This window comes from Centropristis striata, chromosome 21, assembly GCF_030273125.1.
Source record: "Centropristis striata isolate RG_2023a ecotype Rhode Island chromosome 21, C.striata_1.0, whole genome shotgun sequence".
Lineage (NCBI taxonomy): Eukaryota > Metazoa > Chordata > Actinopteri > Perciformes > Serranidae > Centropristis > Centropristis striata.
The window spans coordinates 32,464,648-32,536,736 of record NC_081537.1 but is presented as its reverse complement, the minus strand read 5'-3'; the positions used below and the strand labels follow the sequence as shown (position 1 = coordinate 32,536,736).

The 72,089-nt window shown below is 39.4% G+C and overlaps 5 protein-coding genes and 1 pseudogene across 5 annotated transcripts; 3 read left to right on the top strand and 3 right to left on the bottom strand.

Annotated features, from left to right (window-relative positions):
- The window catches only part of LOC131959142 (GTPase IMAP family member 8-like), a 24,869-nt pseudogene extending 1,112 nt beyond the window's left edge, over positions 1-23,757 (top strand).
- Positions 23,758-34,036: 10,279 nt separating this feature from the next.
- LOC131959140 (uncharacterized) lies at positions 34,037-36,808 on the bottom strand. The gene is made up of 5 exons (XM_059324245.1): positions 36,736-36,808; positions 35,066-35,425; positions 34,822-34,863; positions 34,356-34,715; positions 34,037-34,203 (listed from the first exon to the last, which is right to left on the bottom strand). The coding sequence occupies exons 1-5, from the start codon at positions 36,806-36,808 to the stop codon at positions 34,088-34,090; spliced, it is 951 nt and encodes a 316-aa protein (XP_059180228.1). The 3' UTR covers positions 34,037-34,087.
- A 3,858-nt stretch (positions 36,809-40,666) lies between these two features.
- Positions 40,667-44,282, bottom strand: LOC131959927 (H-2 class II histocompatibility antigen, E-S beta chain-like). Its single transcript, XM_059325146.1, has 6 exons — positions 44,214-44,282; positions 43,520-43,792; positions 42,369-42,579; positions 42,127-42,194; positions 41,852-41,965; positions 40,667-41,199 (listed from the first exon to the last, which is right to left on the bottom strand). The coding sequence occupies exons 1-6, from the start codon at positions 44,260-44,262 to the stop codon at positions 41,063-41,065; spliced, it is 852 nt and encodes a 283-aa protein (XP_059181129.1). The 5' UTR covers positions 44,263-44,282; the 3' UTR covers positions 40,667-41,062.
- Positions 44,283-46,167: 1,885 nt separating this feature from the next.
- Positions 46,168-49,155, bottom strand: LOC131959929 (mamu class II histocompatibility antigen, DR alpha chain-like). The gene is made up of 4 exons (XM_059325147.1): positions 48,853-49,155; positions 48,535-48,780; positions 47,844-48,128; positions 46,168-46,562 (listed from the first exon to the last, which is right to left on the bottom strand). The coding sequence occupies exons 1-4, from the start codon at positions 48,908-48,910 to the stop codon at positions 46,450-46,452; spliced, it is 702 nt and encodes a 233-aa protein (XP_059181130.1). The 5' UTR covers positions 48,911-49,155; the 3' UTR covers positions 46,168-46,449.
- A 15,094-nt stretch (positions 49,156-64,249) lies between these two features.
- LOC131959763 (olfactory receptor 6K3-like) lies at positions 64,250-65,176 on the top strand. Its single transcript, XM_059324979.1, has one exon. It carries the CDS (start codon positions 64,250-64,252, stop codon positions 65,174-65,176), a length of 927 nt encoding a protein of 308 aa, XP_059180962.1.
- A 2,764-nt stretch (positions 65,177-67,940) lies between these two features.
- LOC131959773 (olfactory receptor 6K3-like) lies at positions 67,941-68,928 on the top strand. The gene has a single exon (XM_059324991.1). It carries the CDS (start codon positions 67,941-67,943, stop codon positions 68,865-68,867), a length of 927 nt encoding a protein of 308 aa, XP_059180974.1. The 3' UTR covers positions 68,868-68,928.
- The last annotated feature ends 3,161 nt before the right edge of the window (positions 68,929-72,089 follow it).

The window sequence follows — 72,089 nt, the reverse complement described above, 5'->3', positions numbered from 1 at the left end:
TTCAGTTCTAATGTCCTCTAATGAGAATGATTACAGCAGGGGTCACCAACCTTTTTTGAAACTGAGCGCTACTTCAAGGGTACTGAGAAATACGAAGGGCTACTTGTTTGATACAAACTTCTCATCTTTGAACACAGTGTAATTATCATCATTGCTTCTTTCACGACCACCCAGTTGAAAAAGGCTTTCTTGCTCTTTATCAAAAAGTTTGTAGCTGTAATCATTTACAGCTTCAGTTGCTTTTTGTGACTTTTTCGTCGACCTTGTGAAAAAAGACTGCTGTTTGTCCAAAGCTGCCTTTAACTCATATGCTTTATCTGCCCGTAGTGCGCTGCCAGGTGGGTAGTTAGCATGGATGCTTTTATGGCACGTACTTAAAGACTGATTTCCACCGGGCGCGTTACAGCCGCGGAACGGCAGCGCTGCGGTCGCCATTTCAAATAGGTAACACTCTAATTAATGAGAGCATTTACACCGGGCGCGCTGCGAAACGTTACAGCAGCGTCTCAGCCGCGGCTCTCCGCGAACATTAAGCCTGATTTCCACCGGGCGCGTTACTGCAGCGTAACGTCAGCGTTGCGTATGACGTTGCAAATAGGTAACACTCTAATCAATGAGAGCATTTCCACCGGGCGTGCTGCGTAACGTTACAGCAGCGTCACGTCAGCGTCTCTCCGCGAGCATTAGGTAGGACTTGTATTTCTCCGCGAGATGCTGCCAAACCGCGTGAATCTCAACAGAGCAGATCACCAGACAGGAAGTCCGACTCAGAATCAGCGTAGAACACTTCCGCCCCTTTCAAAATAAAACACAATACGCAGTTCATGCAGCCTAAAACTACTTCACATCAACATTATGTTATGACCGAGGCACCAGATCAGCAACCAATCAATCAATCAATCAATCAATCAAAGGGTCTCAGAGGATCGGCGACACGGACGACAAGAGACTGATTGTTGAAGTGGAACATCATACAATCATTTATGACATAACATATTGTTTTTATAAGGATAGATGGTCAGATCAACAGATCTTTCACCTCAGAGAAGCAAAGTAAGCTGTTTTTTGTTGTTGTTGTTTACTTTATACACACAGTTTATCCATAGACTGTATAAATAGAGTTTAGAGTTTATCACGGGATCTTGCGGTCTCCCGTATGGTCAGGATTATCGCGTGATCTCGTTATCTCGCGTGTATACGACCGGCTCGCTAAGCTGACGTGCTGCTGCTGTAACACGCCCGGTGGAAATCCCAAGTTAGGTAGGACTTCTATTTTCTCCGCGAGCCGCTGCTAAACCGCGTAAAGCTCAACAGAGCAGATCGCACCAGACAGGAAGTCTGAATCAGAATCAACGTAAAACAATTCCGCCCCACTGGCATAGCCAGAAAAAAGACATTGGGTGTGCACCAGCAATACTGGGTGTGCCAAATTTATTTTCAACAGAGTATTACACCTCCACAAACATTCAAAAGAATGTGTCTCTGGAATACAACATTATTAACACAACAACAACATATCCACACATTCACTTCAGTAATAGTCAACAGTTAGTTCACAGCAGGTCTAAACATTCACTTGTGACTTGCTCTCAAATAAATCGATAATGCTACCTATACACCAGAAGACTTTGAAAAGATTTGGAAAAGACTCCTGCAAGACTATCAGCTCACACCTGCTCACATCTAAAGACAAGTGTTGAGAGTTTTTAGTCCCAGCCTAGTCTCACACTGAGATTCTACAAAGACTGTCAATCTTTCAGGGTCACTATTTACAAGACTACAGCTAGATTCTTTTAGCATTTTTTTTTACCTACCATGCATTTTTTCCCTCATCATGCTCTTAGTAAAAACTGACTAAATGGAGGAGAAGCAGCTTTTGGCTCCAGCTGCTCTAGTGTGTGCAGTGGTTTGTGTTGAAAAAAACAAAAACAATAAAAAGTAGAATAGACGCCACAAAATGCCCCTCACAAAGCTGAAAAGGGGTTTCTGTTTTTCTGACATGAAAAGTTGACTATTTTACAGTAAACAAAATAGATATAAGGAAGAATAAAGGAAAGGAACATTTAGAAATGAATTCATGACATACATTTATGCCCTATTTAATTATGTGTTTAATTTAATAATTATATTTATCAGCTCTTTCAACTCTCATTTAGTTAATCATACATTAATTATCGATTATTTATTACTTATTTACGTATAGGCCTACATTTATTCATACCTTTTCACTGGGTCTCCTTACTGTTCTCTTGACTAAGAAACAGCGCCCCCAAAATCCCGCTTGTGGCCGTAAATATATTACATCTCTATATTTGTATTTAGGACTGAGCTTACTATCATTATTGTGATGTTCCTTTTTCCTGTGGAAGTGGTTTTACTGGTTTAACTGGCCGCTCTGGAACCGGGGACCTTTCGCCCACTCATCTATTGGTTGGTGATTGTGTTACGTCACTGAGACTTGAGATAATATCAAACACGTTTGATATGATCCAAACCAAGACTATGAAAAGACTGACATGAAACAGAGCAGATTACTACCTTAAACTGAACCATGGAGATGACGGGAGCACTGTGACTCCAGTAAAACTCCTAGATTTACTAAAGACTTTCAGTTTTTAGTCTGGGACTGTGAAAATCGTTTGGTGTAAACCCAGCATAACAAAATAATAGAAAGAGCACACTTTGTGTTCTCAAAATTACAACACACACACAGACATTGCGTGCCCAATGAGATGAACATAGTGAAATATAACATTCATGCACGTACTCATGCACGGAGCCATAACGTATCCACATTACGTGTGATCAAAAACACTATTTAACCATCTGAACACATTGGGCTTAGCAGCAGAGTAAAGGACACAACGATACTGCGCTCACCTGTGCGCACTGCGCAGCTCTCAGTTTACAGGGCAAGACGGCGTGGCTTGGCCTTGAACACATTTATTATTTCATCGGAGTCCAGTTTCTCCGCGAGCTCCTTTTCAAACATGAGCAAGGAAATGCTGTTAAGTCTCTCTGTGAGCATTGTAGCTCTGCTGGTGGATTTAATCTGTTCACAACCGAAAACAGGCGCTCCACAGAGCAACTTGTGACAGGCAGTGACATCAGAATACGCAGTAAACAGTTCATGTTGGGAAAAAACATCTTTGTCACATGAATCCAAGACTTCAATAAGGGACGGGAACTGATGTCCCCCGTCAACTTTACGCCTGATGATTTGCCCAAACACAGTGAGTTCAGAGGCCTCCAAACGAATTCCATAATGCCTGCACGGCGCGCGCCATGCGTCCAGCTGGCAAATTGCGTCAGACGCAGGCAGCAGGGAGGCAGCAGCCTTCATTATTCCATAAGAGTCACTCTGGAAACGGTTGTTCAGTTCGACCAGCTGTCAAGGATCATAATCCACAAGGAGCGCAAATCAGAATCACTCCTGATGGGTGCACACCTGTCCAGGTGTCGCATCGCATCATCTGACGGCAATTTTTTTTGGGCACACCCTGGCACACCCGTGGCTATGCCATTGTTCCGCCCCCTTTCAAAATAAAACACAATACGCAGTTCATGCAGCCTAAAACTACTTCACATCAACATTATGTTATGACCGGGACACCAGATCAGCAATCAATCAATCAATCAATCAATCAAAGGGTCTCAGAAGGTCGGAGACATGGACGACAAGAGACTGATTGTTGAAGTGGAACATCATACAATCATTTATGACATACCATATTGTTTTTATAAGGATAGATGGTCAGATCAACAGATCTTTCACGTCAGAGAAGCAAAGTAAGCTGTTGGTTGTTGTTGTTGTTGTTGTTTACTTTATACACACAGTTTATCCATAGACTGTATAAATAGAGTTTAGAGTTCATCACAGGATTTCGCGGTCTCCCGTATGGTCAGGATTATTGCGTGTTCTCGTTATCTCGCGTGTTCTCGTTATCTCGCGTGTATACGACCGGCTCGCTATGCTGCCGTGACGCGGCTGTAACGCGCCCGGTGGAAATCCCCAGTAAGAGTCTCTCCACAGTGTGTCACCTTGTCATTGCCACAGTTGCCCTGCAAATGTCGTAAAAAAGAACTCCCAATCATTGGGGAATGGTATGTTTTCTAGCTCCCCATGGTAGCTGCTCCCACTAGCTTGTCTCAGCAGAAAAAGATGGAGGCTTGCTTGCGCATAATATTATACCTTGACCCCAGACATTCAGAGTTCATGTATACATAAAGCATTTTTGTTTTGAAAATTTTATATTCCATATTGTCATTTTCAAATTTCAATTTTTAGGTAGACCTTCATTGTGATAAGTGCTATTTTTAGAATGTGCCCTATGGGCAATGTGTTGGTTGCCCCTACATTACAGTAACATTTTGTTTTTTAACCATAACAAATGCAAAGAAAGTGGAAGTACTTTTTAAACAGTACACAGTAGTGCATAAGAAACAAAAGATCACATAAAGCTTTCACTGCTACCCCTTAAGGTCAATACTGTGAATCCATATTAATATATTTAGGGGACTCAAATAAGCAGATCAGCTTTCTTATAATCTTTTCTCATCTGGACTTTGGCAGCTGGACAGTCAGAGGGCACGGATTAGATTTTATCAAATGAAAGTGTAAAAGTCATAGGGCATACCTAAAAATTTGAAAAAAGCAGGTCATACATCCCCTCATCCACAGGGGAAATATTACCCCTGATCCACTCTCGAATGAAGATACACAGGATGCATAATCGCTTGTGATTTTTTTGTTTTTGTTTTTACTTTTTACCTTTAATTTGGCAGGGTAGATTTAAAGTTGCTGTACAAATAAGTTCCTAACTCGTTTATTTTTATTTAGTGGTAACTTACTGTTTTAGACAACTTTTTTTTCAGTGTCTGAGCTAAGAGTTGTTCTGCTGGGGAACAGCTGGTCTGAGAGGAGTTCAGTGGGGAACTTCATCCTGAGAGAGACTCTGTTCAGCACTGAGGAAGAACCAGACCACTGTGTGAGAGTCAGAGGACAGTTAAAGGAGAAAGAAATAGTTCTCATCAACAGTCGAGATCTGCTGCATCCCGACATCTCCGAACACAAACTAACAGAACATGTAGAAAACTGTGTGAGACTCTCTGATCCTGGACCTCATGTGTTCCTGCTGGTTCTACAGCCTGAAGACTTCACTGAGCAACACAAACAGAGACTCTGCAGAGTCCTTGAAAAGTTCAGTGAACAATCATTTGATCATTCTCTGGTTCTGATATCACCACCCAGAGAGGAGAGTTCAGCTTTCATGGACAAAGATGAACCAGAGCAGCCATTTAAAGACCTGATCAGAATGTGTAAAGACAGACATCTGAAGAAGAAGAACCTTGATCTTCCACAGTTGTTAACATGTTTAGATGAAATTGTAAAAGAGAACAATGGAGATCATTTGAGCTGTGATGTATACAAGGATGCATTATCAGGTTCTGATCAGGAAATCCTGAAACAAGCAGAAGGAGCCTGTTCTAACTTGGATCAACCAAAGGCTGCCGGTAAGTTCAGGACAGTTATTAGTTAATAAGAACTTTTTAATGACCATAAATGACTGCAGAATAATACTGTTGTACTTGACATTACTGTGTCTCTCACAGAGGTGAAAGCTCCCAGTAATGACACAGCGTCCCAGCACTGTAAGTAAATCATGTTTTTATTATCCAGATACATAGAGTGGTAATACACACTCACCGGCCATTTTATTAGTTATCAGGGTGTAGCTTATAAAGTTTCGGTGTGGTCGTCTGCTTCTGCTGTTGGACGTGTTGTGGTTCAGAGACCGTCACCAGCAGACATTGGTTGTAACAATGGTTATTTGCATTCGTGTTGAACCAGTCTCCATTCTCCTCTGACCTCTGTCACTGAAGGTTTTCTCTGTAAACCCTAGAGATGGTGGTGAGTGAAAGATCAGTAGATCAGCAGTTTCTGAAGTACTCAGACCAGCCCATCTGGCACCAACAACAATGTCAACTTTAGAGTCACTTAAATTACCTTTCTTCCCCGTTCTGATGATCACTTTGAACTTCAGCAGCTCGTCTTTACTGTGTCTACAGGCCTAAATGCATTTGTTATAACGTTCGACTGAAAAAGACCCATAATGTACAAAATGTAATGACCTTACAGACATGTCAATTAAAGCAGGGAGAAGATATGTTTCTACCTATTGGAGGACATATGGAGTTTGACACAATAAGAAGCACACACTCATTAATGTGTGTCCCTCTCAGTGTTTTATCAATGTCAGATTGTGAATATGATAAAAATGATGATAGACAATAAGTCATTGGAATCCTACATAATTAATGTTATAACTTTGTTTTTTCAGCACCTGGTCTCAGGATCGTGATGTTTGGAAAAAGTGGAGACAAAAAGAAAACACTATGCAACTTCATCACTGGGGGAAAACAGTCAAAACTTTCTAAATCGAAGCCAATAGCAAAATATGAGGTCGCCAGTCGAGAGTGGAGAGGAAAACCATTAGCAGTAGTGAAAACTCCAGACATGTTCACTCTGTCTAAGCAGACTGTGAGAAGAGAGGTGCAGGACTGTATGAGTCTTTGTCCTCCTGGACCAAATGTTCTGCTGCTGTTAGTGAATCCCTCTGAATTCACCATGGAGAACAGACAAAGACTGAACTTCATCCTGAGTTTGTTTGATAAAGAAGCCTTTAAACACTCAATGGTCATCCTGACACATGAGAGGAATGAAAGAAGTCTCTCTGTGAATCAGCTCCTTACAGACTGTGGAGGAAGACATTACAACATTGCTGAAGATAACCACAGCCTTCTGATGGAGAAGATTGAGAACATTGTGCAAGAAAACAGAGGAACCTTCCTCACCTTCACTGAGGAGATCGTTGGACTAAAGTGTGAACACATGGAACCAGCTCTAAACGTGGTTGTGTGTGGGAGGAGAGGAGCAGGGAAGACCTCAGCAGCCAAGGCCATTTTAGGTGAGACAGAGCTTCATTCAGTCTCCAGCTCAGAGTGTGTTAAACATCAGGGAGAGGTGTGTGGACGTTGGGTTTCCCTGGTGGAGCTGCCTGCATTGAATGGAAAACCTCAGGAGGAAGTGATGGAGGAATCATTGAGGTGTATCTCCCTCTGTGATCCTGAGGGCGTCCATGCCTTCATCCTGGTCCTTCCTGTGGGTCCCCTCACTGATGAAGACAAGGGAGAGTTGGAGACCATCCAGAACACTTTCAGCTCTCGAGTCAATGACTTCACCATGATTCTGTTCACTGTGGAGTCAGATCCTCCAGCTACAGATGTTGATAACTTTCTAAAGAAAAACAAGGACATCCAGGAGCTCCGTCAGAGCTGTGGAGGAAGACAGTTTGTCCTCAACATCAGGGACCAGCAGCAGATCCCACAGCTGTTGGACTGTTTAGAAAAAACAAGATTGAGACCCAGAAAAGACAAACCAAGCTGCTACACAACAGAAACATTTGCATGTGCCCAAATAAAAAAGATCACCACACTACAGGCTGAAGTGAAGGAGCTGAGAACAAAAAGCACAATCAGCTGTAAGTACAATACATTCACATTTAACCCTCTTTAAAATAGGCTTTATCATCAAAATTTGAACTTTCCAACGATCCTAAAATGGATCATTGGTTTACGAAAGTTTCTGTTTTAAAATGTGACCAAAATGAAGATTAAAATGTTGATATTTCTGTCAGAATCACTTTATTCTACGTGTGTCCTTTAAAATGTGTCCAAAAATAAAGCTCTGCACTAACCAGATCCTGTTAAAATCATTAAATTCCGCGCTGCAAGTTTTTAAAAAAAATGTTTTTTATTCTAACTGTGTTATTCTGCACAAAGACATGTTTGAGTTGTTCCCATTTCTAGCCATGATTGTGCTGATTCCATAGAGCTGCAGGACTTATAGATTTATATAGATTCATATATTGCAGTGGATACAAGGCCACAGTGAGTAAAATGATCTGAAACAGCTTTTTTGGGGTTCAGAGGGTTAGATATATAAAAAATGTATCATAATATATTTTTCTGTGTTCTAAACCAACCATTGGACATTATACATTGGATGTTATGCTCTTTAAACTGTGAATTTTAAAGGTAACTCCTGCTGTTCTTGTCTCACAGGTGATGAAGAGCATCAGAGCCCAGAGTGTCTCAGGATTGTGCTGATAGGGAAGACCGGCTGTGGGAAGAGTTCTTCAGGAAACACCATTCTAGGAAGAAAGGAGTTTAAAGCTGAATCAAGTCAAAAATCAGTTACTAAAGAGTGTCAGAAAGCTCAGAGTGAAGTGGACGGCCGTCCTGTTGTTGTAGTCGACACTCCTGGTCTGTTTGACACAAATCTGTCTCATGAGGAAGTTAATGAAGAGATGGTGAGATGCATCAGTCTTCTGGCTCCAGGACCACATGTCTTCCTGTTGGTGATAAAAATGGACAGATTCAAATCAGAGGACAAGGAGGCATTGAAACTGATCAAGGAAGGATTTGGGAAGGATGCTGAAAAGTTCACCATCATTCTTTTAACTGGAGGAGATTCACTGGAACAAGAGAAGGAGATGTCTATTGATGAATACATTGAAAAAGAGTGTGATGAATCCTATAAGGAACTGATTTCTGACTGTGGAGGAAGATACCATGTGTTCAATAACTATGATGAACAAAACCACAAACAAGTCAGTGAGCTGGTGACAAAGATCAACACCATGGTGAAGAAGAATGGAGGCAGCTGCTACACCAATGAGATGCTGCAAAAGGCCGAGGCAGCGATACGGAAAGAAATGGAGAAGATCCTGAAGGAGAAGGAAGAAGAGATGCAGAGAGCAGAAATTGAGAAGGAGAGACAACTGAAAGGAAAACAACTTGAAGAAATGGAGGAAAAAATCAACAAGGAATGTGAGGAGAGAAGGAAAGAACAGGAAAAGAGAAAAGAAGAAGACAAGAAGAGAAAACAACAGGAAGAAAAACAAAAACACGAGTGGGAACAGAAAGTTGAAGCTTTGGAGGAAAAAATTAGATCAGAGTCAGAATTAAAGGAAAGAAAACTGGAGGAGAGCAGAGAAGAGATGAGAAAAGAACGAGAGAACTGGGAGGAAAAACAGAAAGAAGAGAGAAAGAAACGAGAACAAGAAGATGAACAGAGACGACAGGAGGAACAAATAAAACTGAAAAAGCTTCGAGAAGAATACGAACAGGAAAAAGAAAATTATGAAAAAAGAATCAAAGAGGAGAGAATCAGAAGAGAAGAGGAGGAAAAAGAGAGAAGAGACAACGAGGAAAAACAGAGAGCAGAAATTGAAAAGGAGAGAAAACTGAGAGAAAAACAACTTGAAGAAAAGGAGGAAAAAATCAACAAGGAACGTGAGAAGATAAAGAAAGAACAGGAAGAGAGAGAAGAAGAAGACAGGAAGAGAAAACAACAGGAAGAAAAACAAAGACAGGAATGGGAAAAGAAAGTTGAAGCTTTGGTGCAAAAAATAAGATCAGAGTCAGAATCAAAGGAAACTATCGACAGAAAACTGGAGGAGAGCTGAGAAGAGATGAGAAAAGAACGAGAGAACTGGGAAAATGAAAGAAAAGAGTGGTGGAAGAAACGAGAACAAGAAGATGAACAGAGACGACAGGAGAAACAAACAAAACTGAAAAAGCTTCAAGAAGAATACGAACAGGAGAGAGAAAATTACGAAAAAAGAATCAAAGAGGAGAGAATCAGAAGAGAAAAGGAGGAAAAAGATAGAAGAGACTTTGAGGAAAAACAGAGAGCAAAAATTGAAAAGGAGAGAAAACTGAGAGAAAAACAACTTGAAGAAAAGGATGAAAAGATCAACAAGGAACGTGAGAAGAGAAAGAAAGAGCAGGAGGAGAGAGAAGAAGAAGACAGGAAGAGAAAACGACAGGAACAAAAAAAACGACAGGAGTGGGAACAGAAAGTTGAAGCTTTGGAGGAAAAAATAAGATCAGAGTCAGAATCAAAGGACAGAAAACTGGAGGAGAGCAGAAAAGAGATGAGAAAAGAACGAGAGAACTGTGAGAAAACACAAAAAGAAGAGAGGAAGAAACGAGAACAAGAAGATGAACAGAGACGACAGGAGGAACAAACAAGACTGAAAAAGCTTCGAGAAGAATACGAACAGGAAAAAGAAAAATATGAAAAGAGAAGGGAAGAAGAGGAGAGAATCAGAAGAGTAAAGGAAGAAAAAGAGAGAAAAGACATGGAGGAGATCTATGAGAAAAAACTGGAGAATCTGAAGAAGACACATGAAGAGGAAGCCAGAAAGAAAGCTGAAGAGTTCAATGAATTCAAAGAGAAACACATCAAAGAAATTGCAGAGCTCCAGAAACAAATGCAGCACAAAAATATACAATATAACATCTTAAAAGCACTTTCAGCCCGCATCGAACAAGACATGAAGAAAAAACATCAAGATGAAATGTATGACTTCCTGAAACGTTTGGCCAAAAACATACCAAGTCTGTCAAAAATCAGAGATTTACTGAAGAGGCAAGAACAAGAGATGGAGCAGGAGAAAGATGAAGAGAGAAAAAAGAATATGCAGGAAAAACATGAAAAGGATCTAATTGACTTGACACAGAAACTTTTGGATGAAGACAGCGCAACATTTTGGGGACATTTGAGTAATTGGTTCTGATACAGTTGCTTAAAGCTTATTTGGTATGTAAAGCTCTGTCAACAGAGTTTGACTGGTTTTGATCTCAGATCTAAAATTTTGGTCAGATAAAGGCAAAATGTGCCAAAGTGTTTTTTTCTTAGATGCAAACAATGTCGCACATAAATGGCCATGAGATAAGAACTTCAAGGGACTCCCAGTTGTTGTAATATGGAGAAAAAGAAGGCTACTAAGCAGTAATCTGTGCCTCATGCGTATTTTTACATGTGGGGGTTAGAACCTGTTAAAACTCCCCTCCAGTGTATTTTGGCATTTTTTCAGAAAAAGGACAAAAACCACCTCAAACCAGTGTAAAAACTTGTATGCACGTTTTTGAAAGTTTGGTAAAACTTTCTATGAAGACTACATCTATAGTGCATTATGAGCGCATTCATAGTGAATTATAATGCTCATTATAATCAATCATAATGCATTATGACTGCACTCATAAACACATATAAAGCTTCATGATGCACTATATCAACAGTTATAAATATAGCTTATAATGACTTATAAATCCAAGTGTCTTATGAGTGCTCTTGACTGGTTATAAACTACAGGCTGACTGATGAGGCTTATAATACATTACAACTACTCATACCCCTCTATACACACACCTCAACAACCAATTGTTATAAGGACTCATAGGATGCCATAAGTATAAATAAATGATCAATGTATGCTTTAAGTAAAGTGAGGTTCATATAGACGCATCTATAATGCAGTATAGCTAATCATGATGTTTCATTGTTGGCGTTAAGTAAAGTGTAACACATTTTCATGCATTTAAAAGAAGCTATGCTGCATCATAAGTCACTTCGTCAGATACCAAATATAGAGAATTACACTAAGATTAGGAATGTAATGGTAAAGCTAATTTTCAACCTGTAGGGGGCAATCCACGTGCATATTTTGTCCACAAAATGTATATTTTTAAGATTCACAGATTTGGAGCTCAATCAATCACCAACACTACTTAATACGTAGATATAAGGGTTTACATATGAAAACTTTGGTTTTGGGATTTAATTACAGTTTAAGGAATAAAACAAAAAAAACTTAAAAAGCTATATTTATAACTGTTGATATAGTGCATCATGAAGCTTTATATGTGTTTATGAATGCAGTCATAATGCATTATGATTGATTATAATGAACATTATAATTCACTATGAATGCGCTCATAATGCACTATAGATGTAGTCTTCATAGAAAGTGTTACCGAAAGTTTTATTGAATCTTGGTGTTTCCATGAGGCCTTCCTCAAGAGAATCTTCATAATACTCAGAGAAATGTGTTGATGGAAATAACTGCTGTTACTGAGCTACATTGTTTGCCAATTATGATGAACTTTTTAAATATATTTCTATAAAAGTATTTAGAATCAGCCATTTTCAGCTTTTGTTTGCAGTGACCCATGTACAGAAAAATATCACAGAAAACTTCTGATTCTCAGGTAAGTTCTGGAGTTATAAGAAGTGTCTTGTTGTAATCTGATTTCTAAACTGACATTTGTGGTTGTTTGTTTGGAATTACACCTGAGATAAAGAGTAAGAAGTTGAAATGTCTTTATCATTCCTGTTGCCTTTGTTGCAGATCATAGTCAGCATCTTAATCTCTCCTTTGCTTTTTATTATTTTTGTTGACTTCTGTAAATCATGGTTATAAAGACAGTGTCTTGATAAATGTAAGGGTTTGTGTTGCTGCTGCATCAGTCAGAGACACTTAGAGAGAATGTAATGTGATGAGGAAAAGCATCAAATATGACATTATGAATATTAATACAAATAAACCTGATAAGTGTTCCTGTTATTGTGCCACCTTCTGTCTGATCACAGTCACATATTTCAGCTGATGATCCACTACAGGATGATCCACTGCAGCTTCACTGTGTTCAGTTTTATCCAGCAGGTGGAGCTCTAACATTAACTGCTGAGCTCAATCTGTCTGCATTGTATTCTTCATATTTCTTTCAATGCATTTAATATATTTGACACTGAAATGCTAAAATGTAGTTCATGTTAAATGTCATATTTCATATTAATGTCTATATCTCTATCAAACTGTATATTTCACAATGAAAAGTTCGGAATGTGTCTGCATTATTTTGAAATAAAATCTGATGAATATTTTAACTGATGTTGAGCCTGATGTTAGAAATATCACATATTTATTTAAGTTATGCAACACATGGACTAATACACATTTAATATGCACCTAGATGTAGATATTTGTATACATAAATGATTATGACATTAAATGCGTATAAACATTTTGTCTGGTGGGAGAATTTCCTTCCTTAATTTACCCCGCCTCCGCAACACACCAACCGTTTCTTACTTTACTCTCCCCGCTGATTGTGTCACAGCAGAAATAGCAAGAGGTGATTGAACTTTATCAATACTAGATCAAACGGTCTACAGAAACAGTTCAGAGGAATTATTAGTTCCAAATTGATAGTTTAGTAACTGATTTAAATGAATTGGTTGTCTTATTCAATTTTGAGGTGACTTGAGTAAATCAAGTCATATTTTTTTATCATAATTAATAATTATTATTATTATGCCCCATGTGAGGCATATCCCCTACATTTATGGTACCCTGTGTGAGGCATTATCCAATATTTATGGTGCCCCATGTGAGGCATGCCCCCTTTATTTATGGTCCCCCATCTGAGACATCTATACATTTATTTCCATCCATCCATCCATTTCCCTCCGCTTATCCGGGGCCGGGTCGCGGGGGCAGCAGGCTAAGCAAGGCATTCCACACGTCCCTCTCCCCAGCAACAACGTCCAGCTCCTCCTGGACCCCGAGGCGTTCCCAGGCCAGGAGAGAGATATAATCCCTCCACCGTGTTCTGGGTCTTCCCCGGGGCCTCCTACCAGTTGGACCTGGAACTCCTCTAACGGGAGGCGCCCGGGAGGACCCTTACCAGATGCCCAAACCTCCTCAGCTGACTCCTTTAGAGGAGAAGGAGCAGTAGCTCTACTCCGAGCTCCCTCCGGATGTCTGAGCTCCTCCCTCTATCTCTAAGGCTGAGCCCAGCCACCCTACACTGTAAACCCGAATGTTCAAAATAATTTATTTGAAATAATTAATGTAAACTTAAAATGTTCTAAAAAGTTGTACTTACTTAAAAACATTGAGTGCCAGTAACTATTTCCTTCTTTCTGAGATCATCAAACTTGTAATTTTTGATTAATATTACCTTCTTTGCATTTCATGTAACTGAGACTTAAAGTAATTAACCCAAGGTTACTTAAAACTATGTGGATTAAACATTAATTTATATCTTATTTTGAAAGAACAAATAAATAAAATTAAGAATAAGTCAATAGATTTGTATTGTTATTATACAGCTAATATACTGTGAGTGTGTATGTATGAATGATCACCCCCCCCCCCCCACACACACACACACACACATGTACAGGTTTATTTAAAAAATATATTTTTTTTATGTTACAAGGTTGGCTAGTTAATATAAATTACAGCTACAAAAAAATGTATTTATTTATTTTGTAGTATTTGCGTGCACTTCCTGTTCAGCCAGCAGACCGGATCCGAGGAGAAGAGCGGGAGACTAATGACCGGAGTACGTTAACAGGGTATGAGCGCAACCTTTTGCCTCAGTCCTCAAGTGTTGAGCAGGTTCGTCTCTTACCCGACTCATTTCTTGAGTTACTGCACAATCTTGACACAGCTCAGCCTCAGGGTCCACCTCTACCTTCACAGCCTGAGAGACAGCAGGCAGACGATCAGGAGCCTCAGCCCAAACTCTGCCTCCTGCCAGGTCATTCCCATGAATTATGTCAACCCCTTCCACAGGTAATGTAGGGCATACCTCCACTGCCACAACACCAGTCACCCACCCACAGTATAATGCCATTTTATGCACTTGCACTGGGATAACGTTCATACCCATGCCACGCATCAACGTGAGAATGGTAGAAGTGACTGACGGACAAAAGTGTGTAGTGCACCAGTATCCCTCAATATTTTAACTGTGACTTCCTTCTGACCTGGCAGCGACACACAACCATTTGAAATAAAGGCAGAGTAGTGACCTTCATTTTCAGACAAAGGCCTGCACACAAAGGGATCCAATGTCTCAGATTGATCATTTCTAAACTTTTGTGCTGATGAAAACACTGTTGCAGTCAACGCTACAGGTTTCACATGTGAATTTGGCCCACCACAAAACTTTGCTTTATCTCTCAGTGCAGGACATTCACTTTTCCAGTGCCCTTTTTGACGGCAGTAATTACACACATCATAGTGACCATGTGACTGAGCACGGATGCCCTGAACTGATTTACCCAAGTGAAAACCAGCACTTTCCTTGCACCATCTACTTCATGGTCCAGGTTGACTTGGCCTGTACCCAGCAGGCACACCAAAGTCACAGTTAGCCCAATGTGTCAAGACATAATCATCTGCAAGAGCAGCTCTCTGCTCTGCAGCAGTCTTCACTTTGTGCTCATTCACATAAGTTGCAATGTGGCTAGGGACAGAATTCTTAAATTGCTCCAGGACAATCAAATCACACAATCTATCTATCTATCTATACAATAAATTAGTTAATTTAATCTGCTGATCTTGTGCAAAAAATAAAAATATTTCTACAACAAGAATGGAATAATTTTTTCTATATTTGCATTATATTGAATACATTTCTAAACTTTTTGAGTAATGGCTGTGTTAATTCAATCATTTTGCCTAATATGTTGGATAGAATTGCTCCAAAAATTTTCAACCATACTTTGCAAAAATGCTAGACCTACAAAAAAGAAGAAAAGAAAAAAACAGCCATTGTCATTCCGAATTAAAAACCTGCTTTATTCAGCCCATGCGTTTTCCTGTAATTTCATTATCAAATCATGTTGTTTATTTGAATGTCTCACATTTGTGGCACCAGAAGTAAATTTTACTTTTGAAACTGATTTTTGTAAGTCATTTTGATAGTTAAAGGGACATTCTGTAACTGTTATCTATTCACGAAAATGTATTATTTCATTCAAAAGTATGTTTTTCATTCATCAGTAATTACCTCCATACATTATTAGTGGACAAACTGATTAATGAAGGTGTGCCTGACCATTGTGACTACACAGACACACCTGGATTAATCAGTTTGTCCAATAATGTGAGACAGGAATTAAAGGAGCAAAAGTTCAGGAAGTAGCAGAGCTGTGCATATAGCCCATAGCTCCTCCTATGCAAGAATATTGTAGGCTATGCAACATATACTGTCATATTACCTTGTTCTGATAAATACCCAAATAAATCAAGTTTTATTTTGTTCAAATTTACTAAGAATCTTATGTCTGGTTTCACTGTTGTATGCTTTCCATACATGTTTCAGTCAAAGGAGATACACATTTTATAAGATTTATCTACATCTTTTCCATATGGGACATGCTCTTAGTTTTGTCCCTTCCACAAAACAACAACAAAACAATCAAAGAAATGTGTTTCTGAAATACATTTTTTGAAGTAAACCTTTTTGTTCGAGACACTCTTTTCAAGCTAAGTTGATAAGGTCATATTGAATATGCTTCCACTAGAAAATGAACAAAAGTATTATGTTTTAAAACTCTACACAACATGCATGCAACAGACATGATATTATAAAGTCTAGTGATCTATAATGTTTTCAGATAATGTGATTTCCTTCTCACAACATCACTGAATTCACCATTAACTATTCACCTGGACAGTTTATGATTTTGTATATGGTATCCCTGTAAACCTTGACCATCAAAACATGGGGATAGACATCACCTTTTCTGTGTTATCATGTTTGGTTCAGGAGATATGATGCAAAATACATAATTTGTTTATGGAGGAAAGTCAAATGCACTGGAAACCCTAATAAGTTCATAGAACTCAAAAATTATTTCGTAACAGATTACACAAAAATATTTTAGTGATGTTTTAAGATGTTTTAAGTTTACATACAATATAATATTTGCAGTTGCCTTAAATTATCTCAATGTTATCTTATAAATATTGATATTCCTCAACCTATAATTAGGGAGTGATTCACTCAAAATTTTCAGTATTCTTTAACTCATAATATGGGGGACATGCACTCAAAATTAATTCTAAACTGAAATACTGATGTCAGCCCACTACACATATAATCAGCTCATAATGTTAGAAAACATGAAAGTGACACCACAGTGACAATTGAACAACTTTTTTTATTCAACACAATGTGCTTTTTAAAAGGCACGAATCAAAGGAGGTCAGTCAAAACAAAGTGCTTGTCATAAATTAAAACAAAAGGAAATGACTCTTTGTTAAGTCCAGTTTAATACCATCAATGAAAACACCAGAGTGTAAGTGTACTCAACAGGCTCTTTACTTATTACTTCCAGTGCACATACACAACAGGTCCGGTAACCCCGAAGCCCAAACAATAGTTCCCTTTTATAGCACAGACTCCAGCTAAACAAAATGTGTTTTAAAGTACACTAAATGTTAATGGGTCCATATTCTGATAGTGGTCATTGCTACAGAGGGTAGATTCAGTATTTTGGGCCTCCATCTCACATTATTCAATAAACATTATGATAAAAACTCACAAAGGATTCATGATAAAATTCCACAAGATTCTAAGTATAATCCATCCTCAACACCATTAGAATGTGGAGCCATTTAATACTGTTTAAAAACGTTTTGGCACTTACTGTACCTTGAAGGCTGCAACTCACTTTTTAAAAATAAAACATTCAAATAAAGTACTGGTTTCTACTGTGCCATACTTCAACTGGCAACATCAGGTGGGCATTAGGCAACAGAACATTACACATGTATAGTGCATGAATTGAACAGTCGTTTCCCACAAGTTACTCAGTGCATACACTTGGGCTATGCTGTGATATTTATCTATGAACAATCAATGTATTCAATCTGAGGCAGAAGACTCGATAAGTAGGGCTGGCCATCTGTCCACGACGACTCTCACCCGTGGAGCTACAAGAGCTCCAACGATTTCTTGGCGACGAAGGGCATAAGTTGTGTTCATGAGCTTGCCTATGACTAATTGGTTTCTCTCAGTCTTTTCGACTTCATGTATGATTTCTTCTCTCATTGTTTCCAGAGTGGCTGGGGTTTGATCCTTCGGTAGATTGATGATGTAGTTGACCTCAGCTTTTCGAGCTTTCTTTATATTTTGATGGGGGTGATCATTGTCCGGGTTGTTTCAGCTCCGCCTCCCTGTGTTGATGGCTACTTCTGCAACCCCAGCTTTGGCAAGATTGTTACGGTAAGACGCAACCTTATACGCTATGTGACGTTTCCATCCCAACTCCCCGTCTTCACCAGCCGTCATTCTGAGACATGGATGAGCTGTAATCAAAGATTGAGCAGCCATTGCCAATTCCTTTTCATGTGGGTATGGTTTAAAACTGTAGATCGTTTCTGCCATTTTTTTAAGGATTTCACTCTTCTGTGACTTCTTTATTTTCAGCAATTTTCCTGATTCTTCATAAACATGATTTCCTTCTTCAAGTATATGCTCCATTTCATACCCAAAACCAGGAACAACGAAGTGATCAGGCCAACTCTTCTGGTGCTGTACCACAGGCACATGTGGGAGTATGTCTGTTTCAGAAGATGCAGTAGATGAAGTGTCACATTCAGGTCTGATGACTCTCAATGTGCCCTTCTCTGGCAACTCCTGGATGTCTACAAGAAGACAAAGATCACCATCAAAGTCCGGATCCTCATAGTGGAGGCTAAAGTCCCCATCCAGTCTCGGCTTGAACCTCTCTTGCATCATTTCTTTTAGCTCCTCCACTGACTTTGGACGCTCACGTAGAGTAAGTGTCAGGGCGGTGTCTCGTGCAAAATACATACGCAGCACATGCTTCTGGGCAGCAGCCATCTTTTGGTTCCTAAAAGACAAAAACACGTTAATTTGCATGGAGAGTGAAGGTGACACACACAACATATCCACAGACCCACTGGTCCAAACAAAAACTGGAACACCACCTGAACGATGGGATGTATGGAAGGCCAGCTGCTGGAGTGGGGCAGTTTATTCATGGACCCACTGGTCCGCACAGCTCCAAGAGAATGTTGCAGTCAGCTGTTTACCTGCTTCAACAAATCTTCAGTGTAATAATATGAAACGTTTGGGTGTCAAGAGCAATCTTCCATCTATGTTGTAAGCGCAGAGAGGTGTTTTGTCATTTAGCTCTGATGGGGTGTGAACAGCCAGATTCTTTGGGAAAAGTTTGTAAGATCTCAGGTGTTCAATGTAGTGTGATGTGTGCTCTAGGCAAAGAAAGACAACACTACTGTTAACCAGGAGAACCTGTTCAATTCTACAGTAAGTAGGCAGTCCTCCCTCTATTCCCATAGACAGAAACATTCCTACATCATAATCAGTTCCATCAATGCAGACCTTTGATGTGCTGTAAATAACATTGCTTGCTGTTATTTGTTCAATGTATGTCTCGGCAACATTTGGAAGCACTGATACCACGGCAGAAGAGACATTTGATGTCTGATGGTGAGGTTTGAAGAATCCTGAGGCACTGAGATGGTATGCTACCATGTATTGATGCCTGTCTGCAAGTGTTTTTAACAAGTTTTATATGTTGTGTACAACTCTCTTAAAAAAACGGTGTTTACCCTCAAACCTCATTGTCCACAAGTGATCGAGGGGCCCAAAATGGCGTACAAGGTCACGATAGTGTTCAATGTAGTGATGCTTAGGAAGGCTTCTTTCAGCATCTCTCTATGATCCTGTATCTTGGACTGTAAATACTGGATGGACTCCTCTGTGAATTCTGAGCACAGCGATAACTCTACTACCTCTTTTAAGTCCATTAGCACAGTCCATGCTCCATCCTCTTCAGGAACTCCATTCCCAATAATCAACGGGAGCAGTCTAAGCAATGTGGCATTTTCATGGCCATTACCACCAATGCTTTTCTTTACAGCGAAGGTCTGTGGTATTTTATGAGGTTTGTCAAGCTTGTCTGTGTGCTGGTATGGAAATGACAGAATTCTCTCGTTCAAATATTCAAAGGTGAAGTATTTCATCTCTCCGATACACAGGGCGAGCTCTATGGGCACAATGCCCTCAAAAAGATCGTGGAGGGCATCAGGTGGAAAGCCAGTGACAGTATGATATAAAAATATAAAAAAGTTTCCAAATCTATCAAAAACATTCATTGTACACTAATTATAGTAAAAAATGAAAAGATGAGCAAGTTAGTTATTAACAAGCAAAGCATCAAAGTTGTGTGCTTATAGATCTGCTATTTCTGTTGTTGTTTTAGTTTTTAACAATAAAGGGTTCAAGTGATCAAACAATTTTTTCTGTTTAGATAAAAATAGTTTAGATAAAAACATTTTAAAAAATAGCAAAAGAATGACTGTGGAGACACATAAAATAAAACCAATTGTTAATAACACTATTTCATAATACATCGTACCTGAAAAGGATTTTGAGATCTCACAACCACACACTTGAGCCTGCGAAGAAATACAAACGCAGGCCTGGTTAGCGTCATGATAACACACTCACATTATGTTGTTTAGCATTGTTGGTTTCATGCTAGCACACACATTCACACTGCTCGACAATGTAAAATATTGACTGTGTAACGCGGACACTTATTGAAATAAGTATACTCCCAGAGTCCTCCAGAGGATTTAGTTATGCGCCATTCGGCCCTTCACATCGCTCGCTTGCCAAATTCAGAGATGTTAGAGAAACTTCCCTCAGTGTTGAGTCATCTGACGCCTGACCAGCAGCATGATGTCAGCGGTCTAGTAAATGGTTTCCGGGGGCGTGGTTATGGCGCTGAACGAGACACACGTAGTTTTGTGAGCTCCTGGCGATATTTTAGTAAAACCCTGTAAATTCTCCTTTAACTGCATGGTTTTCTTTGTAATGATTTGGGTTATTATCAAGAAAACCATGGAAAATTTCTAAATATCAGCTCTTAAACTATTATGAGCTATTTTTGTTCAAACAAATTTACCTTTAGTTGCATCAGGCATTAATATGAACAAGACATTGAAGAAAACAAAAATCAATCAAAATTACTTGATTTATCTCCGAGGGTAAATTCAGTTAGTCTGGTAGAATCTCTGTTGGAATGAGACAGCCTGATGGCTGTAGGAGAGAATAATAATAATAATAATAATAATGATAATAATAATAATAGGAGAGAAGGATCTTTTGTGTCTCTCCGTCCTGCAGCAGAGAGAGAGGAGCCGTCCACTGCTGTTGTTTTGCTCCATAAAGGTTTTGTGTAGCAGATGATCTGGTATTTAAAGATGGCCTCCAACATGTTGACAGGTCATCTCTCCACCACCTCCTCCAGTGTGTCCAACGAGGGTCTAATAATTTTTTCCATAACTGTACAGATATAAAATAAAAATAAACAATAAATAACGTTCCTATATTCTCCTGGGGCCTGTTCCATAAAGCAGGTCTTCTGAAAACCTTGAGTATGTTAACCCTGAAATGAGGGAAACTCAGAAAAACATCCACTGCACATTGAAATAGCCACTGAATTATATTTACTTAAATCAGTCAAATATGATTAAATGAAATACAGTTCTACCTGTTTGAACTAGGTTCTTATTGTGCTGTTAAAACAAAGAAATGGACAGAAACTTTTATTTTGAAAAGGAGACTTTTATTTTATTTTGAAAGCAAGAAGTGCCGCGCATGAGGTGAGAGACTGAGAAGCGCATGCGCGGCTGTTGGAGAACTTGAGAAGCGCATGTTGCGGCTGTTGGAGACAGAAGCTGATTTCAAGAGGGACTTTGCTTGCTGGCCATTTCCAAGGATGCTACTGGTGGGGAAATTATTTTATGTTGTCATTTGTTGCAACTTGAATGCATATTTAATGGTGAAATGCCATTGTAGTTCATCTCTAAATGCTGTTTTCTTATGTTAATGTTAAGTTAATGTGATTGCATGATATCAGTAGTAGGGTAATAACTGTTATTTGGAGTAATGTTGGCTTGGTAAAATTAATGAAAGGTTTAATAGTAAGTTTATATTTGAGTGTATATTTGATGCAAGGCAGCTTGAGTAATTGCATTATTTTGTGTTGTTTTATTTTTCTCTTATCAAGGTTTTCAACCTGAATGGCTTAATTGTAACTCAATAACTAAATAAAAGAAAGAAGAGTGAAGAAGCGTTTGAGTGGATTACGATACACCTTGTAGATGGCCAAGACCTTTATCAAGTTTGGGCAGAAGTAAAGAGAAATCCCCTGAGAACTTGACACTTAAATTTAATTTACAGCTGCTTCGACTTCAGGATTACACCTAAAGGAAATAAAGTTTAGGTTCAATACCATTTCGCCAGTTTCCACCTGTAATATTATACATTTAATGAGCAGAAACATTCCATTGTTCTGATTGGCCGTCCAGGAGTGCCCCGCCCCTCACCTCTCAATCTCAGCAGCGATTGGTCCAGCCAATGAGTGAATGACCGTCCAAATCCTCTCTGTTGTTAATATTTAAATATTTTCCGCCGTTTGTGCATAAGGACTGAAATAAATTATTTTCAAATATTTGACCTCTGAATGTTTTATATATAAGCTGTATAACTTAATTAAATGCAAAGTATATTTAATACAATTTCATTTGTGGTACCAATTTAACAAATCATTCAGTTCAACAGTCAGTTAGTGCAGAACTTTATTCTACAGCTGCTGAAACATGATGCAGAATTGATACACACATGAATGTTTTAATTTCAAAGGGCCATTGCAATACGAGCGAAACAGATCATAATAAATCAGACAAGAAACAAACATTTAAAGTAAATGTAGCAGATAAAATGAGAGTAGAAGATCTTTGTGATCATCAGCTCCATTTAAAGTGCTGATGGTCTAAATGATGAGAGCTTTAACCTGCAGACAGGTGAGACTTTCTAAAGCAGAGCAGCTCATTTCAGTAAAGAGCTCCCTCTGCTGCTCCTCACCAGTAATAACAGCTTTTCTATTGGCAAACATACAGTTCAATAACATAGATTTACAGTAAACAACAGCCATGTTTAACAAACCAAAATCAAACAGTAACAAAACATTAACTTTAATATTTCACATTAATCAAGTACCTTGAAGTTTTAAAGTGCTTTGCTATCATTTATTTGACATTTATTTGAATGTTTGAGTTGAAGTGAATGCGAGTCATTATTAATGAATAACAGACATTTAAATCAGCTGTGTGGACATGAAACAAACTGAAAACTTTTCTTCCACACACATCTGGAAATTTAAACTTTAGAGTTATCTCTCTGTGCAGGACGAAGAGGAAAGTACCTGAAGTTCTCCTGATATAAAACAAAAAGACTGAACGATAAGTTTCAATAGACTTTTGTATTTATATTGTTTCCTGCTGACATGTTGATGCGTTCTTAATTACAGTTGAATGATTATTTTATTTTTGTTTCTTAAAGGTTTTGATGAAACTGTTTCCTCTTATCCACCTGGTGGCCTGTAACTTTTATCAAATCCACCTCTGAAGCAGAAATGTTGTTTTTTATGCAGAAATAACAGTAACAAAGAGTGAACAGAGCTGCTGCTGTCAGTCCCAGTCCACAGTAGAGGCCGATCCTTCCTCGACTCTCTGGTTGTGGTCTTGCTGTGTTTGGTGTCTCTGGTTCAGGCCGATCCCTCACTGCTGCAAGGAGAACAAGCAGATCTGAGTCATTCATGTGAAGAAAAACATCTGACTAAAGAATAAAAATCAACATCCACGACAGAGTTAGATGTAACAGATTTGCAGAAACTCCAAGAAGGAAGTTTAAGAAATGCAGAAGTCCATAATCATTCTATTCAGGTTCCTATTTATCTGAAAAAGTTGATGTTTTTAACAGATTAAGAAAGTTCCACTGCATACCAGTGACGTTGAGCCAACATGAGCGAAAGCTCCCATCATAACCTCTGAGCTCTTCACACACATAAAGTCCAGAGTCATTGATCCTGAGTCTGGACACTTGGAGTCTGAGTCGTCCTTCTCTGAGGACGTCTTCGTCAAACTGGACTCGTCCTGTAAACTGTTGATCCTGAGACTCTGGGACCTCAACACCTTTATATAGATGAAACAGGACCGAAGCAATGTGTCCATCTAACAGCTGACAATAGATATTTAAGGAGTTGAGTGAAGCATCAGGTTTGGTGGTGAAGGTCCACTCCAGCGTGATGTTCTGGTTCTCCTCTGCCTGATAGGAGCTCTGAGTCACATTCACTACAAATGTTCCTGTTGAGGAGACAGAGAGGGGAAGTGAGGAGCAGACAGACTTTCTTCTTCTTTGATGATTGTTGAAGCCAATATGGGAGTTGTTGATATCTATGTTTTTGTGGGTATCTTTTTTTTGTGTATCTGACGACAAAGGAGTGATAAAACCCATTGGTGATTGGCCCTCCGTTTTTCTTTTTTTTCTTTTTTGACCAGTCTGTGGCCTAGAGGTTAAGGATCAGGCTTGCTGTCGGTTCAAATCCCAGGACTGACCCTTGAGCAAGGCACCTAACCCCCTCCACAACATGATCTCACAGAAATCTGTGAAATAGCCACGGAATCGCTCAAATTTCCGTGAAACTGACACGGATTTGGCTACAATGCAAGTTAATGACATAGTCATATCCCGTGGCTATTCCAACATACAAAGTGATTATGTACATTCACTGAGTGAATATTTAGAAAATAATACATGTATTTCTCGCTAGAAATGTGATCAAAATCCATTTTTATGCAGAAACTAAGTCAAAATATTGATTTTTCACTAAAAATGAGAGAACTGTTCGCCATGTTTGTTGTTCTGACCGCTGGGACCTTGAAAGTCACGTGACTTGGAACAAACCAATAGCCACGGGATATGACTGTCATTAACTTGCATTGTAGCGAAATCCGTGTCAGTTTCATGGAAATTTGAGCGATTCCGTGGCTATTCCACGGATTTTGAGTTCAGCGAAATCCGTGGCTATTTCACGGATTCCTGTGAGACCAGGTTGCCCTCCACACACACAGCTCCAGACGTGGTGTGTAAAAGGGATGGGTTAAATGCAGAGGCTGTATTTATCTGAATCTAATAAGGGAATCTTAACCTTAAATCACCCAATTAATTCACACCGGTGAGTATGATTATATTGTTCTTACCGCAATCTATACACAGGATCTGTCACAATAAATAGAAACATCCACAACAGGGCACCAAAATATTGTAAATGCCTCATCATAAATGCTATCACTCATATGGGGAAATCAAATATGTTTATATGTCTCGAACCTGAACAACACGCGTGTGTGACAAAAGTGTGGTTAGATGGCTACCAGAATTATTAATAATTATCATAATTAATTATCGATAATACATTATATGACTTGATTTACTCTAAGTAATCCCTCATTGGGACACCACTCTGTAAAACAGAGAAAAGAGCCAATTCACCTTTAGGTTCCAAATTAATAGTTTAGAAACTTTATGGGACTGATTTCTAAATCAGTCCCATAAAGTTTCTAAACTATTAATTTGGAACTTCCAGACCAATGAGGTGCTCACACATCTGTAGAGCTCATAAACCCCAGGCATCATGGGTAGGAAAGTTTCTGGCTGTTCCCTTGCCAGAGAACCAAAATGGAGCCCAGATATCATTTTGAGAGGTGAATGAGAAATGCTGCTGCAGGAGTAAACTAACCAGAGACACAGGAGGTCAGGCTGAGGAGGAGCAGGATGCTGCAGATCATCTTCTCCCTGAGAGGAGACAGAGGTGAAGAGTCACACACACATGAGCTCAAAGTTCACACATTACAGCTGAGACAGAGAAAATATGAAACATACTTATTACACGTCTGACTAAAGATAGAGTGACCTCTGCCCGTGTGACTTCAGGTAACAGGTGGGACACGAGGATTCTTAAAATGACCTAACATGTGTTCAGCTGCAACATATATGCAGCATATCTTATATGTGCATGTAGTGTTTCTGTGGCTGTGTGATACTGGGCTTACACCAAAAGACTTCCACAGTCCCAAACTAAAAACTGAAAGTCTTTAGTGAATCTAGGAGTTTTACTGGAGTCATGGTGCTCCGTCAACTCCATGGTTCAGTGTAAGGTAGTAATCTGCTCTGTTTCATATCAGTCTTTTCTAGTCTTGGTTTGGATCATATCAAACGTGTTTTATATGATCGCAAGTATCAGTGACGTAACACAATCACCAACCAATATATGAGCGGTTCCAGAGCAGCCAGTAAAACCACTTCGACAGGAAAAAGAAACATCACAATAATGTTAGAAGGCTCAAGCCTAAATACAAATATAGAGATGTCATATATTTACGGCCACAAGCAGGATTTGGGATTTTAATTATCATTAAATAGGGCATAAATGTATATCATGAATTATTTTCTAAATTCTCATTTCCTTCATTCTTCCTTATATCTATTTTTACTGTAAAATAGTCAACTTTTCATGTGATAAAAACAGAAACCCTTTTTCAGCTTTGTGAGGGGCATTTTGTGGCGTCTTCTCTTCTTCTTTTTGGTGTTTTTTTTTCCAACACAAACCACTGCACACACAAACATTGCATGGTAGGTAAAACATGCTAAAGGAAATCTAGTTGTAGTTTTGTGAATAGTGACCCTGAAAGATTGACAGTCTTTGTAGAATCTCAGTGTGAGACTAGGGCTACGTTTACACGAGGACGGTCTGAACAGAAGACGCAAAAGTGTGTGAAATGTGATTGTATGCAGCCAGGCGGCATCACTTAAAGCCATAAGAGCATCTTTGGGCATGCAGAAGTTTTCACGCCACACATTTTCATCAGCTACTCCTTCCACAAAGTTCTCCTCCATCACTAGATCTCCCAGGTCTCCTCCAAAGCCGTCTGGCTCCTCCCACCAATCGCTGCATCCAGAATGTGATGGAGGTAATTCCAGATCCTTCTCTGTTCACTAATACTATCTGTACATATCCTGGACATTTGGTGGAAAGACTCCTGTAAGTTTATTAGAGCTGCCAGAGCAGCTTGAAGGTCCCACCATGGAAATAATCCCACGTTTCTTTATTTCCTGTCCTGGAGCATGTATGTGACGTAAACACATACGTGACGTGAGCAGATCAGATCAGAGTTTTGTGTCTTGTCAGTGTAGACGACACGCTACGGAGGAGAGGATTACACTTTTACACTTTGGAGGGTGGTTTCAGATTTTTGCATCTTTAAGCCCCAAAAACGCCGTCACCGTCTAAACGAAAGATAAAAAAATATTTTGTTGTTTTTACCTGCGAGCGTCCTCGTGTAAACGGGGCCTAGACTGGGACTAAAAACTCTAAACACTTGTCTTTAGATGTGAGCAGGTGTGAGCTGATAGTCTTGCAGGAGTCTTTCCAAATCTTTTCAAAGTCTTCAGGTGTATAGGTAGCATTGTTGTGTTGAGCTGTGCAGAGAGAGACAGCCTGTGAAGCAGCAGTGCAGCAGCACAGGACCAGCTGTGAGAGTGCTCCAGGTCTCCACCTAGTGGAGGACTTCTGCATCACACACAGTAGCCGAGCACCTGGCTGCACACTGACAGCTTCATGTCAAATCATTTAAATCCAAAATATCAGGAAGTGAAGCCTAACACTACCAAAGCAGAGAGTCCTCTCCCTTGCACCAATGGAAGCACTTCATCTTCTTTAGTTTCTGGTGGAGTGCATTAGAGGCTGGACTCGAATGCGTCCAATCAATTATTTTTAAAAACATATCGTAGGTCCATAATACCTGGCTACATGCAAAAGACAACAACCTCAAAAGCAACAAATTTCCTGTTGTTGTTGTTAAATTTCCAACAAAAGCTGTAACTTTTATTAAAGTGCTGTTTTTATGATGATGAGCTTTTAGGCAGGGGGGCACAAGAGATTTTTTCTTGCTGATTTTATAGTGGGGTGAATCATTCAGTGATGGGGCTGATGGATGTACCATATGGTAACCTTTATTTACACAAAAGTCGGACGTGTGGCTATGTTTTTTTAATTTTTTAACCAAAGCCTTTATTGATTCATAAAACAGCATATTTTTGTATTTAATATAAAAGGTGGACTGAGTCAGTGCAACAGAGTTGGAATTAACTTCTATGTTGAATGTCTGCTAAATCTGCCTGTCATAGTTGTGTTATGTTGTTGCCACCTGGTGATAGCACAGCTGTATGGAAGGGCCCTTTCTGAGCCAAGGTGAGTATGTGTGTGTATTAGGGCAGCAACTAACATGCCGTGGTTTGATGCTTTAAAATTGTTCTAGAACATTGTTGGGAAGTTTGAGTCTTCTGACTGACTCAAATCAACCAAGCCAGTTTCTTAGCCCTGTTTTAGGGATCCAATCACAGAGCGGGGAGGGACGGCAAGACGATGACGTGTACTACTCGGCAGAGGGAAGCTTGTAGTTTTCTTACGGATCCAACATGGCTGCTGCAGACGCGAAACTCTCTTTAAACTATTTAAAACACCATCTACAGCTAGAGCGAAAGTTGAAAGGCGAAAGGTCTCTGGGGGCTCCGCTGTCCCCCGGCTCGGAGCTAGATCACCGGTTGCGCCCGCTAGCGAGACCGCCGGTCCCCGCCGGTGATCTGGCTCCGAGCCGGGGGACAGCGGGGCCCCCAGAGACCCGCAGCAGCTTGTTTGTTGCCCATAAAATCAGTGGATGTGTGGCTGAATGACATGAGGGGGAATAAAGCGTGAAAATAAATAATCTTGCAGAAAGCGAGAACTGGAGAAGCAAAGCAGCAGCAACACTCTCTCACAGACACACACACAACAAACATCCATCTCTGTTGCTCTACTACGTCATCTGGTATAACTGATCTGATTGGCTAAGAGCTACCTACAGACGCTTTGATAGACATTCTAAGCGTCCAATAAACGGCTCCGGAGGATCGTAAACCACACCTCCTCTACGGAGAAATACATTGCTCGTTGCCAGACTAGCCCTCATTTGAGAATAGTCTGGTGTTAGCCAGGCTAAGACACACCAGTATTCCAGAAGCTTTCAATAACTTGATTTGTTTCAGGCTTGCTGTGAAAGTTAGAGACACCTCTGTGTAAAAATAGCACCTTTATTCATGAGCTGCACTCTGTTTTCATGCCGAGCTAATGCTAGTTAGCTTTCCATGTGTCGGCTGCCTCGCTTGAACCGCAAAGCTCACAATACAGACGGTGATCTTTTATTGATGTGTGTCATACAGATTTGAGTTTTTTGCAGTTGCACTACAGTATGCTGACCGTTACACCAGGTAGGCATGGTTAAATATGTTACATCAGCAGCATGCTAACTAAAGACTAACAGAGCGTTCATCACACCGTGCACATTATCAATCACACACCAGCATTCGGCATCAAAATGAGTACTTTTCAACTATAAAACATGTCCACTGCTAATCATATTACATTGACAGACAGCACCAAAATATAGCCAATATTAGAGTCAAGTAAGGGCTGAGTGTAATATTTTACAATTAGCTAAAAACACAAAGACTGAGAGGTATCTGTCACAAAATAATCATTATAATCAGCATTAGTCTAGGCCTATAAATAAAAAAGCAGCTGCACTTACCAATGATCCTTCAGAGCATTCTAACATGAAAATGATGCAGGCTAGCCTGTAGGAGAGCAAAGTAGCTGTAACGTTACATTATTTTTGCGTGGGTGAGACAGAACTAGTCACACTAACGCCTAAAGTGACTGACACTGAACCCACAACAATTGTTTCTTTGGTTGAAAGAGCGAGCCTCGCAGCAGGGATTGGTTGAGCCTAGAGATAGTTTCATGTGTCATTCCCTGAAGACCACGCCCCTGGAAAATGTTGACATTAAACAAAAAACGCTGATTCAAAACATTACCTGTTTATAGTGAGAATAGAGTCGGTTCAGGTTCACTGGGACAGTTTTCAGGACAGAAGTACAATGCTGTTTTCTTATGCTGTCCCACTTTACCTGAATTGACCCTATTTGAACAAGTTTATGTTAGCGCTCTGTGTCTACCAGAAAGGCCAAATTAACTGTTAGCAAGCTAATGTTAGCTATGTGTTTGAAAGTTAGGGTACTTAAAACTGCAAAGCTTTCTGATTTATCCACATTCTCCAACACAAGTGTTTTTCAGTTTGTCAGCTTGTAAATAAAAGTTTGGTTTGGTTCTTTAACTTGTTGGTAGAACATTTCACCACACAGCAGCTTTTAGACATTTTTCTTACTAATGTATGGCGGAATAGCACTTGGGAGCACTTCGACTCGGCGCAGTAATATCATCACTCCTGACGGAAGTGAGAGGGAGCGGAAGTGATGATATTACTGCGCCGAGTCGAAGTGCTCCCAAGTGCTATTCCGCCATACATTATAGTTATCCTTTTTATCCGCTTAGAAAAGCGCCACGTTTTATTTTGTGTCGCCATACTTGGTCGATTAACTACTCGTGTAGCTGTATTTAAATAGGGAAAACGTGGAGGAGTTTGGTCGCTTCTAACTGTCCATCTGTTTGGGTCCTAATGAATGAACTGGGCTAAGCTAAGTGCTAGCCAAGTGGCGCCGCGCGCCAGGGCGATTGAGTGCACGCATTGAGACGCAAGAGGTCTGTATCAACTCGTCTTACTTACCCGAATAACATGTTTTAATATGAAAAAACGGTGGAGTGTTCCTTTAATCTGTATAAAATCGTAAACTGCAGTCACTTTCAGGAGCAGCTTCCCTCTACCACCTACAGTGCATGATGGGAACTCTCGGCTCTCCATTAATCTAATGAGGTTTAATAGAACTTTTTCCTAATTTTCCTAATGTTTTTTTATGTGAGGTTATTAGGCTTAAAACCATTGCCCTCACTCGAACAGCTCACACAAGCTACCTCAGCAGATCCACTGACATAATCAAGTCACACCCGCATCACTACCTGGACACGGACAATTTCTTTCCATGGGTCATCAGCACATTAAACACAAACAGAAACACTGTTTCTGTCACGTACCTGCAAACAAAGTTTCAAACCAAAACCAAAACTGTACTTTACACCCACTCAGCTACTTGTTATTTTTACTCTTTACATATACAATGCTGCTCCTCTGCAAAAGCAGTGCCACTATTTATTCTCTTCTAAACCCACATGCACTTTACATATTGTAGATTTTCAATTATTGCCTCTTAGTGTGTTGCCTTAGTATATATATTTTATATCAATCAAGCAAGCAAGAAAGCAAGCAAGCAAGCAAATTGTATTATTATTATTATTATTATATTTATATTTTATTTATATAGCACCTGTCAAACAAATCCTGTGTAATTCAAAGTGCTGTACATAATGAAAAAAACAACTTAAAATATTGAATAAAACGACATGGAGACTAATTAAATAAAATCACATACATATGAATTTTAAAATATAAAAATAAACATTCAATATAAACAATAAAATATAGGTCAAATAGATAAAAGCTAAAAAATTAAAGAAGTATAAACCATAAAAGCTTGCCATAAAAAGATAAGATGCTAATAATAAGACACTACATAAAAGCCAGATTAAAAGATAGTTTTTAGTTTATCTTTAAAAGTATCAATATTTCTAGCTCTCCTCGGTCCTCCAGCAGGCTGTTCCAGCGTTTTGGAGCATAGCTGCTGAAGGCTGAATCACCCAATGTTTTAGTTCTGCTCTGTGGAACAGCTAAAAGAAAAGAGTCCGGGGATCTGAGGGGCCACAAGCATCTCTGAGATGGTTCAAGGCCAAATAGTGCTTTATAAACTAATAAAAAATGTTTAAAATAAATAGGAAAACTAACACACAGCCCGTGTAAAGCCTTTAAGACAGGTGCAATGTGTGCTCTCCTTCTGGTTTCAGTCAGAACCAGAGTTCCGAATGAACTGCAGCTGATTATGTTTTCTTGTGTAGAGTGTTACAGTCGTCTATCCTGCTAGTTATAAAAGCATGCATTAGTCTCTCTGTGTTGCTCAGACAGAAACGGCCTCACCTTTGAAACCTTTGTTTTTTAAATGATGAAATGCTGTTTTTTTGATATTTTGTATGTGATTTGGAATTGGAGTCTGAATCAAATATCACTCCTTTCTTGCTTCAATTTAATTTAGTTTTGAAGCGTCTTTGAGTATCTAGAAAACTTCGGTATAAAAACAGTACAGTGTCATCATCTGTCTGTGCAGGGCAAATCAGTAACTGTATTTCTCCTGTTCACTGATACATAATAAAAAGAATGAAGGATGGAAAATTCTATGTTTATAACAGGAGCTACGTATTCTATACTGTTCATTTTCCATGATGTATTAAATGAGACATGTAGAATAAAGAGATTTTGAGGAAATATCAAAATGTTTTCCTTGATTTTGGTTACTTTTTCTAAGGGGAGAATTTGATATGCATGATCTGTTCAAGGACTGTCGGAAAGTAAAAGTTCAGATGTTGATGTACAGTTTCTATGAGAAACAGTATATTTTTGGGGATTATTTTAAACAGTCAAGGGTTAATCAACTTACAGTATGTATGTAATGTAGTTTGTGTGGCCTGTGAATCATCAGTTGTTGCTGTTGTTACATGTTGACATGTTGTTCTGTCTCACAGTTTTATGACCAGCAAACTATTTCCTGTGTCTGTGTCTGTGTCTGGTATAAAATGTAACATTAGTGTTTTGTTCAAGTTGTTGAAGAAATTGTTAATTCACCTGGTGACCTGTAACTGATCAAAAACAGAACTGAAGCAGAAATTTGACAGAAAATAACATAAATAGTCCCAGTCCATAGAAGAGGACAGTTATTGCTGTGCTGGATGGTTGTGGTCCACTTCCTCTTGGAGGAGGATCTGTTCCCTTAAGGCAGGGGTCTCAAACTCAAATTACCTGAGGGCCGCTGGAGGATGTATCAGAATGACCAAAAAAAGACACAAAATGACAGAAAAAAAAGACACAAAATGACAGAAAAAAATAAATTACTTAAAAAAGACACAAAATGACCACAAAAAAGACACAAAATGACTGAAAAAACACTAAATTACTTTAAAAAGCCATCAAAATCACCAAAAAAAGACACAAAATTACATTACATAACATTTCCACTTGCGTAACAGCAACACGGCAGATAATAAACGCTCCGGTAGCAGCACGGTAAAGTGCCATTCATATAAAACTCACATTAAACTTTCATATCAAGGTGGGGGCCACAAAATATCGTCACAAGGGCCGCAATTGGCCCCCGGGCCGCAAGTTTGAGACCCCTGCCTTAAGGCCATGTTTCCTTGAGAAAGGCCGGGATGAAAAATGTTGAGATGCTGTTCAAGTTTCTTTTATTTTCTCTTTACAGATCAGTGTGTGTGTGTGTGTGTGTGTGTGTGCGGACCTGTTAGGATAAAAACAACATAAATAAACCTTCTCCATGTTCAGTTATATGCATACTACCAACCTAATATAAACTAAACAGAAGAAGTTATTTCATGGCTATATTAACATAAATCATAGAAAGAAACTGCTGTGTTTCACAGATATTCAGTTCAATCATAAACACATTAAATGATGTTTGAACATGTTTTATCTCTATCCGACATACGAGTCAGATGAGCTGAGGGGCATAAACCAATCAGTAGATTTTCAGTGAAATCAGTGTTTAATGTGTCCTGTTCAAAATACATGATGACACTTTTACAGCCAATGTTGATATTCTGATTAGTTTTAATTCTAGTTCTAGTTCAATTCTAGTTGGTCTCACACACTAATATATTTGACATCTGAATGATTATTTATAAGCTGAATAACTATATTAAATTTAAAAAAAGTATATTTAATAGTGTGGTAAAAATGTAATAAATCAATCAGTTTAGTCAGTGCAGAAAATTATTTTTATTATAAAATAAAAAATAGAAAAAGTTTGAAATTCATTTGACTCAGGTAGAAAAACATACATGAACATGTTCATTTATCAATGTAAAGAAATATATAAACGTCAGATTTTGTTCACATGAATCAGATCATAATTCAGATCAGACATGAAACAAACATGTAAAGTAAATGTTGCAGATAAAATGAGAGCAGAAGACCTTTGTGATCATTGTTGAACAAACAAAAATAAAACAGTAACGTAAAATTTAAATTTTACAGTTTTCATGCTGTCAGACAGTAAAGCAGCTTCACTGTGAAAACTAACACATGAAGAACAGAAACAGCAGGTTTGATCATTTATACTGATGAGAAACAAAAGCATCACTTCCAGTTTCATGACATTAATGGGATATTATATACACACAACACTTTTCCAAGGGCCCACACACTCACACTTGTCACGACTGTTGGGGGGAAAAGGGAGGCTCTATTATAAATGATAGGCTCTATTATATATTATCACTATTTCAATAATTAAATACTTTGAGCATCTTCTAATCTGCCTGGTGGCCTGTAACTTTTAACTGAAGCAGAAATCTTGTTTTTTACGCAACAAGTAACATAAATAGTCCCAGTCCACAGAAGTAGGCAATCATTGCTGGAATAGCTGCTTGTGGTCTTGCTGAGTTTGGTGTCTCTGGTTCTGGATCATCACGCGTTGCTTCAAAAAGAACAAACAGATCTGAGTCATTCATGTGAAGAAAAAAACTTACTGCAAGAAATGACAAGAAGGAAGTGTAAGAACTGTGGAAGCCCATAGTCATTACACTCAGGTTCTTATCACCTGGAACAAGTTCCACTAGATCAACTTACCAGTGACGTTGAGCAGACATGTGCGAAAGCCACCTTCATCACCTCTGAGCACGTCACACACATAAGGTCCAGAGTCACTGATCCTGAGGTTGGACACATGGATTCTGAGTCGTCCTTCTCTGAGGACGTCTTCGTCAAACTGGACTCGTCCATTAAAGTGTATATAGTGAGACTCTGGGACCTCAGCACCTTCATACAGATGAAACAGGCATATAGGTTTGAAGTCAGTCAACAGTTTGCAGATGATATTAAAGTGTTTGAGGGGAATGTCTGGTCTGGGGATGAAGGTCCACTCCATTGTGATGTTCTGGTTCTCCTCTGCCTGATAGTAGGTCTGATTCACATTCACTACCATTTCTCCTGTTGAGGAGACAGAGAGAAAAGTGATGAGCAGACAGACTTTCTTCTTCTTTGAGGATATTAAAGTGAAGGAGTAAACTATCAAGTAAACAATCTGTTCCCTGACTTGCTGTGTTTGGTGTCTCAATTTCGGGCCGATCCCTCACTGCTGCAAGGAGAACAAGCAGATCTGAGTCATTCATGTGAAGAAAAAACATCTGACTATAGACTAAAAATCAACATCCACGACAGAGTTAGATGTAACAGATTTACAGAAACGAAAAGAAGGAAGAAGTAAGAACTTTGAGGTCCATAATCACTATACTCAGGTTCTTATTTATTTGAAAAAAAGTTTCACTGAATCAACTTACCAGTGACCTTGAGCCGACATGTGCGAGAACTCCGACCATAACCTGTGGACACTTCACACATATAAAGTCCAGAGTCACTGATCCTGAGTCTGGACATATGAAGTCTGAGTCGTCCTTCTCTGAGGACGTCTTCGTCAAAATGGACTCTATCTGAAAACTGTTGATCCTGAGACTCTGAGACCTCAACACCTTCATGGAGATGAAACAGGACTGAGTCAGGTCTGAGTTCATTGAACAGCCGACAGAAGATGGATACGTTGAGTGAAGCATCAGGTTTGGTGGTGAAGGTCCACTCCAGCGTGATGTTCTGGTTCTCCTCTGCCTGATAGGAGGTCTGTGTCACATTCACTACAAATGTTCCTGTTGAGGAGACAGAGAGGGGAAGTGAGGAGCAGACAGACTTTCTTCTTCTTTGTGGACAATAAAGTGAAGGAGTAAACTAACCAGAGACACAGGAGGTCAGGCTGAGGAGGAGCAGCAGGATGCTGCAGATCATCTTCTCCCTGAGAGGAGACAGAGGTGAAGAGTCACACACACATGAGCTCAAAGTTCACACATTACAGCTGAGACAGAGAAAATATGAAACATACTTATTACACGTCTGACTAAAGGTACAGTAGTGTGTTTCTGTCACTAGATGGCGCCAGTTTTCAACTGAGAAAGAAAGAGAAAATATGAACCTGAGATGAGCTGTGGAGATAAAGCAGGTGGACCGTGACTAAAAGCTGCAGTCAAGTCAAGTCAAGTCAAATCAATGTTATTTATATAGCCCAAAATCACAAATCACAGATTTGCCTCAAAGGGCTTCACAGACTGTACATGGTACGACACCCTCTGTCCTTAGACCCTCACATCGGCCGGGGAAAAACTCCTTAAAAAACCCTTTTAACAGGGAAAAAGAAGAGGAAACCTCAGGGAGAGACAGAGGAGGATCCATCTCCAGGACGGACAGACGTCAATAGATGTTGTTATACAGGACCAACAGAGCAGAAAAGGGTAAATAGAGGCTGAAGGGGGAGACAAGACGAACCAGTTTCCAACAGACTCCACCTCCTCACTGTACTCACCTTCCACAGACAAGGTGAACGTTGAATGTGGAAAAGTCCGATTTTATGTGTAACATATAAATGTTTCATAAAATAAAAGACAAATCTAGACTCAGCTTGTTTCCATTCTCAGTAATCTAAAATTAGCAAAACACAGATCACTAAGAGTTAATCTGCTGTCATGACATTAGAAGACAATGTAAACTGGTTATTTGTAAGAAATTTGTTTTGCATGTTGATTACCTGTAATTTAGACTACTTATGTTTATAATAATAATAATAATGATAATAATAATAATAATAATAATAATAATACATTTTACTTGTAAAGAACTTTTCATTGTTAAAAACAATCCCAAGGTGCTAAAAACGGTTTAAAACAAGTATTTTACTTTTTTGTTTGTTTTTACATGAAGGTATGGATACAATCACTTTAAATATCAGACTTTCCAGCTGCATATTATGATTATTCATTTTTATCAAATCATACTTGGTAGTATCACAACTTTTATTTTGGAAAAATCTGCTTTTATATAATTTATGTGAATATTTTTAGTCATAAAATTAGCAAAAATGTCACAGCTTAAGGTTGTAGTCGTACTAAGTTGTAGTAGTATTAAATACCTCGCCCTAATCCTCTTCTGCAGCCGCAGCCTCTTTTTGAGTCTTTCTGGTTCATGGATTCACCGTCAGGCATTACAATAATTAATAACAACTTTCATGTCAAATGAAATGCTGCTGCAGACTGGGTTGAAACTACAATAACACAACACAACATATGTCTACATTAATGTTAATAACATGTTTAACCCCGTGTCCTAAATCTATTTATAGATCGACAGTGAGTCCACAGAGAGACACAGAGAATATCAGACAACTGAATATAAAGCTAACTTACCTGTAAATCATCCAGTCGTCTTTTTAAAACTTCTGTATCGTCTCACAGGTGGATCAAACACTTCCCACAAGATCAACAACTGTGTGTGCAGATAAAATCTCAGTTATCTCTTTCTTTCCCTTTTGTTTCTCTTTGTTGCAGAGTAAACTGCGAGTTTCCTCCCAATGAGTCTCTCCCGCCTCTGCTGTTCCTCCAACCAACAACTGGCAAAGGGCCGTAGGCGGGCCGGACCCATGTCCCTGTAACTGATGCTCAACTGTCTCCTCTGACTCCCTGACAGTGTTGGAAGAAGTAATCAGATTACTTCAATACAGTAAAAGTACTAATACCACACTGTGAAATGACTCCACTACAAGTAAAAGTCCTGCATTCAAAACTTACTGAGGTAAAAGTACAAAACTAAAAGTATTATTTATGCAGAATGGACCCACTCAGATTGTTTAATACATTCCAAATATATTAATGGATTGTTATTATTGATGCATTTATGAAAGCAGTGTTTTCATTTTCTCTAGGTAGGGATCATTTTAAGTACTTAATGTTATGTGGTTTAATTAAAAAATAATTTTAAACTGATCATGAAAGTAACTAAAGCTGTCGGCTAAATGTAATGCAGTAAAAGTATAAATTTACATTAAATAACAAGTTTCATATCCTTTTGATGTTTCATCAACTCCTCTGTAAATGTCCCATAGACTGTATATAAATAATGGACGTAGTCACCGTGACGTCACCCATTGCTTTGTGAACTGTCCGTTGGAAGCATCGATATATATACATGGACGCCACATCGATGTGCCTAAAGCTCCGCCATCTTGGTACAGGACTAGCATAGGCAGCGGTGCATCAATTTAGGAAGGAAAGAGGTAATCCTCAATCTCAAAGTAGAATTATTCGCTGAGTTTTGGACTGATTTCCAAACGTATTGATTTGTTAAAAACATCACACATGAAGCTATGACACAGGGTGCTTGGATATTTTAAAAATGATGGTTTTACTACCCAAATACAAATTCTACTTAATGTTATCAGCAGACGAGCTTCTGACGTAAGATTTGTGAATGAATAGATGCTGCTGTTGTGCCGAGATCTGCTGCTCCTCACAGGAGCATGCACGGCGAAATTACATTGTGATGATTTCTACGGTTCGAAATAAAAACCATATAACGTTCTTTGTGTTTAGACTTATCAATGTTTTATTAGACTCACGTTTCGTTACAATTGGGTATTTTTTTTGTCAAAGTCGGTCAAATATGTGCTGATAATACCTTTTAACTTCATGTACCAGAATGCTTTGCATTTTACGACACCTTCCAGGTCATCTCATTGGTCAAGCCACTCTTGACACCACAGGGGGTCCACTTGTCTGCTATAAGGGGGCCAGTGCCTTCTCCCCTCTCTCTTTTTCTCCACTGGCCTGCTTGGTGAGGCAGCCCCATCCGGGAGGAGACCCTGGAGCCACCAGCCCTACTCCCTCACCTCCTGCAGAGCCCTGCCGAGGTGAGGCCTCTTCTCTTCTGAGACTTCAAGCAGAATCTCCTTGTCCACAAGGAATTCTGGAACAACTGCAACTCTGACCTTCTCTGCGCACCAAAGTGCATTAACACAAAGTTCATTACAACGGCCAGAGAAAGCTCCATTTCGACAACAAGGACAACCAGCAACCTAATTTGCAAGACAGCAAATTATTGAACTCAACTTCCTTCTTTCCACGCCTCCCACTGAAAAAAGGATTTTCCCCCCTTTTCAACTGGATTCATGAGTAATGTAACTGGGCTTAGATAAGAAATCAGCAAGGACTTTAGCAGAAAGGGTTTGACCTGTAATTAATGATCTGGTTTATATGTGTGTTTTAAGTATATTTATGTGATATTCGTGTTACAATCAAAGTCGTATGTTAATCTCGCTTTATACAGACAGTCAGTCTTATACGCAACTAACTTACTAACCTTTGACCTGCTCATACACTGATTTTCACATGATATATTTTAAACTAGAAAATTTCCCACGGGGGCCACTGGGGCTACTGCCGGTGTGTGTACACTATGATGAGATTCTTTAGAGATTTCAAACTATGCCCTTTAACCTCGAAATGTGTGTGTGTGTGTGTGTGTGTGTGTGTGGTTGAGTGTGAGTGTGTGAAACGTGTATCTGGAGGAGTGTGCGCGCTTACGCGCACATTTGTGTGTGTGTAGCGAAAATCGCATGAAGTTACCTGTGTGTGTGTGTGTGTGTGTGTGTGTGTGTGTGTGTGTGTGTGTGTGTAATTAAAATCACATAAAGTTACCTGTGTGTGTGTGTGTGTGTGTGTGTGTGTGTGTCTGTGTGTGTGTGTTTGAAGCATGTGTCAGCATGTGTTAGCATGTGTGAGGAGTGTGCGCATGTGTGTGTATCTGTAACTGTAATCACCTTAAAAAGACCTTCATCTTTTTAAATGTTTTTGAATGATTCTAATTGTAAAAATATTTAGTTTATTATCATATAAGACAAAAAAACTGGAAATCTTCCCATTTTGAGGTTGAAACCAGCTTTTTTTCTTTTCTTTTGGCTTTTTTTTTACATGATTAATGACAATAAATACAGCAGACAAAAACTTAGTTTTCCCATACTTTGGTTGCTATTATTTGCTGTTTTTTGCTCTTAAAGATGAATAAAGATAAAATCCATAATACACATTTGTCTAAAGTAAGCATCATTTTCATATGTGAAGACAAAATCTCAGATAACTTGTCTTAATGTTGTTAAATGTGTCTTAATGTAAGTATTAATATCTTAATGTCTAGTAATCTGTTTGGATTTTACAATACATATCTTCAAAGGCCATTTTCTCAAAATGAGTTTTATTTCTTCTGCTCAAACTTGAGGCAGAAACCTTCGCTTCAGTAAATCTTTCTAGTTTCTTTCTATAGTCTGAAGGTTTCTTTTGTCACATATCTCTCAACAATTGGTTTATATGGCTTTTTATTCCTAAAACTGCATTTAAAATATTGCTATTGACAGATTCATTTAACAAGGTAATGTCTCAATTATATATTTTAACATACAATATATAATGGAATAAAATGTAATTAATCAGTTTGTGACGACATCTATTTGTGAAAATTGAAGCGTCTTCCTTAATTAATTGTCATTTTTTCAATATTTCTTCAGTGAGTCCCTTTAGAAAGTGTGTTGTAGTTCCAGCAGCAGCCAGCAGGGAGCAGCAGAGGAAAACATCAAACCTGCTCTGAGTCGGTTTGATTTCCTCTCATCTTCATCTTCATCAGTCTGCTGTTTGTTCTGTTTCTACACGACAATACACAGGAAAAATAGAGAAACCAAAAGGCTTTATGCAATAAATTCATATAGTAAATATATTTCCAAATCATTTTAAAAATAACTTATTTATTCTGTTTTTCTAATTTTATTTTTTAATTTCCATTAATATTTAAATATGCAATGTTTGCGCCTCTTTTTATCCACATTTATTTTAATAATAATCTAAATCATTCTTTTTTTATGGAACTCCTACTTTATTTGACTGTAGTGAGGCAAATAAAATGTATATAGAAATAGACGATGGACAGTTAAAATACTACTAAAAATGATATAACTTCAGAGTCGTTTATAAACTCTAATAAGTAAAACATTTAAATGAAACCACAGAGACTCAGAACGTTTTCTGGTTTATTATCGATAAAATATTTCACTCCAGTAGAAATATTCAAATCTAACAAACTGAAAGACAAAATATGGAAATAAATGATTTATGTTGTTAAAGCAGAGCGCAGGGTTAGTGGCATCAAATCACAAGAAGAGTCCAGGTCCAGACTAAACCTGTTCCTGGACTGGGAGAGGCAGTCCTGGATCAGGATCAGACCAGCTGTATCAGAGTCCAGATCACTACAGGATCAGGTGTTGAGCTGGTCCAGCAGGTCTACTGAGCCGAAAACACAGGAATTAGGTTGAAGAGGCAGATACAGGACCAGGTCCAGGATCAGGATCAAGATCAGGACAAGGATCAGGTCCAGGATCAGGATCAGGACCAGGATCAGGACCAGGATCAGGTGTTGAGCTAGTCCAGCAGGTGGCCTACTGAGCCGGAAACACGCGAAGCAGGTTTAAGAGGCAGATACAGGACCAGGACCAGGATCAGGTCCAGGATCAGGACCAGGATCAGGATCAGGACAAGGACCAGGGCCAGGATCCATCCTGTTTTAAGAAGCGATGAAGAGTGTCAACAACAAATCAAATTTAAAAAAAAATCAAAACTCTGTAATTCAGTAAAATGTTGTTGTACAGAGACCAGGTTCAGAGTCTGAAGGTTGCTGGTTCTGAGACTGAACACTGAAACCACCTGAGAACTGGTCCCAAGATGGTCCAGAGTATATACAGGTCTGAATACAGACTGACACTAAATCTAAAGTGTGTACTGGTCTGAACTGGTTCTGGTTCAGGTGTACTTGTCTGATCTGGTCTGATCTGGTTCTGGTGTACTGGTCTGAACTGGTTCGAAATCAGGTGGACTGGTCTGAACTGTCTGATCTGGTTCTGGTTCAGGTGTACTGGTCTGATCTGGTTCTGGTGTACTGGTCTGAACTGGTTCTGGTTCAGGTGCACTGGTCTGGTCTGATCTGGTTCTGGTTCATGTGTACTGGCCTGATCTGGTTCTGCTTCAGGTGTACTGGTCTGAACTGGTCTAGTTCAGGTTCAGGTGTACTGGTCTGATCTGGTCTGATCTGGTTCTGGTTCAGATGTACTGGTCTGATCTGGTTCTATTTCAGGTGTACTGGTCTGAACTGGTCTGAATTGGTTCTGGCTCAGGTGTACTGATCTGATCTGGTTCTGGTTCAGGTGGTCTGACCTTGGGACTTCCTCTTGGAGTACATGAATCCAGCCAGAGATAAGACCAGACCCAGGATCAGTCCTGAGGCTCCGATGGCAAACTTGTTTCTGTCAGACTCAGGCATGGACGGGTCTGAGGACAGACAGGAGAGAGACAGACAGGTGAGAGACAGACAGGTGAGAGACAGACAGGAGAGAGACAGACAGGTGAGAGACAGACAGGTGAGAGACAGGTGACAGACAGACAGACAGACAGGTGAGAGACAGACAGGAGTGAGACCGACAGGTATTTACCCCAGTCAATGACCAGAGGTTCTTTCAGACTGGCGTGCTCCACCACACAGGAGATCTTCTCTCCAGACCTGCAGACACAAAACAACACATCAACACTGGACCTGACTGGACCTGACTGGACCAGACTGGACCTGGACGTGGACGTGGACCTGGAGGAGGACTCACCTGGGCGTGTACTCCAGGTGGGAGTGGACCTGACTGGACCTGGACCTGACTAGACCAGGACCTGGAGGAGGACTCACCTGGGCGTGTACTCCAGGTGGGAGTGGACCTGGTAGTACCAGTCTCCGTCTGCCAGCTTGTCAGTGGAAGTGACAGAGGTGACTTCCTGTCCGTCTCTGAGCCAGATGACTCGGATCAGTTTGGGGTAGAAGTCGTAGACGCTGCAGACCAGCATGGCGGGATGGTTTCTACTGGAGGGAGTCACTGATCTCAGTCTGACGTACGGCTCGGCTGGAAGATAACCAGGAGATCCACCATCAGGATTAAAACATGAATAAAACCAGGAGATCCACCATCAGGATTAAAACATGAATAGAACCAGGACAATCAGAGCCAGAGCCTCGTGCATCACAGACTGCAGCACCTCCAAAAACTAGAACCACCAAGTCCCGACACACGAACTGAACTTTATATGTGATGGTACAGACCAGTCAGATACTGTGGTCCATGATCCAATTTACACACAATAAACTGACAGAACACAAACTGGACTGAACGGGATCTTTATCTGAGACACTGAGAGCCCAGAACCAGGAGCAGCCACACCAGCCCCACCGGGGCCCACCCTGATAATATTATTATTATTAGGGCCTCGGGGCAATCGCACTGAGCACTGGTCCCATACAGCAATAGCTGTAGGGACCAGTGCTCGGTGCGAAGCACGCTCTGATTGGTCAAGCTAATGCCCCGCCCACATCACTCTCTGATTGGTCAAGCTAATGCCCCGCCCACATCACGCTCTGATTGGTTAAACTAATGCCCCGCCCACATCAGGCTCTGATTGATTAAACTAATGCCCCGCCAACAGCACGCTCTGATTGGTCAAACTAATGCCCCGCCCACATCAGGCTCTGATTGATTAAACTAATGCCCCACCCACATCACACTCTGATTGGTCAAACTAATGCCCCACCCACATCACACTCTGATTGGTCAAACTAATGCCCCGCCCACAGCACGCTCTGATTGGTCAAACACCAGCAGCGTCTCTGTCAATCACAACAACGTCCTTTAGTCTCAAGTTTTAACAAGGAAGGAAGAAACAAGTTCACAACTCATAATAATAATAATAATAATAATAATAAACAGACAAACCAGATAATATTCAGCGTGTTAATGAATTAATAATGAGATGACGTTAATGTTGGAAGTTACAGAAACACAAACTCACCTGATTTAGTCAGAATGTTGCTGTAATAGATCTCGATGTTGTGTTGACAGTACCTCTCCTTCTGAGCCCTCATCTGAGCCAGATATGAAGGCTGACTGTTCCAGTACTCTGCCTGCTTTATTCCGTACTCTGTGAATCCAACAAACTTCCCCAAACTGCTGCTGAATCTGACTAACTCGTCTTTGTTGAAATATAAAGACCTGATATACTCCATGTCCTCCAGATCACTGGAGTTAAAGCCACAACGGTCCATCGAAGAATACAAGAATCCATCTGAAAAACAGAAAGTTTGAACCTCAGCGAATATTCATCAGTGATCAGAGTATTGATCATAGATCAGAGTATTGGTCAGTGATCAGAGTATTGATCAGAGATCAGAGTATTGGTCAGTGATCAGAGTATTGATCAGTGATCAGAGTATTGGTCAGTGATCAGAGTATTGATCATAGTATTGGTCAGTGATCAGAGTATTGATCATAGATCAGAGTATTGGTCAGTGATCAGAGTATTGATCAGTGATCAGAGTATTGATCATAGATCAGAGTATTGGTTAGTGATCAGAGTATTGATCAGTGATCAGAGTATTGGTCAGTGATCAGAGTATTGATCATAGATCAGAGTATTGGTCAGTGATCAGAGCATTGATCAGAGTATCGATCAGTGATCAGAGTATTGATCAGAGTACTGGTCCTACCTGCTGTGTGGAGGCTGATGAAGAGGAAGATGAGAAAGGATGAAGCCATGTTCTTCTGTTCAGTTGACAAACTGATCCAGTCTCACTGAGAGCCGCTCTGAAAACCAGAGAATGACCACATGACCTGCAGCATCAGCTGTTACCAGGCAGACGATCAGACTAAAGTCTGCTGCTGGAGCACACACACACACACACACACACACACACACACACACACACACACACACACACACACAGTCACACTGTAACTATAATCTGATAATGATAATGATAATAATAATAATAATAACTAGAAAATTTCCTCTGGGGAAATTCTGAAAGGGCCACGGGGGCTACTGCCGGTGTGTGCACACTATGATGATATTCTTCAGAGATTTCAAACTATGCCCTTTAACCTCAAAATGTGTGTGTGTGTGTGTGTGTGTGTGTGTGTGTGTGTTTGTGTGTGTGTGTGTGTGTGTGTGTGTGTGTAGCGAAAATCACCTAAAGTTACCTGTGTGTGTGTGTGTGTGTGTGTGCACGTGTGTGTTTGAAGCATATGTATGCATGTGTGAGGAGTGTGCATGCTTATGTGCATGTGTGTGTGTGTGTGTATCTGTAACTGTAATCACATCAAAGATCAAAGGCAATCAGATCAAAGCAATCAACAGAATTAACTGACACCTGTTCCGGCACAGTGACAGCAGAGGTGGACAGACTGGAATTTCTGGCCTTGAACAGAAAGCATTTTTGGAAAAACCATAATACCTATCATTGATCCGACTTCACAAAAAACAAGTGAAGAAAAATGAAGAAACAGCTTTGTAAGAGCGATCTGACAGCTTTACCAGAGGATTGTGAGTGAGAAGACTCACTTCCCTACATATCTATGTATAAATGATTTCTGTAGAGTGGAATTTGCGGCCTGGAGCGCAGTTTTCAAATTTATTTTTTGACAATTTTTTCATTCCCTCTACACTCGGGTGGTGATGTCACACACTGTGACATGAACATTCCGTGCAATACACACCCATTATAATCTCAGAATTTCTCCAAAAATGATCATGGTCATTGAACAGGGATTGATAAAAAACTATATGACCTATCGAAACGTGGATTAATACACTGATACACAAGACTTGCGTCTACTGTTTAAAGTTTAAATGGAGTCTCTAGGTGAAATTATGCTGGAGAAGTAGACGTTTGAAAATCTCCAATTATTGTTCTTTTTCGTTCATTTTTTTCCGGCCATGAGCTATCTCTTCCAACCTCGGAATACCTCGGTTAAGTCATGGTCACCAAAACAACCTTGAAAAAAATAAAAATAAAATGCTCTTCTTCTTCTATTCTTCAACGTAAAGCACTTCTGTAGTGATTACAGACGGCTCTTAAAGTTCTGTACTTACTTGATTCCTGTGGTCTAAGGCTAGAACCATCAGGTTGAATCACTTATTGTGTGTGTGTATATATATATATATATATATATATATATATATATGTATATATATATATATATATATACATATATATATATATATATACATACATTTATTTGAATTATATTTATTAATTTTTTCAAGTCATTGGTGACAAGGCAATCGCGCTATGTTTGTAGTATAGTGTTTAAATTGTTCCATAAAAAGTTTGACACTAAAAGAAGAAATCAAAGACAGTCAATCAAGTTGTTTTGGAGTTTCAAACATTAGAAACAAAACATTATTAATACATTATTATGTAGACTGAAAGGTTCTGTAAAGATTCCTCCTGTTCCTAAAGAACATTAAGTTAGAAATCAGTTTCAGTGGAGGTGATGGAAACAAAACATTCTGTGTCATTCTGTTTAAAAATATAGTTTATCTGAAGATTAAACGTCATCTGTCGGACTGAAACTCCTCAAGTTAAAGTTTTCTGTGAAAGTGTGATGAACAGAAAGAACCAACTGAAGAGAGTTTGAGGTGTAATGTGGACAGACTGGACAGTAAACATGAGACGAGGGACATCCTGTTTATTTACCACAACAACAGATGAATTAATGTAATTAAATCTTCAGACTGGAGAAACAGTTTGAATCTGATTCTGTCAGGAAACAAACTAACTTTATTTAAACACAAATTATATTTCAGCAGGAATCATTTTACACAAGAAATGGATTCAATCTGCAGCCAAACATGAAGACATAAAAACATTAAAATCATCAACAGACAGCAGAGAAAATATTCATCTGAGTGACATCATCAGCCCCGACCAATCAGCTGCACTAGCTCCCTTTGATGAGGAAGAAGGTTCCAGCAACCACACCGAGCAGACCAACAGTCAGACCGAGTCCACAGAACACTGTTGGTCCAATACTGGGCGGAGTCTTCTCCACATCTGGAGACAGAAAACACAGACATGAGACATCTGGAGACAGAAAACACAGACATGAGACATGTGGAGACAGAAAACACAGACATGAGACATCTGGAGACAAAAAACACACATGAAACATCTGGAGACAGAAACATCTGGAGACAGAAACATCTGAAGACAGAAAACACAGAAATGAGACATCTGGAGACAGAAAACACAGACATGAAACATCTGGATACAGAAAACACAGACATGAAACATCTGGAGACAGAAAACACAGACATGAGACATCTGGAGACAGAAACATCTGGAGACAGAAAACACAGACATGAGACATCTGGAGACAGAAAACACAGACATGAGACATCTGGAGACAGAAAACATCTGGAGACAGAAAACACAGACATGAAACATCTGGAGGCAGAAAACACAGACATGAAACATCTGGAGACAGAAAAATCTGGAGACAGAAAACACAGACATGAGACATCTGGAGACAGAAAACACAGACATGAAACATCTGGAGACAGAAACATCTGGAGACAGAAAACACAGACATGAGACATCTGGAGACAAAAAACACACATGAAACATCTGGAGACAGAAACATCTGGAGACAGAAAACACAGACATGAGACATCTGGAGACAGAAAACACAGACATGAGACATCTGGAGACAGAAAACACAGACATGAAACATCTGGAGACAGAAAACACAGACATGAGACATCTGGAGACAGAAAACACAGACATGAGACATCTGGAGACAGAAAACATCTGGAGACAGAAAACACAGACATGAAACATCTGGAGGCAGGAAACACAGACATGAAACATCTGGAGACAGAAAACACAGACATGAAACATCGGGAGACAGAAACATCTGGAGACAGAAAACACAGACATGAGACATCTGGAGACAGAAACATCTGGAGACAGAAAACACAGACATGAGACATCTGGAGACAAAAAACACACATGAAACATCTGGAGACAGAAACATCTGGAGACAGAAACATCTGGAGACAGAAAACACAGAAATGAGACACCTGGAGACAGAAAACACAGACATGAAACATCTGGATACAGAAAACACAGACATGAAACATCTGGAGACAGAAAACACAGACATGAGACATCTGGAGACAGAAAACACAGACATGAAACATCTGCTGACAGAAAACACAGACATGAGACATCTGGAGACAGAAAACACAGACATGAAACATCTGGAGACAGAAACATCTGGAGACAGGTCAGTTGTGTTGTTGTGTCTGTATTAATGTTAATAAAGTGTCTCACTCCAGAATCTGGTCTGTGGTTGGTCCAGGGCCAGATGTGTCACTGAACAGCTGTAAATGTCTCCAAGCTTTGGGGTGAAGACCAGGCTGGAGAACTGGTTGTAGGAAGCGTCTTTGTTGGGGTAGGGAACGTTGACGCTGGTTCCTTCGGTGACGTTCTGTCCGTTCTTTGTCCAGGAGAAGTCGACCGGAGCAGGATAGAAACCAGTCACATAACAGATCAGGGTGTTCTCCTCTCCCAGCTCCACGTCGTCTCTGCTGTAGACCACCGGACTGGAAGGAGCATCTGGACACACACAGAGGATCAGTTCTGTCTCTGTGGGTCATTTGAACTCACTAAGACTGTTTTATTATTATAATAAAGGTTACAGGATGGAGGACTGAAGTATTGACGTCATCTGATCCTGATCCTGATCCTGGTCTGATCCTGATCTCTGATACTGAGCCAGGACTCATTTATTATTTGTAATGAACAGTAACATGATGACTGAACTATATTTATTTTAATATTTACAGCTTTAAATAACTTCTTAAAGGTAAAATTAAATGTAAAAAGACTCTCTGTGTTCTGTGTCTCTTCTGGCTCATTGAACCCAAAACAGGAAATAAAATAACTGATTATTCAGAAATCTGCAGTTTCCATGAAGAGAAGTTCATTAAAGTGGCAGAAAGTTCAGATTTGATATATTTACAGAGTTTCACTGGAGGGTTCTTCAGAGCTTTGAGAGTCACCGCCAGGTTCTGTTTGCAGATCTGTTGTCCAGCCACAGCAGCTTCATAACCTCCTGGGAAACTCATACGATCTATAAAACTGGGCTGAGGCTCGACTCCTTTCTTGTTCTTGAAGTCTGCATACCAAATCTCTTCACCATCCAGTCCGATCATGCCCTCTCCATCTTTTTCTGAACAGCCAGTGATAGCAAGGTCCTCATGGAGAACTGAAGAGAAAACACAAGAACAAACAGTAAACAACCTGTTGTTTGTTTGTTTAAAGTGAGACAGAAACTTACAGTCAGCTGAGACACAGAGGACACCGGAGAGGATGAAGATCACCATCTTCATCATCATCAGACCTGGACCTGTCAGACTCTCTATAGACCTGGATCTGTCAGACTTTAGACCTGCAGCAGCAGCAGTTGAACTCTTACTCTGTGTCAGCAGCGTAACAGCCAATGACAAAGCAGAGCTGAGATGACATCATCAGTGTCCGGGTAGAGTCAGGCTGCTGCTGCCTCAGAAACAGGAGCTGCAGAGTTCATCAATTATCAGGATTCTGGGTTAGATTCTGACATTCACAATGACAATTATTTATATTTATACTTTTTTTTACCATTAAAATATTTATTATTAAACTTTTATTCCATTAAAATATTCAGATTTTCTTCTCTTTATATTGAGATAAAGAAGTGAAGCTGCAGCTGGTGTTGAAGTTTAAAGTTTGAATCTGAACTTTTGGGTTAAAATAATGTTTTTATTTGTTTGTTCATGTGACCTGAGTCATGTGACCTGAGTCATGTGACCTGGGCAGGTCTCAGGTCCTGGTTCAGTTCTCTGTCGGACCACATGGTGCCTTCAGGTGTCACTCAGCTCTGTTCTCTCCATGAAGTGAACGGAGCGCTGAGTTTTCCTGCAGCTCCTGAACGCAGCAGTGTCTCTGGAAAGTCCAGACGCTTCAGGATCAGCAGCCAATCAGAGAAGCAGCTGCTGCCGCGTCATCAGGCCTACATGTTGAACCTGAACTCCACAGTTAACAAAAAGTTAAGTTATTCATAGTTGATAAAATTAATTAATTTTATTAAATTAAATTATAAGACTTGATCCAGATCACTAATCATTGCAGGATTATAATTAGCTTCATTCAAGTCATTCATGTTTTTCATGGAGTCACTATAGCAGCACACACACACACACACACACACACACACACACACACACACACACACACAGATAAATTAGGCCCTATTTTTGTATATTTGACTAAAACTGACTAATAATACTGAATGAAAGATGAAAATGATACATCAATGTGTTGGTCCTGAATTGCCTAAAAAGATGAAAAGAATAAGTTGTTATTAACTTTTTTCTACCTGTCCTAAAACCAGTCTGATGTCTCCAGGTCTTTGTATTTAAATAGATTGTGGAGGTTACAGGGAGCCAGGTCAGCGAGGCTAGAACAGGAGAAACCTGATCTCTGTTCCTGGTTCTAGTCAGAACACGAGCTACAGCGTTCTGCACCAACTGAAGAGTTTTAAGTTTTATTTATTGGAGCAGCCTGACAGGAAGGAGTTACAGTAATCTAACATTGAAGTAACAGAAGCATGAACCAGTTTTTCTGCTTCCTCTTAGGACAGGATGAGTTTTACAACATGTGATGATCCTTCCTCCTCTGTGGAGTTTCTGTTCCTGTGCAGGAGGCCCACAGGTCAGGCCACTCCTCCAGTCTGCAGAGTGCTGGAGGAGAGTCAGGAGAAGGATCAGCTCAACCCAGTCTCCATTAACACTGAGGCCTCAGCTCTCTCTGCTCCACAGCCAACATAGAGTTTGTTTGTTACAGTTACTTTCATCTCATTCAGCTGCATCTCATCACATGCACACACCTCACCACTGATTCACATATTTAGGGCCTCGGGGCAATCTCACCGAGCACTGGTCCCTACAGCAATATCTGTATGGGACCAGTGCTGGACTACTGTTATACTGTGGATTTCTTCTTCTTCCTCTTCCGGACGCAATTTCGTCCTGCTACTAGTCCTACAGCTTGAAGAGTTGCAGGACAAATTGTATATCAAAACGTGCGGTTTGATCGGGATCGGTGTGCTATTATTTGTCTCTACAGAATAAGAATTTTTCGCGACATAAGTAGACACAAGTCTTGTGTATCGGTGTATTAATCCACGCTTCGATAGGTCATACAGTTTTTTATCAATCCCTGTTCAATGACCATGATCATTTTTTTTTTTGGGAGAAATTCTGAGATTATAATGGGTGTGTATTGCACGGAATGTTCGTGTCACAGTGTGTGACATCATCACAGAGTGTAGAGGGAGAGAAAAAACTGTCAAAAAATAAATTTGGCCCCAAATTCCACTCTACAGAAATAATTTATACATAGAAACGTAGGAAAATTAGTCTTCTCCCTCACAATCCTCTGGTAAAGCTGTCAGAGTTATAGTTTGGGCGTATGACGCACAGATGATCCACCAACACGCACCAACAGCCTCATTGGCTCCCATATTAAAAATGCAGGAAGATTTCAGAAAAAGGGACATTTAACAGTTTTTTTAGATCGCTCTAACAAAGCTATTTTTTCATTTTTCTTAAAAGAAAAACATATGTAGACGTTCAGGAAGAACTCAGGACGCTCAAAGTGAAGTCGGATCAATGATAGGTATTATGGTTTTGCCAAAAATGCTTTCTGTTCGAGGCCAGAAATTCCAGTCTGTCCACCTCTGGCTGCTGTCACTCTTCGGGAACATTCAGGTGTCAGTTAATTCTGTTGATTGCTTTGATCTGATTGCCTTTGATCTTTGATGTGATCACAGTTACAGATACACACACACACATGCAAGCATGCACACTCCTCCAGATAAATATGCTTCAAACACACACGCACACACAAACACACACACACACACACACACGTAACTTTATGCGTTTTTTGTTACACACACACACATACACAAATGCGCGTGTAAGTGCACACAATCCTCCAGATACACGTTTCACACACACACACACACACACACACACACACACAATGTTCCCAGCAGAGACACGGTCTGGCCTTTGCACAGGTAACAGCCACATTAACATTAAAACACATAATGTATATATATATATATATAAATAGAAGTCTACTGATACACAACAAAAGCACAATAACAGCACCCAATAGTACATAGGAGGGAATGCATAGGACTTAAAAACTGTACCCGTTTGCTGTTGAAACTCTGATGAAGGCTGCAAAAACCCTCCTGTTACTGCCTCTCTGTTGTGCAGGACAAAGCGTGTGTGAACTGCAATATCACAGTCCTCACAAAGGAATGGGAGAGGCAGGCAGGAGGTCCAGACACCTCACAACAACTTGTTTGCCACACTGACACACACACGGTGTGGATGTGGATCCAGAGTGGCCAACATATTCTCAATAAGAGAAGGCCTGGCCTCTTTCCACTTTTGCCAGGACACCGTGTTTCTGATCTCCCAGTCAGTAGCAGCCAACTCAGACGATGTCTGACAAGTCACTGCTTCGTCCTCTTCTCCATCCTCCAACAACTGAAGGAGCTCCTGACCAAGCACCTCAGTTTCAGGCACTAACAGAAAAAAATTAAGAAATAAAGAAACTCTGCCACAAAGTGAACTAAATACTGTAGGTGGTATGGCTTAGGACTGCACAGCAGCCTATACATTTCTGCCTAACTAAAAAAAAACCCTATAAAGTCAACTTAAAACATGAAATCACAACATATGCAAGTAGGTAAAGTACCTCTTGTTGGGTATACATATATATATATATATATATATATATATATATATATATATATATATATGGCCCATTTCACAATTGCAGGTACATTTGAAGTTTCAACAAAATAATTTAATTCCTTTTCCATTAAACCTTTTTCATTCCCATAGATAATACTTTAGATTTAACACTCCCAGCATTTGCCAAGCTTAAACATGTAAGATTTAAAATATTTAATGTGAAAATCATCACAGTAACATATTTGGCATATAATGAATCCACTGTTGGTGTATTCTCAACATTCTGTCCAAATTTATGAAAAAGAAAGTTGAACATTCCATAATTCCCTCCAAATATTTTCTGCAAGAGGAAGTGACATCACTGGGTGCAGCAGGTGACTTGTTTTGATTTGAATGCAGGTGACTTGTTTTTATTTGAATGCTGTATGATGTGTCATGTGGTTTTATAACAGAGATGACAGAGTTGATTGGATCATAGGGACAGATGAAAAAATATATATTTTTCATGTTGAAATCCCATGTATTCTAGAAAATAAATACTCCGTGCAACTGTAAGTAAAAGTATTTATAGAATTAGCAGAAAAAAACTGCTAATTTTAATTAATTGTTTGATGTTGATTCAATATGAACATGTGACTCACAAGCTGAAGGCAGCCAATAATTGACGGGTAGGAATCATTTCATGAATATTTTACATATAAATTGTGCCTAAAATACATACCAAACATTATTATTGCTGAACATTAAATATAATTAGCAATATTATTTAAAACAGATCCAGTAAATACTTTTTTTTAGGGGGAAATAATCAAAGGTTTTTCTGGGAAATCACCCATGATAGGCAAAGAGTGGAAGAGGAAAAAAAATGTTATTGTCATTATTATTGTTGTTATTATTATTATTATTATTATTACTACTACTAGTACTAGTACTACTACTACTTATTTTGTATACATATATTAAACATGATATACTTGACAATATTAAGTATTAAATGCAAAAAATGCAGAGGAGCAGCAGCTGAAGGTGTTTTCACTTCCAGGTCGAGTCTTCCCTCTGCTGGTGGAAAATGTGTATCGCCTCTTCAGAAACCTTTTTTAAACTCAATAAAAGAGGTAATGAAGTCATGTAAGAGGCATATACAATGAAATGGTATGAAGAATAAAATGATATAGAATAAATAAAAACAGAATGCATGGTGAAATGAGGCAAGATGATTAAGATAAAGTCTATTAAAGCCCTGGGAAAGAAAGATGAGAAGAAGGAAGAAAGAAAGAAAGAAAGAAAGAAAGAAAGAAAGAAAGAAAGAAAGAAAGAAAGAAAGAATGTCAACAAAGATATTAATTAGGGCCACGGGCCAATCGCACAGAGCACTACTGTTATACTGTGGATTTCTTCTTCTTCCTCTTCCAGACACAATTTCGTCCCGCTACTAGTCCTACAACTTGTGCTGGTGGTGGTGTATGAAGGGTGGTGTATGAATGAGACTCTCAACATTAGAGGAATGTGTGGAGAGCTTTGGAGAAACAACCACTCACACCAAATGCTAAAATGTCCTTAAACCTGCAGCTATCCCCACTGCGTTAAAGGCTCAGGATGAGTCCAGGGCCGGTCTGAAGTCCAGACTTCTCTTGATCATAAATGATAAAAATGTTAACTGGTAACTGTCACATAAGTGAAATCCTGAAGGTGATGAGAGAGCAGCTGCATGTTACCATGACAGGACAGAACAGACAGGTGTTTAGTATGTAGTTAGCTGTAGTTTGAGAAATATTATTGTACATTCATTTACATTTTACATAGCAGAATGCTGGTAGGGGGAGTCTGTCAGGGGATTGGGTGAACCACATTTTAGAGTAATGAGGAGCCGTTTTGGCTAAGGCATTAATCAGTTTCTCATCTCATATATTATTAGATTAAATTGTCTTTTATTTTTATTTGTGAGTTTATTGTTATTCAACTATGTATCTTGTATTGGACTGGATTTTTTGTTGTTATTCATTTATGTAAAGCACTTTGGTCAACCTTGGTTGTATATAAGGCGCTCTAGAAATAAATGTGACCTTGACTCTGGATTTACACCCTGACTCATCTCATCTGTTAGTCTGTTTAGCCACCTAAAAATCTGACCAACAGTCGCAGTCTCTTTACAGGAAACTCTTGCTTGATGAAGATGTGAGCAGCTCTGATTTAGGAAATCCCACTGCACCATTTGGAACAATAACGGGAAAGCATGCAACCTTACGCTTGAACATTAAGTATATAGTAACAGAAATAGGAAAACTGCGCAGTTGCTGTTCGAACCAAGGACCTGTTTGTGTATCTTGAATATTGGATCTGTTTTGTGATACTTGTCAATAAATCCTGCACAGGGCTGTCTTTCTAGAAACTCTTGTCGTCTATTAAGATTTTCCACGACGTTTCCAGTGAATATCAATGTTCAATGTGTATGTGCCGGATGGTGTGAGTACCTTATGAAAAGTAAAGTTTTTTGGAGTTGCAGACGTTGTAGTGTGGCATGTAATGTACGAATACATACTTACTACAGACACTGCACTACAAACACTCTGATTACAGTAAAGTAAGATATTGAATAACTGACTACAGCCAGTCTGCAAACAGCTAACTGGTTGCCTATTGCACCAGTAAATAAAAAACCAAAGAGTTGGACAAAACCCCAAACACTTTTTTGGTAGGTATAGGGTTAAGAGACTCTCTGATCTGCATCATTGGTAATCCTCGAATCATCTAATGATCTCAACACAAGGCCAACATTTTGCAGCCAGGACATAGAAAACATTTAGAAGACATTTACATCCATTGTAGATTCAGTCTACTGGTCGAATGGGTTTTATTCCTTTACGTGACATGTTGCTGGTCACTTTCATGGCATGTATGGGATTTTTACATTGTTTTAATCTTATATTATGGGTTTCATTTTTACATCTTCAATGATTTATATTTTCACATTATTTTCACTATTATTTTCTTTTTTTATTATTTTAAACATAGCGGATTCTATCTCTCATGTCCTTTGTTTGTCTATATCAAATTATATTATAATTACTGTTAAGCTGTTTCACCTAACTTTGCTTCTTGTCACAGTTGTTTTGGTGTGTTTGTAACAATAAAGCATGTTGTTCCCCTGATGCTGGCACACGGTCACCTCTGGGTCATCATTAGCTGTTTCAGACTGGCTGTAGTCAGGCCACTCCCCCGAGACTAATTACACTCATTACAGTATCCTTACATCAGCTGTAGGCTTCTGTGGCTGCCACACACACACACACACTAAAAAAAAACAGCTTCTTATATCACTTTTAGAAGGCACTTTCTGATAACTTTGTTACAAGTTTTGACGTCTTTTATACTTAAAACAGCAGTTTCAATCCAGATTCGGAGGCGTTCAATTCAATGAAAATAGAAAATTACAAAAAATTACACAAAAATAATTCTCTATGGAAGTTTCTTTGCTAAAAGTATCCATTACACGGCGGACATTTAAGAGTGAAAGTTATAGGTCATTTCATTTCACATTTATCTTATCTTATAACAGTTAAATTGCATTATATCGCAATACCCACCATATTATAAAATGCTTAACCTGTTAGCGTTCCTTTATCCCGCCCATAATTATTAAAATTATGAAAAACCTGTATAAAATAGTCTTTAAAAAAAAAAAAAAAAAAAAACTTCTTCATCAAATTTGATATGGTAGTAGGTAATATTTTATACTTTGACCCCATTGTGTTTTCCAACCCATAATTCCCAGCTATAATGATCTGCAGGTCTGTATTTACCAAAACGTTTCAGGCGGACAATAAAAAAACACATTTTTCAGAGTGTTTTAACTTCCATCACTCAATAACAGCAGCACGTACAGTTATTCTTACTTTTTGGGAATAAACTCAAGAGTGTTACCTTTCAAATTTGACCAAAACCACAGATTTACTCCAAACTATTCAAGAACAGCTTTCAATTTACCTTTTCAATGTTGTTGTTTTTTTGGCATTTTAAGGTTAATTTGCAGGAACACTAATGGGTTAAAATAAATCTGACATTCTGATCAGTTCTCCACCTATCATATGACGAAGGGCATCGGCTCGACTTGAAATTTTGATGTTATTTTATGGTCAGTACATTTAGAAAGTAGATGTGGATCACTGACATCATGAATGTTTTGGGTTGATAATAAGCACAAGTGAAATTGAAGCCTGTATATTTTGCACTTTTATCTGCTTTAAAATCAAGAATTTGTTCTATAATTGGCATTTTATATGATTTTAATGAGGTCATGTCCTATACTTGCATTTTATTTATTTACATGTGTTTATTTACTTTATATATGAAAGGAAACATTTAATTATATATGAATGTATTTCTTTTAGTTTGTACTTACACCTCCAGCTTTTCATGCTGTTCATGCTGGGACTTTCTAACTATTTTCAAATCTTTTAATCAACACTTTGTGTTTCTTGAAAACTGCTATATAAATAAATAAATACATATATACATTTTAAAGTTAATTATTATCCTTATAATTATAAGTTAAAAAGTAGTTCCACTGACCAACTACATACATTCATTTTACTAATAATACTTTGATACTCACATGCGGTTTTTTATACTTACTGTACCTTTACCTACACAATATTTTTAATGCAAGACTTTTATTTGTAACAGTCATTTTACAGTGTATGAGTACTTTCTCCACAACTAAAATACACAATATGTTCATCAAACAGAAAAAATGTAATGAAGTATTAGAAAGTACACTTATTTAGTTAAAGTACCTTACTATGAACATTTGTTAAGATGTTACACTGTTGAACTTAATGTAAATGTGCAAAAAAACAACTAAATGTAGCATTACATAAGACACAACTGAAGTACTTTCTTTTAATTCAATTTAATTTTGTAATTAATTCTGTAACCAATCCTAATCTTTAAAGAAAGAGGGAGGTATGTAAATGCAGGCATGTGCTCCAGTGTTTAAAACTTTGACATTTTAAATTGTTCAAGTTTTCAACATTTGAGATTGTTATCCTCACTTCATGACAATTATGAATTTCATCAATACAGCTAAAGACATGACCTGAGGCCCGAAGTGTCGAGCCACAGGAGTCAAAGATGCAAAAAGAAATCAAAGTGAAAGGTCGTGCAGGAAAGTGATTACAGATACGCTCACAGGCATAATATCACAACTACACATGGTTCTGTTTTATAATCAATTCTATCAACATTTAATCTGTAGAAAAGCAGGAGATGTTTCCACTGGGAGAGAATACAGGAAAAACACCAAAACATACACTCCAAAAGTAAAAAAATATTTTAAATATTATATATATGGTATAAACAGATACAATATACAATATCTCATTGAAATAATTACACACAGTTAAATGAATGAATACATGGAGATTTGTCCAGCCCTGAATGGTAATAATTTGAATGTCAAATGAATATCTAAAATATAAACAGATTATATAATAAGTCAGTAATAAAGAATAATAATTACTGTACACTGACCTGACAGAACAGCCTCTTGATGACAGTTTTTTGTCATTTTAGTCCATATATTACTGGATTGAAGGGCAGATGATACAGTACAACTTGTAAAGTCATTATATAATTTACAGTTTTTGGAATATCAGATTCCAGTCGAACTATAACATTATCATTTAAAAAAAATATGAAAAGCTGAATAACACCACAATATGGGTCAAGCAGGTCTGTGCAGCTTTTCTCCTGACTTCTATATTACTTCCATCGGTTATTACAAGTATCCTAGCGTATGTGAAAAGTATGAAGAGTACAGGTAGAAGTGCAACATGCCGCAACATGACCACATTATTTAGTGACTTTGAGCCAACACAGAAAAGTTTAAAAATCAAACTGTTACAAAAGATTCCTTTCAAAATAAATGTTGGGAATTAAGAATGCCTCTTATATGAATAAATGATACCTTGCATAGGGCGTCAAATATGTGAATAAAAGGGCGTTATCATAAATGCTATCCCTTCCATAAGGATACCAAATATGTAGGGATGAACCTGAGCTACACTTCTCACGATTCAAAAGTGTGGTAAGATGGCTATAAGAATTATTAATAATTATCATAAATAATTATTAATTATAAGAAATGATATGACTTGATTTCGTCTAAGTCATAGCTCGTAGGGGCACCACTCTTAAAAAACAGAAAAATATAGCCAATTCACCTAAATCAGTCTCATAAAGTTACTAAACTATTAATTTGGAACACTGATTAATAATTATGAAAATTCAAATTACCATATTAATATTTAATAGTGGTTGAAGCAATCGTAAATAAAAGCAGATAAAAGTGAAGTCATCTATGTGACGAAGAGCACATCGTCACCTGGCTTGCACACATGGCACCACACACTTTGTACTGAGGACTCTATGCTGTCATGGTTGAATAAAGAATTGTCTCTGTTCTACAATTGTAGAACAGAGCTACAGCAAATGATGCCAAGGCTAGGGAAGAAAAATGACCAAGACGAACCAGATGAGGGGCCAAGCAGAGCATGTGCTCCAGACACCAAGACAGATGCTAAAACAGAAGACAAGCTAGGTGAATTAGCAGGTCTGGTGAAATCACTAATGCGAGCACAAACGGAGAGAGACCAGCAAAGAGGGAAAGAGGCCGCTCTTCAAGAACAGCGATGGAGACGCATGCAGCATCAAGTCTCCCAAATGCAGCAACAAGTAAACATGACTAGAGAAGAACAAAGAACAGAGCCGGACACTATGGATGAGAGTCGGCGCCTACAAAGAGATGACAATGAAGGTGATTTTGATGACCCGGATGAAATGATGATCCAGGCAAGTTGGGTTGTCAGACAGAGGGAACCCAAACTACTGCCATTATCTCCAGAGGATGACATTGAGCATTTTCTAACAACTGTGAGAGAGTGGCCCAGGTTTGTCACTGGCCTAAAGATGGATGGGCTGTGCGTCTGGTCCCTCTGCTCACCGGCAAAGCACGCAGTGCTTATGTTCTGATGGACATGAAAGACTCTGAAAGATATGAACATGTTAAAGCAGCAATTCTGGCAAAATATGAAATTATACCTGATACTTACCACAGAAGGTTCCGATCCCTCAAGATTGAGCCTGGTGAAACTCTAAGAGAGCTGTATGTGCGGCTAAAAGACCTTTTTTGCAAGTGGGTTAAGCCAGAGAAATCAACAGTTAAAGAACTAGTAGAGACTATTCTTCTTGAACAGTTTCTGAGGATGGTCCATCCAGATCTGGATCAGAAAGCATGACCCCAAGACAGCAGAGGAAGCTGCACGCCTGGCCGAGGTCTTCACATCAGCCAGAAATGGAAGCCGAGCTGCCACCTTTGGCTGGGAGAACCACCAGGCCCATTCAAGTAAGTCCTCTGGGGGTGAACAGGGGTCTGGTCAGCCAAGAGGTAGAGGGTGTTCAAGTAATAGGCAGTTTATTCCCCAAGCCACAAGCCATGGTAAAGAATCTCCCCCTCGAGCCTCTAGAAGCGATGTAAGGTGTTACCACTGTAATTGTTTAGGTCATTATGGAGTCATTATGGAGATGGGTCATTCAATTCCATGGGCAGGTCACATGGCTTTCCAGAAAACTCTGGACAGGATTGGAAGCCGCTTTGTTTGGCCAGGGATGTACACTCAAGTGTCTCAGTTCTGTGCTTCCTGTGAAATCTGCCAACTAACCTCTGCTAAAGGAGTGACCCGTGCCCAATTGCAGTCTTTGCCCATCATTGACACACCTTTTGAGAGGATAGGCATGGACATTGTAGGCCCACTTGAGAAAAGTTCCTCAGGCCACTGTTACATTTTGGTTATCTGCGACTATGCCACACGGTATCCTGAAGCCTTCCCTCTCAGGTCTTTCAAAGCTAGACAAGTAGCAGATTGCCTTTTACAACTTTTTTCTAGACTAGGTATACCCAAGGAGATTTTAACAGACTGTGGGACAATTTTTTTTGTCCAAACTGTTTTGGACAAAAAAATTGCAGGTTTATCAGGTGTTAGGAGTGAAGGGCATTAAGACCACCCCTTACCACCCCCAGATGGATGGGCTTGTGGAGCGCTATAACCAGACACTGAAAAGCATGCTGCGCAAGTTTGTGTCTCACACAGGTTCTGATTGGGACCGCTGGCTGCCATTCCTGCTGTTTGCATACAGAGAGGTCCCACAAGCATCTACGGGTTTCTCTCCATTTGAACTGTTGTATGGGCACCAGGTAAGAGGGCCACTGGACCTGCTGAAAGACTACTGGGAGGGTTCGAAGCCAGAAGGAGAAAATGTGGTGGCATATGTTGTAAAAATGAGGGAGAGACTGGAGGAGATGACAGCGCTTGCACATGAACACATGGAGTCAGCTCAACAAAACTAGAAAGTGTGGTATGAGTATGATCGGAAGGCCAGAGAGCGGGTCTTTCATTCAGGCCAAACAGTACTGTTGTTGCTGCCAACCAATGAAAGCAAGTTGTTAACTAAGTGGCATGGACCATATGAAATCAGCAAACATGTGGGTAAGGTCACATATGAACTTTTTATGCCGGACAGGTTTAAAAAATATCAGACTTTTCATGTTAACCTGTTGAAGGAGTTCCAGGTGCGTCAAGAGCCTGTGCACCAGCAGCTTTTGGTCCGTGCAGTGCAGGAGGAGGATACCGTTGACAAGTTCTTCCCAGTTACCACCACAACAGTGGAGGGCCCAGAAGTGGACCTGTCACAACTGTCTCTCACCCAGCAGGCAGAGGTGAAGCCCCTGCTTGACCCAGGGCTTTTCAGAGAGACACCAGGTTTCACCTCCCTGGTGCAGCACAATATTCGGCTGAAGGGAGATGCCCCAGTGCGTCAGAAAAGCTACAGGATCCCTGAGTGGTTGATTCCTCTGCTGCAAAAGGAAATTAAGCTGATGTTGGAGCTGGAAATAATAGAGGTTTCCTGCAGTGAGTGGTGCAGTCCCATTGTATTGGTTCCAAAGAAAGATGGTACACTCACATTTTGTATTGATTTCAGATACCTGAATACAGTGTCCAACTTTGACCCATACCCAATGCCTCGGATTGATGATCTGGTGGAGTGAGTTGGAAGAGCTCGGTAAATCACTACACTGGACCTCAGCAAAGGCTACTGGCAGGTTGCCTTAGCACCAGATGCCAGGGAGATGACAGCTTTCAGAACACCATTTGGTATGTATCAGTTTAAGGTCATGCCATTTGGTCTCCAGGGGGCGCCAGCCACATTTCAAAGACTAATGGACCATGTTTTGAGAGATTTGTCTGACTGTGCAGCTGCATATTTGGATGATGTAGTTATTTTCAGCCAATCATGGGAGGAGCATATGGTTCACCTGCAACAGGTGCAGCAGAAAATACAGGCAGCGGGCCTCACCATTAACCCTCACAAGTGTGCTGTTGCCCAAAAAGAAGTGGAGTACTTGGGTTACATCATTGGATTTGGACAGATTAAACCACAGCTGGGGAAAGTGGAGGCCATCCAATCCTTTCCTGTTCCCACCACCAAAAAGAGACTGAGGGGATTCCTTGGTCTGGTGGGCTGGTATCGTAAGTTTGTGCCTCAATTTGCAGATAAAGCAGTTGTGTTGAATGATCTAACCAAAGCCTCTGCTCCAAGCAAGATTCAATGGATTAGCAGTATTAGTGGAGGACCAGAGATGCAGCAGCTAGCTGCTAGCTGTTAATGACTGGTCTACAGAAGAATGGAGAGAGAGATAGCAGCTGGCGGCTAGCAGGCCTAGAGCCGGGCTGTTCGTCTCTGCGCTGGGGTGGAAGAGGGCAGCAGCTAGTGGCCGCGGTGAGCAGACAGGACCAGACGAGGAGGTAAATAAAAAAATAAAAAATAGTGCGCTCGTCAGCACGCTTGTCAATCAAAGACGTCAAATGAAAACAGATTGAAATCAATGATCAGTTTAAAGTTAACGCCGTATAGGTACCGAAATATGGTATCGTTTGATTTTACATGAATCGGTACTTGGTAGTACCGACGGAATTCGGTCGGTACCTATAAAAGTACCAAATTCAGTACCCATCCCTACCCATCCCAGTACAAAACACACAGCCTCTGTTAAAAGGCAGCTCCTGTGCACATGCACCACGGTGCGCCATGGTATTACGTACGGTGCGCCTCGGTGATAATCATTCGGGAGAAGAGTGCAGAGCGTTATGTGTGCGTCATTGCCAAAATGTAAGTTGTTCTTGTTAATGGTAATGTTCCCTGTTGATGTGCGTGGTGTAATTATGTATATGGAATGATAGAGTGCGGTCGCGACATTTATAATGTCCGTTATTATGCTTCCATGGTAGTTTGTGTTTGCTCTGGCGAGGTAACTGTTGCCGCCGATTGCATTATACCTTGTTTACAATTATACCTGTTATGTTACCTTTTTCCTTTAGTTGTGAATGGCATTTGCCGCTACTTTTGGCTATGTTTGGTGACATTAGTCACGGTGTGTCGGCCGAAACGCCTCCCATGTTAGCGACAGCCACGTGTGTGTTATATAATCCATGTTTTTATTTGTTCAACCACTAGGTCGTACTATTAGATCATTTATGCTGAAGAAATATAAGCCTTGATGTAGAATTAGTTTAAGTAGTTTTAATAAATGTGCTTTCTTTAGATATTAATATGTTCTAATGTTGTTCCATTGTTTTCTTACTTCTTTAGACCACACTCAAACACTCTAAGCACTATAAGCAAACTGTGGACTCTGGCTGGCTAAGGTGTGCTGTGTAAACCCTTTTCGACAATAAAATCTTTAAACTCATCGGAGGTCTACTGTGTGTTTTGGCTGACACACCAGGCAGACATCCATGTACATTACCTACAGCCCAACCAGTGTCCTACCTAAGTCACCTACAAAATAGCCTCAAAGCTGCCAACTGACCTCATCAATGACTGGAGACAAATCCATCGACTCCGTCTTAAGGAACGCTAACGAGGTCGGCTGGCTTGTTAACAAGTTGTGAAATACGATCCGCCGTGAACCCGAGGTACTTTATTTTGAAAATATACCGGATGTATTATTTTGTGTCTGTGCACGACTTCCTGTCCCGAACGATCTGCTCTGTGCTGAATTGATGCGCCGTGCTCCGTCGTTCGTTAAAAATAGAAGCTTTGCGCAAGTGTTGGAGGGCTGACGGATGGCCGTGCGACGTCGGACTCACTACGCAGCGGATCTGGAGTCGGTGGAATCTCACGCAGTGATTATAATGGGTGCGTAACGGCTCCGATGACGGATCTGCAGCCGTTACGCATGCAGTGGAATCCCGGTGTAAGTCACCTTCGCAGCTAATAAGGTTGTGTACAGTTCTTCTGTCCAAAAGCAGACACAACACTAAAAAAGCCTCTTCATGACGTTGACAACTCACATGGGACAATAAAATGACTAAAATTTTCAGAAATGTTCCATATGCCATGAACAACATGTAAAAAATATCACCTCTCATCAGATACCAAACAGGCCATGGCAAATCATCACAACTGTTGCCATGAAACAGAGAGGGCGACTTAGTCATCATGGATAGCAGTTGATATTTTGAGTTTGTGCATTGGGGCACATGCTCAACAACAAAAAAAAACATCTGGGACTTCAGGCCTCCAGACTTTGACAAATGCTCTGTAAATTAGTATCTATTTTTGTAGAAAGTTTAATGAGATCCTTGGAGGGTTAAGCAATCTAATACAAACATTTGCACCCACGTAATGTAATCTGAATGTTGGAATTGAATAAATATAGTGATAAGTCACTTCAGTACAGGTTGGACATTGGTGTAATTGTTATGGTGAGACTTTTTTTATGAAACACCATTTATGTACACTGGTTATGTCCTCTGCTTTTTTATTTACTGAATATTACTGAATATTTAGTCTGAGACAACATCAATGGCTGATGAGTTAAATGGAACAATTATAACTCTTGCTGGGTATGTGGAAGTTAACAAATACAGATATGTTTATTTTTTCATTATATTCAAAATATATTTGTTAATAATATGCTGTAATTTAACTATTGTGTACCTTATCTGGAAAAACAAAAACCTCCATGAGCCTATGTACATTTTCATAGCAGCTTTGCTATTGAACTGTGTTCTTTACAGCACTAGTGTTTACCCAAAGCTTCTGATAGACTTTTTATCTGAAAAACAGGTCATATCATATTCAGCTTGTCTTTTTCAGTTATATATTTTTTACACTTTCTGCAGTACAGAGTTCTTACTATTGTCAGCGATGGCCTATGACCGATATGTTTCTATATTCAAACCTCTTCAATATCCAACTATCATGACAAAAACCACTGTAAGTATTTTCCTGTCTGTTGCCTGTCTTCTGCCTGCTTGTCATGTTGCTGTCTCAGTAATACTCATTGCTCAAATTAAACTGTGTAGCTCTACTTTAAAAGCAATATTTTGTAATAATGCTATTTTCAGAATTCAGTGCGTAACATCAAAAATAATGAATATATATGGTGTAGTGGGTTTATGCAATCTCGTAGTTCTGCCTATGCTCTTCATAGTTTTTACATACACAAAGATATTTATAATAACCTATCGAAGTTGTAAAGAAGTCAGGAAAAAAGCAGCAGAGACGTGTTTACCCCACCTAATGGTTTTAACCAGTTTCTCTATTTTATGTGCATATGATATCAGCATCGCTCGAGTGGAATCTAATTTGCCTAAATCTGTACGTTTAATAATGATGCTACAAATTGTTTCGTATCAGCCTTTGTTTAATCCACTCATATACGGGCTCAAAATGAAAGAAATTTCCAAACACCTCAAAAGGTTGTTCCTTCCAGCCACAAAGAAATGATGGTGTAACAATGACTGCCACTGTACAGGCATTTCTTCTGAAGTAACTTTGCACAAATGTGAATTCTTTAAAGGTGTTTAAAAAACAAACATCAAAGAGCATCTCTAGCAGGAAAGTATGGGTACAGCAGAACAATGTAATGTCTCTTTGTAGTTAATATGAAGTTATCACAACTTGCACAAGGACCTTTCTCTGTAGTTTATTACAATACACACAATTATCAAACATGAACTCTGCCTTCTGTACATGCCTGTGTTCCAGAAAAGTTTATCTCATTTTATTGCACTTCACAGACTGCAATATGCCAACATGTTAACTTTAAACTAGAGAATTTTGAATAACAATGACATTTGCTGCTCACAGCTGGGAAGGGGTTTGTCCTCCACTTTTTCACATTCTGACTCAGGTAAAAGTTATGATTTTTTACTTCGAGCTGCAATTTTTGACCATGAGGGCAAAATGACTGTGTGTCTGAGCTTGGGCATGGTCTGTGCTCTGGCATCTGCTGTTTGTTTTCATGTCAGAAGCCTTTTTACAAGGCCGAAATGGTAAGTTTGTTCCCAGCAAAACATTTTTCAATGTTAAATGAGAAACAGGAAAATAAAATAAACCTAAAACAAAAAGTTGCTTTCATTTCCTTATTCTACCTGTTAGGGATTAATAAAAATAGCAATAATCATATTATGACTTTTAGCAAGAATGCTGCTTGGACACATTTATAAAACACATTTATATGCCAGGCACAGCACACAGAAATAAGGAGTATCAAAAGAAAGGACATACTGATAACGCTTTGCACATCGCCACATAAATTAAGGGCAAGCAGATAAAAAACTGAAGCACTCTTTGTGCTCCAATTCAAGGCCACGGGCCCAGGTGGAGACTGATACTGACCAACACTAGACAAGATACAGTAGTGTGCTGTTAGCTTTTTTCCTTCTACAGGGCGGTGACCGGAAGCTGAAGCACCAAGAGGCTAGGACTATAGCCTGTGTGCCAACGAAATGGGCCGACCGAGTCTAAACCATGGTGCTGCCCCAACAGTTTTGACCAATCAGATAGTCGCACATTCATATTATAAAACTCTGTGTAAAAGTAAGTTAGGCATCCGTTTCTGGGAGGTGTTTCAGCTAACTGTTTAGCAACCTGTGATTTCTGAACAGAGAAGGTCCATGTACATCATTTTACTCTTTCATTACTGTCTTAAATAAATAGTCAAAAGGATTTTACTCTCCTCTCATCTGTTCTGCAAAAAAACCTGAACTCTAACATACCACATAGTCAACTATCATAGGCTTGACTGCAACTGCTGAATACATACAGAGTGACTCACACATGAAAACATGAACCTACACCCCTGCTCGTCCTCTCCACTCTGCATCAGCCAAACAGCTGGCAACTCCCACCCTGCGTGGATCAACTGGCCCCGAAACCACTTCCAGACTTTTCCCTGTCTTGGCTCCCAAATATTGGAAGGAGGTCCCCACCAACATCAGGACCTCAGACAGCCTGGACATCTTCCGCCGCAGGCTACCTCTTCCAACAATTCCTTGGTTAAATCATGGTCACCCATTTTTTTATTTTTATTATTTAATTTAAAAAAAATGTTCTTCTTTAATAGCACTCATGTAGCAGTTTAAGTTGTCTCTTAAAAGTTATGTGCTTACTTGGTTCCTTTGGTCTAAGGCTAGTACCATCTGGTTGAATGCAGTTATTGTAAGTCGCTTTGGACAAAAGTGTCAGCCAAGTGACATGTAATGTAATGCAATGTTCACTACTGATATACAGGCCTGTACATTACCTTGTTTTGCTTATAGCACTGGTGCTACAGTGGTTGATAGTTTTGTAGTAGTACCACTGATATACAGCAAGGAGATGAAAGTGACCGATCCATGAAAACGATAGCGCTAGGCTGATTCACTGGCGTTAGCGTCCTTTTGCCGACTCTAACATAACACAGTCAGCTGATGTGGGATTCAGTGATGCTAGCTATTACCACTGTACAGCCCCATATCATGTTCAGCTCCTAGCAATATTTTTAATTTTACAGACGGTGTCATTAACATACGTTTGTAGGACTAATTCTGCAGTATTAGTGGTAATTTAGTGGTTTTCTGTGTCGTACCATGTTAAAAATACATATATCATGTTTGTTGTGTTAAACCATAACAGTAGATTACACACGTACATATTCTTTTTGTAACCTTTGGAAGAGATAAATAGTAGCAGGAGGTGTATAATCAGGTAACATGTATCATCCATATTATGTACTGATGATGAGTGATTTGTGATATACTCTGTATGTTCCATATGCCATGAACAACATGTAAAAAATATCACCTCTCATCAGATACCAAACAGGCCATGGCAAATCATCACAACTGTTGCCATGAAACAGAGAGGGCGACTTAGTCATCATGGACAGCAGTTGATATTTTGAGTTTGTGCATTGGGGCACATGCTCAACAACAAAAAAAAACATCTGGGACTTCAGGCCTCCAGAGTTTGACAAATGCTCTGTAAATTAGTATCTATTTTTGTAGAAAGTTTAATGAGATCCTTGGAGGGTTAAGCAATCTAATACAAACATTTGCACCCACGTAACTTCTGAATGTTGGAATTTAATAAATATAGTGATAAGTCACTTCAGTACAGGTTGGACATTGGTGTAATTGTTATGGTGAGACTTTTTTTTTATGAAACACCATTTATGCACACTGGTTATGTCCTTTATTGGCTGAATATTTAGTCTGAGACAACATCAATGGCTGATGAGTTAAATGGAACAATTATAACTCTTGCTGGGTATGTGGAAGTTAACAAATACAGATATGTTTATTTTTTCATTTTATTCAAAATATATTTGTTAATAATATGCTGTAATTTAACTATTGTGTACCTTATCTGGAAAAACACAAACCTCCATGAGCCTATGTACATTTTCATAGCAGCTTTGCTATTGAACTGTGTTCTTTACAGCACTAGTGTTTACCCAAAGCTTCTGATAGACGTTTTATCTGAAAAACAGGTCATATCATATTCAGCTTGTCTTTTTCAGTTATATATTTTTTACACTTTCTGCAGTACAGAGTTCTTACTATTGACAGCCATGGCCTATGACCGATATGTTTCTATATTCAAACCTCTTCAATATCCAACTATCATGACAAAAACCACTGTAAGTATTTTCCTGTCTGTTGCCTGTCTTCTGCCTGCTTGTCATGTTGCTGTCTCAGTAATACTCATTGCTAAAATTAAACTGTGTAGCTCTACTTTAAAAGCAGTATTTTGTAATAATGCTATTTTCAGAATTCAGTGCGTAACATCAAAAATAATTAATATATATGGTGTAGTGGTTTTATTAGATCTCGTAGTTCTGCCTATGCTCTTCATAGTTTTTACATACACAAAGATATTTATAATAACCTATCGAAGTTGTAAAGAAGTCAGGAAAAAAGCAGCAGAGACCTGTTTACCCCACCTAATGGTTTTAACCAGTTTCTCTATTTTATGTGCATATGATATCAGTATCGCTCGAGTGGAATCTAATTTGCCTAAATCTGTACGTTTAATAATGATGCTACAAATTGTTTCGTATCAGCCTTTGTTTAATCCACTCATATACGGGCTCAAAATGAAAGAAATTTCCAAACACCTCAAAAGGTTGTTCCTTCCAGCCACAAAGAAATGATGGTGTAACAATGACTGCCACTGTACAGGCATTTCTTCTGAAGTAACTTTGCACAAATGTGAATTCTTTAAAGGTGTTTAAAAAACAAACAAACATCAAAGAGCATCTCTAGCAGGAAAGTATGGTTACAGCAGAACAATGTAATGTCTCTTTGTAGTTAATATGAAGTTATCACAACTTTTTCAACACTGTTTTGGATTGAGTTTTTATTACTATTTTATTTTATTGTTTTTACTGTTTTTAGTATTTTATTGTTTTCATTGTTTTTATTTATACCTATTTGTGTATGATTTATTCTATTTTAATAACTGTACAGCACTTTGGTCCACTGAGGTTGTTTTTAAATGTGCTCTATAAATAAACTTTGACTTGACTTGACTTGACAACTTGCACAAGGACCTTTCTCTGTAGTTTATTACAATACACACAATTATCAAACATGAACTCTGCCTTCTGTACATGTCTGTGTTCCAGAAAAGTTTATCTCATTTTATTGCACTTCACAGACTGCAATATGCCAACATGTTAACTTTAAACTAGAGAATTTTGAATAACAATGACATTTGCTGCTCACAGCTGGGAAGGAGTTTGTCCTCCACTTTTTCCACATTCTGACTCAGGTAAAAGTTATGATTTTTTACTTCGAGCTGCAATTTTTGACCATGAGGGCAAAATGACTGTGTGTCTGAGCTTGGGCGTGGTCTGTGCTCTGGCATCTGCTGTTTGTTTTCATGTCAGAAGCCTTTTTACAAGGCCGAAATGGCAAGTTTGTTCCCAGCAAAACATTTTTCAATGTTAAATGAGAAATAAAATAAACCTAAAACAAAAAGTTGCTTTCATTTCCTTATTCTACCTGTTAGGGATTAATAAAAATAGCAATAATCATATTATGACTTTTAGCAAGAATGCTGCTTGGACACATTTATAAAACACATTTATATGCCAGGCACAGCACACAGAAATAAGGAGTATCAAAAGAAAGGACATACTGATAACGCTTTGCACATCGCCACATAATTTAAGGGCAAGCAGATAAAAAACTGAAGCACTCTTTGTGCTCCAATTCAAGGCCACGGGCCCAGGTGGAGACTGATACTGACCAACACTAGACAACATACAGAAGTGTGCTGTTAGCTTTTTTCCTTCTACAGGGCGGTGACCGGAAGCTGAAGCACCAAGAGGCTAGGACTATAGCCTGTGTGCCAACGAAATGGGCCGACCGAGTCTAAACCATGGTGCTGCCCCAACAGTTTTGACCAATCAGATAGTCGCACATTCATATTATAAAACTCTGTGTAAAAGTAAGTTAGGCATCCTTTTCTGGGAGGTGTTTCAGCTAACTGTTTAGCAACCTGTGATTTCTGAACAGAGAAGGTCCATGTACATCATTTTACTCTTTCATTACTGTCTTAAATAAATAGTCAAAAGGATTTTACTCTCCTCTCATCTGTTCTGCAAAAAAACCCGAACTCTAACATACCACAAAGTCAACTATCATAGGCTTGACTGCAACTGCTGAATACATACAGAGTGACTCACACATGAAAACATGAACCTACACCCCTGCTCGTCCTCTCCACTCTGCATCAGCCAAACAGCTGGCAACTCCCACCCTGCGTGGATCAACTGGCCCCAAAACCACTTCCAGACTTTTCTCTGTCTTGGCTCCCAAATATTGGAAGGAGCTCCCCACCGACATCAGGACCTCAGACAGCCTGGACATCTTCCACCGCAGGCTGAAGACCTACCTATTCCAACAATTTCTTGGTTAAATCATGGTCGCCCATTTTTTTATTTTTATTATTTAATTAAAAAAAAATGTTCTTCTTTAATAGCACTCATGTAGCAGTTTAAGTTGTCTCTTAAAAGTTATGTGCTTACTTGGTTCCTGTGGTCTAAGGCTAGTACCATCAGGTTGAATGCAGTTATTGTAAGTCGCTTTGGACAAAAGTGTCAGCCAAGTGACATGTAATGTAATGCAATGTTCACTACTGATATACAGGCCTGTATATTACCTTATTTTGCTTATAGCACTGGTGCTACAGTGGTTGATAGTTTTGTAGTAGTACCACTGATATACAGCAAGGAGATGAAAGTGACCGATCCATGAAAACGATAGCGCTAGGCTGATTCACTGGCGTTAGCGTCCTTTTGCCGACTCTAACATAACACAGTCAGCTGATGTGGGATTCAGTGATGCTAGCTATTACCACTGTACAGCCCCATATCATGTTCAGCTCCTAGCAATATTTTTAATTTAACAGATGGTGTCATTAACATACGTTTGTAGGACTAATTCTGCAGTATTAGTGGTAATTTAGTGGTGTTGGGATTCTACCACAGGTGAATTTTGGGTTAATTTGTGGACTTTAACATTCGTGGACTAAATGAGACATTTTCCTAAGTCAACTCAACAAAATGGCAGAACCTCCATTTTGTCCCCTCTCGAGAACTTCAGTTCCCAGAATGCACTGCATTTATGACACCTTCCAGGTGTCATGTCATTGGTGAAGGCACCTTTGACCCCACAGGAGGTCCACTGGCCTGCTATAAAGGAGACAGTCCTCTCTGTCCCCCTCTCTCTCTCCATCGGCTCTCTCTCCACCGTTCCTGCTTGGAAGGATCTCCTTCAGGAGGGGATCCAGAGGCCTGGATCCACCACCCCCACTCTCTCTCCACCGTTCCTGCTTGGAAGGATCTCCTTCAGGAGGGGATCCAGAGGCCTGGATCCACCACCCCCACTCTCTCTCCACCGCTCCTGCTTGGGGAAGCAGATCCAGAGGGCTGGATCCACCAGCCCTACCCCCTCACCCCCCGCAGAGTCCTGCTGAGGTGAGACCTCTTCTCTTCTGAGACTTCAAGGTTCAAGAATCTCCTTTCCATAAGGAATTCTGAACCAACGGTAACTCTGACCTTCTCTGCACACCAAAGCTGCATTAATGAACACAAAGTTCATTGCATCTGTCAGAGAAAGCTCGAATTCAACAACAAGGACAACCAGCAACTTAATTTGCAAGACGGCAAATTATTGGACTCAACTTCCTTCTTCCACTCTTCTGCTGAAAAGGCTTCCCCCCCTTTTTCACCGGACTCGTGAGTAATGTAACTGGGCTAATGATTTGGTTTATATGTGTGTTTTAAGTATATTTATGACATTCGTGTTACGATCAAAGTTGTATGTTAATCGTGCTTTATACAGACAGTCAGTCTATATGCAACTAA

Coding starts and splice junctions, on each gene's coding strand:
- LOC131959140 (XM_059324245.1), bottom strand. CDS start 36,808: ATGCCTGACGGTGAATCCATGAACCAGAAAGACTCAAAAAGAGGCTGC. Junction 34,864..35,065: donor ATGTCGGCTCAAGGTCACTG/GTAAGTTGATTC, acceptor TTCTCCTTGCAG/CAGTGAGGGATCGGCCCGAA. Junction 34,716..34,821: donor TGAGACACCAAACACAGCAA/GTCAGGGAACAG, acceptor TCTCCTCAACAG/GAGAAATGGTAGTGAATGTG.
- LOC131959927 (XM_059325146.1), bottom strand. CDS start 44,262: ATGGCTTCATCCTTTCTCATCTTCCTCTTCATCAGCCTCCACACAGCA. Junction 43,793..44,213: donor CATCAGCCTCCACACAGCAG/GTAGGACCAGTA, acceptor TCTGTTTTTCAG/ATGGATTCTTGTATTCTTCG. Junction 42,580..43,519: donor CAACATTCTGACTAAATCAG/GTGAGTTTGTGT, acceptor GTTATCTTCCAG/CCGAGCCGTACGTCAGACTG.
- LOC131959929 (XM_059325147.1), bottom strand. CDS start 48,910: ATGATGATGAAGATGGTGATCTTCATCCTCTCCGGTGTCCTCTGTGTC. Junction 48,781..48,852: donor CCTCTGTGTCTCAGCTGACT/GTAAGTTTCTGT, acceptor TTTTCTCTTCAG/TTCTCCATGAGGACCTTGCT. Junction 46,563..47,843: donor ACCACAGACCAGATTCTGGA/GTGAGACACTTT, acceptor TTCTGTCTCCAG/ATGTGGAGAAGACTCCGCCC.
- LOC131959763 (XM_059324979.1), top strand. CDS start 64,250: ATGGCTGATGAGTTAAATGGAACAATTATAACTCTTGCTGGGTATGTG.
- LOC131959773 (XM_059324991.1), top strand. CDS start 67,941: ATGGCTGATGAGTTAAATGGAACAATTATAACTCTTGCTGGGTATGTG.